We start from the raw sequence: 71,586 nt of genomic DNA, 5'->3' as shown, positions 1-71,586 counted from the left end.
GGGTTTGGGGATGGCTACTGTTGTCCAGTGTTCACTGTTAGCATGTGTTTGTATGTATATGCACATGAAGAAGATGTATCATTTCTCCTAGCTGCAAGTATGCATGCATGAGTGTGTAGTCAGAGCCATTAAGTCAATCATGGCAGTTTTTAGTTGCAGCTATGTCGGTTCCACAGTCCTGCCCAGTGGCCAGTGACAGTGACTCCAATCCATCTGGCTGGTAGATGTTTGGTGTCCCACGATGATGAAATCGTGCAGGCCTGGAAATAATTACAGACCACTCTTCATTACAGAAAAGGGCTACCACATGTTTCCCTTCCCCTGACCACACCACCAATGGCTCTGTGTTTGTTTCTTTCAGTGCTTTTCAGGGTCCCAGTTTGGTAGTCTCTCCAGTATGGCCTTATGGTCCACACCCACACTGGCGACCAGTCCTCCTTTGTTGAGTGGTGGTCCGCTGTAGTCGATGTCCTGTCCCTTTAGGGTTGTCATGTGGCCTCCTACGATCACAGTGATACCGATCATTGGTACAATGTACTACACACAGTCATTGCAGAGATGATACACACACACATAAAAAAATTACAAAATACAACAGGCCTAAGACATTTATCTATTTTAAAGTGCTTACATCAGCGCTGCACAAGCATTTAGCAGAGGATAAAGAAAACCTATTTTCTCCATCAGTTTCTTACTCAGTCCTACATGAAGAAACTATAGCCACGTTTTGACCAAAAAGTACCTGGAACTAAAAGTTACTCAAAAGATTCCTGGTTCCTGGGGAAAGTTCCTGTGGAACTAAAAGTTCCAGGTACTTTTCTTCAGGAACTAAAAAGTTCCTGTTGCCCATTGTTGTCTGCGTTTCAACCGCAGCCTAAAGTCCTGGGAAGATTATGCAAATCAGACTGATGACGTATGGAAATGTAAGGCAGGTAAATGCACCTCTAGCAGTAGATGGCCCTAGAAAGAAGACGAAGGCTATACAACACATATACAACTGGTCCACTCACTCGGGTTGTTGTGGTCCTTTATTTTTTTGTAGTCCTGTTTCAGTTTTTCTACCTTCTACCTGTTTTGCGGCGTGGAAAATATTGAGCTCACTCAGTGCTAGCTTTTAAACATGGCAGGTTAAATATAATGCAGCGAGTACTTGACCAATCAGAAATGTTCAGCACTGCCGTCCACACCCCCCAAAGTTACCGAACCTTTGGAAAGTACTACCCCCCCAACCAGGGACTTTTTTGGGGGTCGATCAATTATCCCGGAACCAAATTTAGACCCTGGTTTCTGCAGTCGAAACACACATAGTTCCTCAAAAGGTTCCTGGTTCCTGGGGAAAGTTCCTGCAGTGGAGACGCACCCTATTTTAGGTTGAATATGAAATAAATAAAAATATAATAGTTTTCTTCACATTGGAGATATCTGTATCTCTGTTTTTGTATGTGCTCTCTCTCATTGGTTTAAACTGAGCAGAGCTCGGTTGGAAACATGTGATGTTAGGATTTACCAACATTTGAATCAGAATCTGATGACAGTTGCCCTGTCAATCAAATGTTATCGCATCACATCCACGTGTTCTTGATGAAGCAGATTAGCTTTGAGTTTTATGGTGTGAAAGTCTTTTTTGTTTGATTGTTGCTTTGTTTTGAAAGGGTTATATAAGCTGAAATGTAGTAATTTGATCATCATAAAAATCCAAAATGGAATTAGAAATTGAAAAGGACACCAAAGAAAGGAAAATAACTTCTGTTGCATTACCCAGTGCATTTAGTAGAGCTGCACCAGCACAGATGTCCCATTTCTTAATGAAGGTGATGTGGACGTAAACATCTGCCTGGTCTATAGAACCCATTTCATGTGCAGGCATGTCCAAGAGTGACAGAACCTTATATCCTGAGAGCGGGGGAGAGAGTGAGAGATAGAGAGAGAGAGAGGGAGAGGGAAAAAAATGAAACCAATCATAACCATTGATATGATTGGCTGCCTCTTAATTACACATCATCCTTTTGTACACAGGCCTACTAATGTAACCAGGTACAACTCACAGGTAAAGGTAACTGTTGACTCTAAACTAAAATGCTCCGGCTGGATGTGGTGTGGAACTATACACCGGAACCTTGGGCCCTTCAGCGTGATCAGCTGTGATAAGACTGGAGGATCAGTCTCAGATATCCAATTCTGTGTCAGTGAAACAGCTACAGCCATAATATAAGCTGGCTCTCAGTACAAGTGTAACTCAAACAACATGACTGATAAAACATTAAACTTAAAATGGGAAAAGTGATAAAAGTGATCAAACAATCAGTAGAAAAACACTGTTAAAAAGATTAGAAGCTGAAAAGATTGTTGGAGAGGCTGAACAAAACAAACAAAAAACTAGAATTACTGCCTCATGTTTGTATGCCTCCGCCACTCGTTTCAGGTTACATCCCTGTCTATCTAGAGTCATATAAAATATGAACCATTTGTGTGAAATTTTGTGATAGTGCTGTGTGAAGTCTTGAGCAATCTGAGGTCACCGTGACCTTGACCTTTGAGCACCAAAGTCTAATCATTCCTCGAGTCCAAGTGGACATTTGTGCAAAAGAAGAAGAGATTCCTTTGAAGAGTTATGGAGATATTGCGTTCACAAGGCCAAAATCATGTTTTGCGAGGTCACTGTGACCTTGACCTTTGACCACCAAAATCTAATGAGTTCATCCTTGATGAATAAAGCTTGAAGCTTGAATAAAGACATACATGATTTCAGATAAACACTCCAAATTCTGTAAGTTGGACAGTAGTTCTTGGTGGATCTGGGCGGGCCGTGCTGGGGGCATAGCTGAGGGCAGTGACTGTTTCACTGTGACATCAAAAAGTTCCACAAGTTCTGACACCCCATTTTAAGGCTCAGTTTCTGATTACAGGCTGTGTGCATTTCTCTGTGGACTGAGTGTTCTGGTACTTTCACCTTTTATATAGAACCTAGACCTTCATCATGCTTTAAAATAAAAAAAAGACAGAATATCAATTTCTACAATATGGTAGTTCTTGGTGGATCTGGGTGGGCCGTGCTGGGGGCATAGCTGAGGGTGGTGACTGTTTCACTGTGACATCACAAAGTTCCACAAGTCCTGATGCCCCATTTTAAGGCTCAGTTTCTGAGGCTGTGCACATTTCTCTGTGGACTGAGTGTTCTGATACTTTCACATTTTATATAGAACCTAGACCTTCATCAAGCTTTAAAATAAAAAAAAGACAATATCGATTTCTACAAAATGGGACCTTTAATCGTACATTTTACATAAACCGATTTGCAGGTTTTGTGCCCCACCAGGTGTAACTTATTAATAACACCAAATACTCATGTCTCCTGTGAGAAGAGTACTGCAATACTGTGAGCTCCTTTTATCCTTTAAACCAGGCACGCACACAGATAGACCTCAGGTGGTGCTCAAGCACCTGCCCCTTTGGCCTCTGCCTGGATAAGTGCCCTTTTTGCAAGCCTTTTTTTCTATTTCTTTTTCAAATTTTATATTTAAGTTTTAAAATTTGGTCCATAGCATCAGTTCTCGTCTGAAAGCGTGTTGTAATGCCTGACAACTGCATTTGAGACACACGAGCCCCTGCCCGTCCCTCTTCAGACCATAGCTCTCCGTTAAGCTTAACAACAAGACTAGGTCAAAATATGCATTATGGTCCAATCCTGATCCTTTGCTCAATGGTATAACTGTCCCCCTGCCCTTTACTCTGGGTCAGTCTATTGCCTCAGACCCGCTCTGTGTCAGTAGGCTCGCCATACTGGAATTCCAATAAACCTACTCCACTACTGCTAACTTTGGAACTAAGGACTTGAGTGAATTTTCTTAAACAGCCCAGTGGCCCACAGTGAAGACTGTATGAATATATGTACATTTATTGGGAGGAAAAGGTAGTTTTCACTTGATATCATAGTCGAACACAGCTTTTGAGGTTCAGATGTATGTGCAATGCTTCTAAATGTAATACATACATTAAACAAACTCTGTACTCACCCGCTCCACCTGCTTCTGTGATTGTTGTGCTGTTTCCAAAAGCATCATGAATATAATTTTTGACTTTTCCAGAGTGGGAACGTGATACAATCACACTTGGAGGGCTTACACTATAGGACGACCGTGGACGCATATTTGATCCCTGACCCACAAATGCCCAGGCTGGGGGAAATATGGCAGGGAGGCAGAGAGACAAAGGGAATGGAGTGTTAGAGAGGTGGAAGAAGTTCAATGCATATTATTTTGTCAACAAACGTTTTAACTATTAAAGCTTAACTAAGCCAAATTTGCATATTTCCCTAAATTGCTATGTAAGGTAAGCATTGTGATCCATAAATGCCAAAATATATAAACAGGAGAGACATTAGATCTTATGGTTTCAACAAAAACCTGAAGCGTCTACTTCTGAGGTTGTCTAGAAAATACAAATGAACTAACTTGATATTTTAATTTGATGAGTATATTAAAGATTACTACTCAAAAAAAGCATCGAGCCACAACCAGAAACTAACCCATGTGAAGAGGCATCTTGTTTAACATGCAAAAAATTATAGAGGCACTCATGCTTACCAGTGAACTCAGTGAAAGGCTGGTGTATCACCCCAATGACTGGTTTACCATCTAAAGCCACGCATACCATCGTGGTCACATACTTCACAAGGTTCTCTATGGAGACAGAGACGAGCAGATACAGAGATAGTCAGAAGAGAGATACAGGGCATCAATAAGAGTGGTAGAATTGATCAAATCTACTCGTCCGTAGTTCTCCCTGTTATTAGCAAAGGTCATCGTGTTCACATTCAGGTGGCAGCTTCTCAGTTTTAGTCAGTGCTGATTGTTGCTTTTACCAATCAAAATTAAAACAGCAGGTCATATCAGTTGTTGCTAACTAATGTTAATTACATGAGTAACTTCATAGTGGAGACAGACTGGATGAAATCGTATCAAACCCCAAGTTATTTACAAAAGCCTAAAATGAATTAGTAGACTCTATGCTGTTTGAAAAAGGGTGTATTCATAAAGCACAATACTTCCTGGTCCTTGGTTAGGTCCAAGTTGTCTTATGCATAATGTATGTTTTATATTTAAAGAGATGCATTAATTTTTTTTCTTTAAAAAATGCTCTTAAAAAAAAATAAAAAAAAATTGGAGAGTCCTTGTGCCCCAAAAAATAAATGTAATGTGCGTCAGAGCAGTGATTCCCAAGCTGTGGGCCGCAGCCCTCCGGTTGGCTGCGAAGGTATTGCAAGTGGGCTATCAAATTATTTGCAAAACAGTACTGTTCAAAACTCCTTTCATTGGTTTTGTTTTGTTTTGGGTATTTCTGTTTTGTTTTTCCTGATAGTAATTTTAATGATGCTGACCGGGCCACTTTGCTGACGGACCCCACCTGTACTTGTTTGCCATCTCAGTCTGATTGCGCACTAAAAGATCACAAATAATTTTACAAATTTGCACAGACATTTTCACTTGCATATGTGAGCAAAATGCTCACACTGATATATCCTAGACTGCAAGTGACTCCCATGACCCTGAACTGTGAACACAAATCTAAACCAAATTTTTCACTTCAATTGATCCCAGCTCTCATTCTAAGTCTAAAAAAGTTCTTAGTAGTAACAGTTGTAACAGAAAAACACCTGTCAAAGTGAATTGATAGGTGGAATATTATTGTCCAATATAACTTCTAAAATGATCACTGAAATGAAAAATATTGGGGCTGCACCTAACAATTATTTGTCAATCAATTAATCTATCGATTATTTTTTCGATGAATCTAACTATTTTTTTATTACTCAATTAATATAACAACAAAGTTACCCAAAATAAATTTGAAAAACATTTATATTTATATTTCAATATTTTCGTTTTTTTTTTATACCTTTGTGTTTTTCCTTATATAATTTTGAACAGTTTCACCAAGTGCTAAACATATTTAGAATCAGCATAACCTTAGCTAATAATAAATGTCACTCAATAAAGACTTTACTAAAGTCTTTATTGAGTGACATAAAGTCACTTTAGTACAGTACACAAGTACAGTACACAGTACACTTTAGTACAGTACACAAGAGTGTACTAAAGTCACTTTAGTACAGTATAATAGAGGTTAATAGCCAATAAAACAAAAAAATCAAAAAACAAACCTTGAATTTTTCCTTAATTTATAGATAAAAACACCATAATAAAGAAGAAAAAAATTCAACATAGAAAATTTATTTGTTTGAGTTGTTCTAGAGTTGATTTGAAGTTTCTATCTTTATCCGTTCATGAGCTTTGCTCTTTCTCTGGAGCAGTATTCATGGGTGTTTTTTGTCTGGTCCTTGAAAAATCAGCTCCAAATCCTCCGCTGCACTAAATATTTGACTGTCACATTCTTGTGTCTTTATTCTGTCACTTCAATAAACTCGAAACAACTTCTCCTCACTTTGATATCAGAGTAAAACAGCACTGCTCCCATTCAGTCTGGGTATAAGTTGATCAGGTGAAGTGTCAACTTAAGAAGATCAAGACAAGGAAGACCCCAGGCCCGGATGGCATCAGCCCCAGATTACTGAAGGACTGTGCAGATCAGCTCTGTGGTGTGTTCATGCACTTGTTTAATCTGAGCCTGAGCCTGAGCCTGGAGAAAGTACCGGTCCTGTGGAAGACCTCCTTGCACTTTTTCATGTACATATCATGTGTATTGTGTATATTGTATTTATTAGTGTATATTTGGTGTATTTTTTATGTATATTTCCATAGATGTTTATTCTATAGATATTTATTTTCTGCTGTGGTAAATGAATTTCCCAGTTGTGGGATTAATAAAGTTAATCTAATCTAATCTAATCTAAAACCAAGGCAGGCCAAGCCTCTGAATCAGACACTCTGATTGCCTGTGACCTCACCCACTGGAGCCATTAGGAATGTCTGATTCAGTCATGTGATGCTAAACGTCACATCAAAGAATGCAGAACAGAATCGATCAATAAACACACAGGCAGAAAGCAGTAATGCACCAGAAAAACGGTAAAACTACTCCAATTATTTAGTAACTTTCAATGTTAGTGTCTTGATCTAAGTCAGTGATGACACACGGACAATCCAGGGCTTGATTGAAAGCGCAGATCATTTAGTTTAAGGACAAAAAACGGCAAGTCTCTACCGCAAACGGCTGTGGAACAATGACGCTCTACAGACAACGTGAAGTTTGGAAGTGTATATGCTCCCACGGGTTTAAGAGGGTTAAAACAAACCCTTTTTTCGCTTCAGCTTGCTTTTCAGTGGAGTCCACGCTCTGACTAAGCGCAGCTATCTTACTTCCTTTTTGCGACACACATTATGTAAATTGACATATTTACATAATCTATTACGTCGTTAACGTTGACGCCTCGCGCCAGCCCTAAAGAATATGTAATTGTAGTAACACACACCTGTATATTCCTGTGTAGCATCTAGAGGATCAATCCACACTGTGATGCTCTCAGCAGGAACATCCTTGCCTCCCTCTATCTTGTCTAGTATGTCAGCTGGAATGTCCCGGCTCCAAGTCGCTGCCTTATCCACCATGTTGTCATGTTCCTCACTGTTCACCTGAAAACAAACACATGCAGACAGAATTATACATTCTGTGGCTTTTAAACTTTAATCAGTATGTGGAGGTATCTTGCAAATAAGCTTTATGGTATTTTCCCGTTGGACGGAAATCTAAACGAAGAAACTCCATGAATGATGAGACCACCACAGATTTCATCAGGGTCCACCTCCAATATCACATATTAAAGCCTTGGTTCTGTGGTTTATTGCTTTGTTGCTCACAATAGTCTCCAGCAGAGTCATGCATAGGGTCAGGTATACAACAGGTAAAAAAATACATTTATAATAATTCACAGGTACAGGAATGGGTAAAAATAAACTAAATGTGGGTGGGCAGCAGGTGAAATAAACATGAGAAAGAAAATAATAAAACAAGCCAAAAAATGTTAACACCTTAACCACAATTTCTTTTCTCAATCGAAATTAGACATCATGATTTATTTGGTTGGACTGCTCATGGACCAGCACTACATCCGTGAATGTTGGTGACTGAGTAAGTGATGAAGGTACACCATCTGTCGGCCAAGTGTTGGCCTTCTACCATTGGATGTTGCTCTTCAAAAATGATTTTGCTCAAAGAGTTTCTGGGGTATTTACAGCAGACCCACAACTGTAATTCCTCAAAAGGTGACCAGGGGCTTTATTTTCCCTCAACTGTTAAAGTTAACAGGCTTGTACTAGAGGCCGGCCTTTATTTCATACATATTTATACACATACATACATACATACATACATACATACATACATACATACATACATACATACACATATATATATATATATATATATATATATATACACACACACACTGCTTCAAATTAATAGCAATGGAGCGTAACAGCTTTTATTGCTGTGCTGATGTCCTGCAGTAAACCCACTATCTCATTTCTGGTTGCTGGTGTTTCTGTTGTTCCCTACTTATTCACATCTGCTAGTTTCTTTAGTTACTGATGGTTTCCCTCTCTTAATCCCACTCTCCTGCTATCTCTTGCTCGGTATGTCTAATAGAGGTGACACGACTCAGAATTTCAAACTCAATACTAATACCCAGGAAAATACTCAATACCATTTTTGATACCACAGGGAGAAAACATGACCCTAACCCTTTTTTAATAAAGATTTTAACAATACAAACAATAATATAAATGACGACACGCAAATGTGTTCAGCTAAAGCCCTTATTATTTTCTGTGCTTCTGGTCAATTGGCACCATATTTTCCTTGCTGATCAAATAGAGTTAGTAGGGTATGCTGCCACTGTTTCTGTCTAGTTGCTGGTAATTGTGTTATCCTGTTAAATTAACACTGTCTATTAACGTTAGAGACGTGCAGGACTGATAACGTTTGCTGCCTAGCTCCCACATTAATGTTAGTCGTTCTATTATTTGCCATAGTCGCTAGCTTAATGATACATGTGCCACCGGCCAGGTGAAATAATAAAGCAAAATAATTCAAAACGGTAAAACGACAAAATTCAATTTCAGCTAAAACAGGTTACGAAGGTCCCTTCAGCAGCCATGTTAATTTAGTTTTATGCTGGCAACACCAGCCAGCTCAGTGCTGTGAACGTCAACTAGCATTCATGTGTTCAGCTGCAAGTGAGGGGAGGGGCTGTCAGGCAACAACAGCACTGTTGGTATTGATACTGTTACAAATGAGTACCTAATCGGAAATGTTGAGTATCGATTAGTATCTGAGTATCGATTTTTTTGACAACCCTATTGTCTAATATACACTGCTCAAAAAAATTATGGGAATACTTAATCATCACTGTATAACACCAAGTCAGTTAAACTTCAGGGATATCAATTTGTCCATTTAGGAAGCAAAACTGATTGTGAATCAATTTCACCTGCTTTGGTGCAAATGAAAGTGACAACAGGTGCAATGGAGAGGCATTGATTCTTCTCTAGTTTTGTGTATTGCTAGTGTCTTTGTCACTACTGAGGCAGTACCTGCAGCCCAATCAGGTTGCACAGGTAATCCAGCTCCTCCAGGATGGCACATCCATACGTGCGGTCGCAAGGAGGTTTGCTGTGTCTCCCAGCACAGTCTCAAGATCATGGGAGAGATACCAGGAGACTGGTGGTTACACGAGGAGAGCTGGACAGGGCCATAGAAGGGCATCAACCCAGCAGAAGGCTGCTCCTTTGTGCAAGGAGGAACAGGAGGAGCACTGCCAGAGCCTTACAAAATGACCTCCAGCAGGCTACTGGCGTGCATGTTTCTCACCAAACTGTCAGAAACAGACTCCAATAGTGTGGCATGAGGGCTCGACGTCCTCTAGTGGGACCTGTGCTGACAGGCCAATACAATGCAGCTCGATAGGCATTCACCAGAGAACACCAGAAATGGCAGGTCCGCCACTGACACCCCATTCTCTTCACAAATGAGAGCAGGTTCACACTGAGCACATGTGACAGGCGTGAAAGAGTCTGGAGACGCCGTGGTGAACGTTATGCTGCCACCACAGACTAACGGGGTCTTGGAGGACATCCCCCAGGATATCATCCGCCGACTCATCAGGAGCGTGCCCAGACGTTGTCCGGAGTGCATACAGGCACGTGGGGGGCTATAGACACTACTGAGTCACATTATGAGTTGCTGTGATGAAATTCATGCAAGTTGGATCAGCCTGTGATCTCAATTTTTTTACTTTGATTTTCGGTGTGATTGTGAATCCAGCGTTCAGTGGGTTGATGATTTTGGTTTCCATTTTGATCTCAACAAATTATACAATGTACATCAGTAAAGATTTTCAACTTGAATAATTTGTTCATCAGAGGCTACAGCTAGCTGCTCAACAATGTTAGCTTAAAGCCAGAAAAACAGCAAAGCGAAATCACCAAAGAAACGGCTAATGAGTGCAGTTACAAAATTTGCAGTAGAGGAGTCGGAGTAGAGAAACCAGAGTTTTGGTAGATTAGGCTTTCCTACAAGTTAGTTTTGTGTCAGTTGATTTACAGCTTAAGGCAGACATACACTGTGCAATTTCTTCTGGATATTGCCTACTATTATAGCCTATTATATATAGATTGTAGCCTATAGATGTTTAAAAATGTGTAGTATGCATTTTTCTAAGATGTAGGCTAAAATGACATTAGAATTGTCAAGGTTGCATGTTGATATTCTAATCAGTTTCATTCACACAATTAATCTGTAGGGAGATAACAAAGACACTAACCCCAAAGTATAAACCCCCATCCAGAGAGAGTCTAACCAACCACCTGATCCCTGCCTGAACAAAAGAATGCTTCAAACGCAAACGTCAGGCAACACAACAGAGGGATGGACAAGTCTAACTCAGGACCTGTACCCAACAGTGACACTGCATTACTTAAGACAGGGTAGGGTCAGGAAGGGTTCTAAAAACAAAAGCAATATATGAAGTACAGACAGCTGTAGCCGGGGAAATTGAGCACTTATGGGACGCTATGTATCAGTGCATCCGACGGCGCCAATAGAGAGGGAAAGTTGTGGAAGCCACTGTAAACAATACAACCAACATGGACATGGCTGTGTAGAAGTAGCTGCAGATTGTCAAGATAGGATGCTTTACACTAGGGCTGGGCGATAAAACGATAAAAGATAATTATAAATAACGTAAAAAAAAAAAAAACACGAAAAGCCAATGATAATGAGAATAGCGCTGCGCCGAACCTATCAGTTAAAATGAAAGTATGAAATGATAAAAGTTATAATGTTCTAAAGTATATTTATCATATTCAACTTCTGACAGAAAATAATTAATATTTAAACCAAAATTAACCTTATCATATCTTCACATCTCACTTAGGAGTAAAAAGTTCTGATACTGAGCTTTACAAGTGCAGGATGTTTATGTGCTTCCAAAATTGAGTCCATGTAGGACTCTGATCTCTAGTTTGTGATTTAACAGTCTCTGATTAGTAGAACTGGTTGTGATGAGCCCTTTCATCCCACATCTAACAGACAAGTTTTCTGTAACATCACTGTTTCCACAGCAGAAAAGTCACGAATGAAAGAGTGAGAACACTACAGCAATATGCAAAATAAAACAACTTTTACAACATCGACAATGGTTGTGCTCACCATGATATCTGGGAAGGTGTTCCTTATGAGGTTATACATCTTTCTATGAGACTCCAGGTCACCCAGAGTCAGAAGCTCACTGGCTCCCTCCTTTGTCTTACCCTTTGACCTCTCCTTCAGATTATTTTCATCACGTACCTTCTTCACCTAGGGAGGAAGAACACAACTCACATGGTGCTTATTCAGTTTAAGGACCCCAGATGTACCTAAATGTGGTTTCTTTAGATTAGCATTGCACAGGGAAACATCACTTTAAATAAGCTATACAACACAACATTGCTTAATAACTGTATAAATCAGGATTAGAGATGCAGAGATGCACCAATCAATAGGCCGGTTTTCAGCTTGATCGGCTGTGATCCGGTCATCAAACAGAATCATCGAGAAGTCTCAGATATCTGATTTCTGGTCACATTTTCATGTCGCACAGGCACAGCTACATACACAACATGCTGTCAGTGTGGAAGTTCTTCACTATGAGTGAAAAACACACAAAGCTCGCAATTTGTAACAGCTGTAAGGCCAAAGTAAGTGGTGTGTTTTGTTTGTTTGTTGTTCTGAATATTTTCAGAGCAACAAACATAATCAGATACATTTGATAGAAGTCGGCCAAGAAAATGACAATTAGTGACTCTCAATTCAGGATTCAAAAATTCACCTTTCATTTAACAGTCATGCCATAAATTATCCAATAACTACAGATTTAAAATAAAGAAGGAAAATATGGAGTAATAGAAGTGCCATTAAAAAGAATAAAACTGTAAAAGAATAAGAAAATAAATTTGGAAATATAAACAGGAATGAATAAAAGAATTAAAAAAATATTTTACCTATTGCCTTTTGCTTTTACTGTATAGCTTTTGCTTTTACCTATTGTTTTTCCTTTTACTGTATTGTTTTTGCTATTGTCATGTTATTATTATATTATCAGGAGGCTACGTCCTGGAAAAGCAGCAGGCCAGGATGGTGTGTGTCCGAGGCTGTTAAAGGACTGTGAAGCCCAGCTGGCTGAGCCTCTCCAGAGGATTTTCAATTTAAGTTTACAAACAGTGAGGGTCCCAGTCCTGTGGAAAACATGATGTCTTGTTCCGGTACCTAAAGTAGACGACCGGCTGAATTAATGACTACAGACCAGTGGCCCTCTCGTCGACGTGAAGCAGGGATCCATCCCCGTCCTTTCTAGTTTGTCTTTCAGAATGCGGGGTTGGATGGTGTTAAATGCACTCGAAAAATCAAAGAACATAATCCTCATGTAACCACCTGGCTCATTCAATTAAGAATGGGCCCGGTGGAGCATGTAAAGAATAGCATCATCTACTCCAATATGTTCCTTGTAGGCAAACTTTAGGGGGTCTCGTGCATGTTCAACCTATGGCCTCAGAAGGTGGAGAAGCTGCCGCTACAGGGTCTTCATGATGTTTGATGTGAGGGCCACTGGTCTGTAGTCATTGATCTCTGCCAGTCGGCCTACTTTAGGTACTGAAACAATACATGATGTTTTCCACATGACCGGGACCCTCCCTGTTTGTAGAAATGGGTGAGGCAAATTTGGAGCCATTAGAGTTGATTAATGTCTGAAATTATGTAAAGCTATGCATGTAATCTTTTTCCTTTTCTGTAAGACTGGGTGCACACTTTGCGAGAGATGGTTCCACTGGACCTGTGTCAGTGAACCACCTGTGGACACACTGCTTTTGCTGTACATGCAAATAGCATTTGACTTAAAATAAATACTCTTGTCAAACATACAGTTGTGGTCAAAAGTTTACATACACTTGTAAAGAACATAATGTCATGGCTCTCTTGAGTTTCCAGTTATTTCTACAACTCAGATTTTTCTCTGATAGAGTGATTGGAACAGATACTTCTTTGTCACAAAAAACATTCATGAAGTTTGGTTCTTTTATGACTTTATTATGGGTTAACAGAAAAAGTGACAAAATCTGCTGGGTCAAAAATTTACATACAGCAACATGAATTAGCAATTTTGGTGACTTAGAAAGTTGTGTCAATGAAATGAGCTTCATAGCATGGCCTCTTAACTTCTTGTGAGTGATTATGAGTGACTACAGCTGGTGACTTCTCTGAGGCCATTTAAATAGGGCTCATTGGATACAAACGCTACAATGGGAAAGTCAAAGGAGCTCAGCATGGAGCTGAAAAAGCGAATCATTGACTTGAACAAGTCAGGAAAGTCACTTGGAGCCATTTCAAAGCAGCTGCAGGTCCCAAGAGCAACAGTGCAAACAATTGTTTGTAAGTATAAAGTGCATTGCACTGTTTTGTCACTGCCACGATCGGGAAGAAAACGCAAGCTATCACCTGCTGCTGAGAGAAAATTGGTCAGGAGGGTGAAGAGTCAACCGAGAACCACCAAAAAGCAGATCTGCCAAGAATTAGAAGCTGCTGGAACACAGGTGCCAGTGTCCACAGTCAAGCATGTTTTGCATCTCCATGGACTGAGAGGCTGCCGTGCAAGAAGGAAGCCCTTGCTCCAAAAGCGGCACCTTAAGGCTCGACTGAAGTTTGCTGCTGATCACATGGACAGAGATAAGACCTTCTGGAGGGAAGTTCTGTGGTCAGACGAAACAAATATCGAGCTGTTTGGCCACAATGCCCAGCAATATGTTTGGAGGAGAAAAGGTGAGGCCTTTAACCCCAAGAACACCATGCCTACCGTCAAGCACGGTGGTGGTAGTATTATGCTGTGGGGCTGTTTTGCTGCCAATGGAACTGGTGCTTTACAGAGAGTAAATGGGATAATGAAGAAGGAGGATTACCTTCAAATTCTTCAAGATAACCTAAAATCATCAGCCCGAAGGTTGGGTCTTGGGCGCAGTTGGGTGTTCCAACAGGACAATGACCCCAAACACACATTAAAAGTGGTAATGGAATGGCTAAATCAGGCTAGAATTAGGGTTTTAGAATGGCCTTCCCAAAGTCCTGACTTAAATCCCATTGAGAACATGTGGACAATGCTGAAAAAACAAGTCCATGTCAGAAAGCCATCAAATTTAACTGAACTGCACCAATTCTGTCAAGAGGAGTGGTCAAAGATTCAACGAGAAGCTTGTCAGAAGCTTGTGGATGGCTACCAAAAGCGCCTAATTGAAGTGAAAATGGCCAAGGGACATGTAACCAAATATTAGCATTGCTGTACGTATATTTTTGACCCAGCAGATTTGATCACTTTTTCTGTTAACCCATAATGAAGTCATAAAAGAACCAAACTTCATGAATGTTTTTTGTGACAAAGAAGTATCTGTTCCAATCACTCTATCAGAGAAAAATCAGACTTGTAAAAATAACGGGAAACTCAAGAGAGCCATGACATTATGTTCTTTACAAATGTATGTAAACTTTTGACCACAACTGTACCTATTCTATTGTGTTTATTCAGTGATCACTGTTTGTAGGCCTAAATAATTGTTGATTGTTTAATTGAAATTTCCAAACTTAGGTGAGGCTATTTGACACCAATGTATAAATGCCTCAACAAATAGATAGTTACAATAATAACAAAAACATCTCCATTTTTTAAGGGGATACTTCCCGGGAAGTACTTCCCAACCTGTGTCATGACTATCACCAGTTAACATGGGTGTATCATCTGAAACAGGTGTTAAAACATGTGACATAGTAAACATGATGTATGCGTAAAAATGTAGGGACTGCAAGTTACACTGGTGATAGACGCTTGATTGGTAATTATATTGCTGTAGCACCGCAGTATGAACTCTGTTTTAGGCTTTCATACAAGTGTATATTTATTTTTTTGCCAGCAAGTTTCGTATTATTGTCTGCAGGCCGATACTGACACTGATATGCATTTTACATTAACTGGAGATGCTTAGTTTTATTTTGGCGGCATCTTCAATATCTGGCCATGCTTCACAGACACACAGGTAGGCCGACAATGCTGAAAATGATGACTCTGTGAAACTGGAGCACCAACTCGCAGCTGCTAGGTGCCTGGCCAGCCTGTTGAATATGGTTTAAAAACACACATTTACCAACCAGAGCATCTCACTCCGAGGCTCCTGCCTCTCCTTCAAATAGAAAAAGCAAAAGCAATGTGGGAAAAGCAAAATCAATACATTAAAAGCAAAAATAATATGATAAAAGCAATAACAATACGGCAAAAGCAATACGGTAATAGCAAAAGCAATCAGCAAAAGCAACAGGTAAAAGCAAAAGCTATACAGTAAAAGCAAAAGTAATAGGTAAAAGTATTTTTATTTATTCTTTCATTCATTCCTGTTTACATTTCTCTTACATGCTCTTACCTTTGTTTACACTGGGTATACAATGATTTTCTATTTTGGCTCAGAGGGATCAAACCATAATTTTATGGAGAGCTTACTTAACATGTGACCATTGAGCTGTCAAGGATAAACAATGTTTTTACCTCTCTGCCACCTAGAACTGCAGCCTCCACTGAGACAGCCAACAAGTCCCTCAGATCCACTTTTCTCCTCTCTCTACAGGGAAAAGAAGGGAAAGAACAGAAATGTGTTAGACTAAAAACAGCCCTGACTGAACAGGGGAGTAAGAAGGCAAGTTTTGGACACCGCCCCAGTATTTTTTAAAAGAAGCCGATACGCTGTGTTGATATTCACTATCTTACAATCAACCATTGTCATCTCAGACTGCAAAGATTCAATGCCTCCCCACAGACCACTCAAACAAAATTATTGTTAACTTCTTAGGTCAGCACAGGCTTAAGGATATTTTCAAAAACCCTTCTTTTTATGTAATGAAAGGAGTAAGAGTTTACAATGGGTAAATGTTGTCTAAACACAGCCTAAATTACTAATATAAAATTGACAGAATTTTCATTAAAGTCAGGAAGAGTCTGATCAAAAAATAAGTAACACAATTACAGATCTGACCAGTGGCAGCTTTACTGACAGTCTTTGATACTTGGGACACATCTAAACTGGTACTAAAAAAACATATTGAGGTTCAACATCTCAGTTCTAATTCAGCAAACAGGGTGACTTTTATTCGGGATTCATTAGTAGGGGGATTTTCTTGACTACTGATGTAATAGCTTGAGGTTCTTGAGGAAGACTGTTAACAAATATTTCTGCCTGTCTGAATGTATTTCCAGAATTGAAAAAAATACTTTGAACTCGTTTCTCAAGTTGTGATAGTATTTTGTAGTTCAGATAACTTTAAAATTACATATGTCCTTCCTCTTTTTGCAAGAATTAAGTATAAATTTTAAATTGAAATATAAAACAATGGATATTGGAAAGAAGCATGAATATATATGAATATATTCAAATCTAGTTGAGCTTGCACAATTTCAGCAAATAAATATGCCATTTCCAGCCACCATCTTCCTTTCCTACTGAGAAGAGAAAGACTATTATGACGTTTTTATTAAAATCACCAGGTCTTTACTTTCTGGGACAGTATCACGATTTTGAGCTCTGTGAGTTGAAGGTAATGGTACTGGCTGAAGTCAGAACTTCAAACATGACAGCAGCTGACAAATATCTAATAATAAAAGGCTAAAGTCAGTCGAATGTTCATGCTAATTGATATGGTGATGACCCAACCTACATCACTAAATACCTACATCTTCAAGCTTGATAGATCCTAACCTGTTTTATTATTAACATGTAGTTCCAACACTTATACTGCACATCTGAAAGATAAGGCTTTCTCTCACAACATCACATGTTTTGTTATTTTCAGTTAACAGATTAGCTTCGTTACCACTGAGACAACTGAACTATGACAAACATACGAGTAAACCCTGCACTACAGAGACGGTAATGTGGCGTTACAACATGCACAGCAATGAGAGAAGTCTGACCTGAAAGCGGTCAGGCGGCTTGAGATGACCCCGGCATACAGGTGGTAGATGACGGCGATTCCCAGAAGGCAAAACACCGCAACACCGAGCGGTGACAGCCGAATACCCATCGGAGCCATCGATGAAGTAAGATCCACTATGTTAAATGTTGAGAATACAAAACCAAGTGCCTGGAGGTGCTCGCACAGTAACAGCCGAGAGATATGAGCTAGCTGACGTGGCTGTCACCGCCACCACGGTGTCTATAACCAGCTAACTGGCTGCTTAACACCGGTCCTTTCGTTTTCTGGTGAATATATCGACTGTCATACAGCAGGTAGCTGGAAGGCGGACAAACCGAACCTGTCCACCGTACACAGAATAATTTCGATTAGTTGGCGAGCCGTTTACCATCGCCCGACGTCTCCACCCAGTAACAGACTGTTTGTTTGTAACGACATTCCGTTTCCTGGACAATTTGGTCGCTCCCTATTCTGTAGGTGAACTCGTTGAAACGAGCCAAGTGTTCACAGCTACCGAGGGCGGAACAGAACAATCACACCTCTGTTCCAGCATCTTTCCTCTCTACGTACACAGCACAGAGGTCACAGGCTGCTCGCTTCTCTTCCGGGTTATTATCATGATGATGATTGGTGTCTTCTTCTGATGTTATTTAAGGCGGTTAGCAAACAGCTTTTAGGTGCATTACCGCCACCTTCTGAAATGGAGTGTAGATCAGAATGATTCCAATCAATTATACTATATGAATGTATCTCTATACACCACATGCCGTGAATTCAATTGTAACGGTATTTTTAATTCAAGTTTTATAAGCTTTTTCCAATTTGAAGTCTTTCTTGCTGATATTGAGGACAATAAATACTCACGTTCTATGGTTTTATGTAAATTGCAATACTCACATGTACCAGTTGCATGTTTACCAATTATTTTAAGTGTACTGTTAAGAAATGTATGTCCAAGGTCTGTGCATTACGTATAAGTATTTTTCAGTTGTTCACGTTGGATAATGAAAAATGCAACTTTAGTACTTAGTACTGTAGTACTCAGTTTCATATAGTGCTACTGTTATTTGCTGCATTTTCATTAATTTTGTGTGAATGTATAGGTGAGAAAAATTAGGGTTTTTTCATTCATACCACAAGTGCTCATGATTCCTCTGGACCATGTGGCCACGGTGTGAAGATGGCAGAGCTGGCTGTAAATACTTCCATCAGGCTGCTGGCACTGGATAATTTGCAGGGTCTGAGTTCAGTCCAAGAAGACAGCTGAAATATAATCATAGAGAGCAGTGTGGGGTAAATGAGATCTAATATTTATTAGAAGAAACAATGATATTTGAATTAAATCCTACATCTGGAGACTCTCCTTCCCAGGACACGAGGTATTCTTCCCATTCAGTACTTCCCTCGTCCAGAGTGTCAGCATCCAAGCTGACATCCTCAAGCACTCTGCCTGTCTGCTGGAACAGGAACTCCACCCATATGAGGTCCCGTGTGACATAGCAAAAACAGAAAGAAGTGGATCTGATTAATGCTCTTTTTGTCATAGTTATGATGTTAGAATGAAGTTAAAAAGTTTCACAGCACATACCTGTGTAATCAGTACGCTTAATGAACTAGAAGAGCTAAAGAAAAATGAGAATAAGAGGTTCATGACTATCAATAAATGTCATGTAGTTAGAGTCTGTAACTTAACAGAGGAGAAAGAAAGAAATTAAATGATGATGCTTAGTTGTGCTAAGTTTTTTTCTGCATAAAAGCTTTCTTTAATCAAATATACATGTTATAACACCGATCACTCAGCTTTTCACAAAGTGCCATGAAACACTTCGGTTAACAAAGATAAAAAAATCTTAGTTTTCTTGACACTGGTTAATGCACTACCAGAATCCAACCCTATTAGTACTTTGCTTGGTTTGAGGTTTTCTATCCAGCTGAGAGATCTAAAAGAATCCAGCTAAAAGAATGGCCAGCAGTTCTCCTGTAAATACTGATAAGTTACAGCTGATTCTTTTATTTGACATTATATCTATTTATCTATGATAAATATAGTCCCTACTCTATTATTAACTCTTTTGAAGCATCAGTGTATATCTTAAAATAATCAGCTGTCCCAACAACATAAAACAGCACTGTGGGGCTCAACAGTATATTCCCCATGCTTACTCCATCAACTACTGTGTTTGCTATTGTCCAACTAAAGCTCTTGCACTGTCATTTTTCTTTCTCTTGGCAAGGCTGTAACACCTTCTGAGTATTATGGTTTTCCTTATAACTCCATCATCTGCAAATAATGCAACACCAATAGACCTATCAACCCTACTTAATATCATTAGGTTTGCCCAAAATGTTAATGACAACTGGGTCTTCTGAGTTCCGACATCATTTCATTAATTTCCACCTGCAAAGCTGATACTGACGTTTTTATGGCACCAGAGCAGAGTCTCAAAGCCTGATGCCGAATTGTATCCAACTTTAACAATGTTTTTCTCACGGTTTGCCGTGACAGACTTTATGTTTGGACTTTTTGACTCTTCATGTTGTACATTTGTTTTATTTCCTGTTTTATTTTCTAGTCACTTCCCTTGTGTGTCTCATTTTTGGTCTACTTCCTATCTTTGTCCTGTTTCCCTCTGTGATTGTCTGCCCCGCCCAAATGTGTTACACCTGTGTTCAATAACCTTTGTCTCCCTTGTGTATTTAGTCTCTGTGCTCCCACTACTTCTTTGTCAGTCCGTCTGTTGATATCTTGTTGAAATCCTGTTTTACTCTTGTTTTGCTCCAGTGTTCCCTTGTTGTATCCTGATGTACTTCATCTTAGCTCCTGTTCACCTTCATTTTGGATTTTGAGTTCTTTGCCATTTAACCAGTTTTGTAAGTTTCCTTTTGTCTATCAAAATAACTTTTCTTTTTTTCCACTAACCCCATTTTGTGTTGGCTGCTTTTAGGTTCAGTTTTTCCTCTAAACCTTACAGTTTTTGATTCCGACTGATCATTTAAGCAGCCGTAGTCTAGAACTGCCCTGATTAATCCAAATATACACTGTTTTCAAAGTAAGCCTACTTGCTCTCCACCATCTGTCCCTCAAACATCTGACAATATTATTTTTTTTGCATTTTTAAACAATTTTCCCATATGAGTTACCCAAGTAAGATTCTTGTTGAACCAGATACCCAAATATTTGAAACACTTGACTCTTTCTACGTTTTAGTCCCAACACTTAAATTGTTTAGCATACAAGTTTAGTTGATCTTTCCCAGGCATTGTTTTCCCAGACTTGCTTAATGCATTCTTCAGTTTAAATTTGATGTCTATGATAGACATCACATTTAACATTTGATATATTCTCATACTCCTTCTCATCCTACCGTTCTTCCATGTCTTCTGTTGTTTCTCTCTCTCTCTGCTTTCTTCATTACTAAGATTTGCTGTACTGTGTACCTTCACATAAGTCTTTGTTAATAATTCAGCTTCATTCCTCTCATCTACTAACTTTCCTCCATCTTTCATTATAGGATATCCATATTCTTTCCTTCTGCTGGACACCCTCTTAATCATACCCCATATTTAGTCTAATGATGTAGATCTGCCTACTGAGTTACAATACTTCCTTCCAATAATCTCTTTTAGCTGTCTTTCTTGTATTCCTAACAACTGCTTGTTTTCTTTTATACTGAATTAAATTCTGAACAGTATGTGTTTTCTTGAAGTCTTATTTTGGGTTTTTTTTCATTGCAATAGTACATTTTTTATCCACCATTTTGGTATTGTTTTGCTGTATCTAGAATAATGCCACTAATTTCAGTATTAAGTTTATCAATTTCCTGGTTTAGATTTACTTCTTAACTTTAACTTTAGTTTTCTTATTTTCCTTCAGTTAATACTCTATACTTGCCCTAATTAGCTTCTTCAAATTCCCACCTTCCTTCTTTCTCATTCCCACTCCTAAATCTACAAATATTAGGTAGTAATCACTACTTATTGTGCTCCATCTGGAAACTTCCCAATTAATTTTCCCAGCTAATGACTGACACCAAAGTGAGATCTATTGCTGATTCCTGATCCATCATTTAAACACACACATTCCTTTTCATCCATTAATTCCTGTAAGATTTCCTGTTCACCCTACACTGCTGTGAGCATTAAAATCCCACATCAGATAATATTACCTCCCCAATGTTCCAGTATAGCTTTCCTTTCTCTTTTTGCACGGGTTATAAAAATTAATGACTTTAAAACTTTGTTCGTTGTTCCATATTTCAATAAATAGTAGTTGCAATTTTCATACTGTCTCTAACTGCCTACAGTTTATCCCTTCTTTAGCATACCCTCCTCCTTTTCCATTGCATCTGTCCTTGTGTATGGTAGTATATCCTTTTTAATAATGCAGTGTTGATTTGAGCCATGTTTCTTGAATGCATATGACATCCTGTTTTGTTTTTAACTTCTCAATATATCCTTTAAACTCCTGACCATTTGCTATCAGACTAAAAGACTATTAGACACTTTGCTGCTGCCTTAACTACAATTTTTGTTTTTTCTCTTGATTATTGCTTGTTCTGAAAGGTTCATCCTGTACTTGCTTCGGCCTTGCTCTGGTTGACTGCTTCCTCACTTATGTATATTCTTACTGCCTCTGCACATCACTTTCTGTTCTGATTTTACCAGTTGAATTGTTATTTTGTTCCCTGCCTCAAATTTAAGAATTCAGTTTAAATTCTTCCATCAAAATCTTCTTCCTTACATATTGCCTTACTTATCGTTCTAATGACCGTTTTCCTGAAAACGTCATCTGACTATACCTTGTGTCCTTCCTTCCTCCTCCACCTTTCCTACTACAAACAATTCTTGTCTATTTTATCATCCTCTGACATTTTTTCTTATTCAAAGTGCCTTAAGGCTAGAGATGCACAGTTATTCAGGTGGATAATATACAGTAGAGAAGAAGGCAGTGACAAAGTAAACAGGATAACTGACTCAAAGAATCAATTATTTAATGGCTCTACTACGGACTTTTCCTGTATTCTGTCTTAATGTGTGTGTTTTTTTTTTTAAGCTTGTTATATTATCAACTGTGTATAAACTTCATGTTCAAAGTTAACAAGTAACTAAAGATGTCAAATAAATGTGAAGTGTGATGTAGCATAAAAAGGAAATACTCAGGTGCCTCAAAAGTACAATACTTGACTAAATGTACTTTTCTTGTACTTAATTACTTTCCACCACTTATATCTTCAGGTGAATTTCAGAGATAATACTTGTCTAAATGTGTTTTGGTGTATTTTTGATCATTACCTTTAGAATCACTAAGTTGTCTTTGTCCCCAGTTAGCTGTTTGACAGGAATATGATTCAGCTGTTTGGAATCTTACTGTACTTTATAAAACATTGAGTAAAAAAACACTAAAAAGGAAAAACTGTCTCCCCCTTAAATACACCACCCCGACAAGGGGTAGAACGGAGGCAGGAATCTCTGGAGACAGAAAAATATTGATTATTTTCTTTATGGGATACGTCTGCCAATTTTATCCAATAATCAAAATCATTCAGTCAACAAAATGTCAGAAAATTGTCAAAACAGCCCAGAGTCCAAGGTGATGTCATTGAATATCTATCTAAAACCCAGATATTCACCTTACAATCATACTGTATAAAATGAAGAAAAAAGCAGCAAATCCTCACATTGGTGAAAGGGAACCAGGTTTGGCTACAGTTGTTTTGATTGAAAAATGACTAACATTAATCACATATTAAAACAGTTGGTGATGGGCGACCTGATGGCTGTATGGTTAGGGCGCACACCACACTACACCACGCATTGCACTACATATCAAAGACTTGCAGTGTGATAAAAGCTTCTATGATTGTATTGGTGATAAAACCCACCACTATGATTAAACTTGTTCTGGATCCCAATACACACATACACTTACGATACACATTTTGAAGGGTTTTTCCACAGTTTTATTCTTGTCAAAGTGGAGAATGCTCTGAAACATTTGGAGCAGCACATGACAGGAATCAATACAAACAGCTCTAATTCGAGTTACAGCCCTGCCTGTTTTAAGGAAGGGAGAGTCTTTGAACCATTACTAATTTTTAATTGTAGAAATTGAAAACTTTCTCTTATTAAAGAATGACTGATTATATGAAGTGTTGGTCTGGGCGCAAACACCATTATAGTGTCTTTCACCATCAGTGAGTCTGATCCAACTCATCAGTGAGATAAGGTTTCCTTCTTTGTTGAACTCTCTGATTTCAAAAGTGGGCTCTGTGGCTGTTTCCATGTTCCCTATTCTCTTCCATTTCAAAGTAACAGACTGAGATCTAGCCACAACATCACCTCCTCCTCATTTTCTCTCCTCCTCGTCTCTGCCAGCCAGCTGAGTCTTTCATAGGCTGTCGTGGTCTGCTCACCTCTGTCTCATCATCCTCTTTCCTTTGTCGTCAGGGTTACAAAGATTTGAGAAGGCATCACCCTTTCCTCTAATGTCTCTATTTCTCTTCATTCTGTATCTTCTCACTCTCTTCTCCTCCTAGCATTGTTGGCCATCTGACAGAGATATGGTAAGAGTTCAGCTCCTCCTCAGATACAAAGTCAGGGGAGCGGCTCATGATGTCATGACCTCGGAACGACTTGGGGAAGGCAATGACGTCACGAATGCTGGGAGCCCTGACCATGATGGAGACCAGCCGGTCCAAACCTAGAAGAGCAAGGATGAGCAATCAGACAGCTTAATAGATATACAATCATTTACACCTTTTAAGCTGATTAATTATACTGTTGTAGTATTATTATTTCATTTTTATTTTATTTACAGTACATACTGTATGAGCTGCTCAGTGCACTGCTGCCACTTTAAATTGTATTCGCTGATTTACAGATATTTTTCTTACAAAATTTGATTTGTCACACATTAGCATTGTTAGATGACATTAGCAGCCAGAGTGGACAGAGAGAGAGCGGAACCATCTCCACTGACTCTATAGTTTCTCATTTATGAGCATCCAGCAGGGGGTTGCAAAACACATTGATGCAAAATTATATTACACTGCTTATGGAAAACACTAAAATTAACTTTGATGTGAATTTGTATGTGACAATCATCCTTGCAATTGTTTAATTTTTTTTTGTTTTTGTCATTGCACCTTTGATAGACATGTGTCAGCTCTTTGCTAGCTGAAATATTCTAGTGAAAAACTTAAGTTGGTTGCAAAGATAAGTCTGACACAGACCCAAAGCTCTACAGATTGTGGGGAATGAATTGTGAGTAATTTTGTTTTTTTTATTGTGAGTTACCTAAAGCAATGCCTCCATGTGGTGGTGCTCCTGAGTCTAGAGCCTCCAGCAAGTGAGAAAGTTGACTGGGATCCTCCTGCAGCAGATACATTTCAAAACCTGTTATGATCATCATTGCTGCAACCCAGTTCCAAAAGTGAAACCTACCACTGGCCGAATGTAAAATGACTTACCTTGAGGATATTCTTCAGGACATGAAGCTGCTCTGAGGCTTTGTGGATACGGATGGATCCTCCTCCAATCTCACAGCCATTCAACACCAGGTCATAGTGCTGACCACGCACCTGGGAAAGTGAAAATAAACCGCATGAGGCTAGATTAAGTCCAGACCTCCAACTGTTAACCAGTGGTATGGGGAAATCTTTAAAGCTCTACCAATGGAGCACTTGAGTTCAGTTTTAAAGGGGAATGAGAGGTCTTTCAATAAGTTGTGGGTGCCTTTCCTAAACCACCTGCCGGACTGTACGGCAGACTTAGTACGCAGGGGGTATTGCAATGTAGACTGGCGTCCCTCCTGCACCTCTGTGAATGCCTTATGCTCTTTCCTGGTAATGATTCTGTTTTATTGCCTTAGCTGTGTATTCCCTGACTCATGTGAAATTTCTAAAATGTGAATACTCTAAGAACTGTCCATGTAAGGTCCTATGCTGTTGTGCCCCCCCCCCCCCTTTTTTTAAAATTTAATTTAATTAAATTTTTCTTTCTCTCTTCTCTTCTTCTTATCTCATCTGGTATATGTGATTTGCTCATACCTGCCATTGTTGTCATGTGTGTTCAGTGTTCCCTGTCTGTTCTAAAAAAAAACAAGAGGCTTACACCCTATAAGGTGGACAATTATTTCCACATCTCCTACAATGAATTAAAGAGGTTGCAGCCCGACACCAAAATGCTGTAGATTTTTTCCAGTTTATTTGGCTAAGACGCTGCGCCTTGTTTTGTGAGGACACTGTGACCTTGAACTTTGACAACCAAAATTAAGCTGACCAAGTGAATGTTTGTGCCAAATTTGAAAAAAATTCCCTCAAGGCGTTACCCAAATATCGCTTTCGCGAGAAAGGGATGGGCCGAGGGACGGAGGGAGTGATGGAAAGGATTGTGGATTTTGAGGGAACATACATGACTACCTTGTGGGGCTCTGTGTAGAGTAACTGTCTGTCCTCTGGCAGTGCAGCAGTAAAAGGATGATGGGCTGACTCCAGCTTCTCTGGCTCATCTTTTTTTGGCAAGAAGAGAGGAAAGTCCATAACCCACAAGAAGTGGAAGGCTGAAAGATTTCGTAGTGAAACGGCATGAGACTCCAGCAGCTCCGCACACTGCAGGCGAAGACTACCCAGCAACGGGCGCTGAGAGCAGAGCAGGGGTGTAGGAAGATACAGGAGAGAGGACACAAGAAGAGAATTGTATAATGAGGTTTCTTACAGTTCTATCTGTCACTGCTTATTTTTTCCATTTGTCAGTCTAACCTAACCTAAGTGTGATCAGGATTCTATTACCACAGTGTGGAGGGAACCGGCTGCCATCAGCAGCAGGTCTCCAGGTTTGGCTCCAGTCCTGTTCAGCAGCTGCTCTGTGGAAGAGGCAGACAGCAGCTTTTTTAGGGGAGCCTTCAATGTCCTGTCTGCTCTGACCAGCAGCATGCTCAGCTCCTGCAAAACATGCAAGAAGAAAAAAGACACAATGAGGGGACACTGGGCGTGGACACAATATTATTGCACCTGTAAAATTCACCCTTGCAATAAACCTTTGTGAAGCTTCTAAAGTTGTGTTTTTGTTTAGGCTGCACAGAGCAGTGAAGCTTCTTCTCTACAGCATGTTTGGCAGGATTTTGCATATCACTTTCATGTGCATAATGATATCAATTTTAGCATGTTAGAAGCATGGCTCTAGGGATGGCAATGTCAGTGTCTGTAAATCAATCCACCACTTTACTCTGGACTAAAATATCTGAACATCTACTAGATAGAGTTGCATGAAAAGAAGTGGAAAGACAAAATCTACCTGTCCAAACTCAGTCTTGGCTGTTTGTTTCAGTTTTTCCAAATCTTTCCCAGTGAAAAGTTTCTGTAGTCAAACACAAAATCACAGATAGATATTAGATATATGCAAATCTGTTTATTATAAAACATAGTTTCTGTTAGCTCTTTTAGTTATCATGTCTCTTTATTGTACCAAACACCACTTTCTGTACATTATAAAGTATTTTCTGCCATAGGAAATGTTCTCCTCTCACCGCTCCACTGGGGACACAGATGGCCTGAATGGAGCCTCCTGGTTGGCTGAGAGCTGATTTGAGGAATTCAATTTCCGTGGATAAGAAAACCTCAGTGAGGTTGGTCAGCTGGACAGTTAAGAAGAAAGAGAGGTATTCAGACAGGTGTGTCGAAAGATGGTTAAATAGCCAACAACACTGCTGCTCCAACAGACACATTCATAACCTGTTGAACACACAGGTGATAATAACCTGAAGAGCATTTTCTGCCTTTATCAGCAAGATTGTTTTTTAGTTTTTAGTTAGGTAGTCACAGCAAGAAGGTCCTGAGTTTGAATGTGCTGGTTGGCTGGAGTCATTCTGTGTGGAATCTGCATGTTCTCCCTGCGCCAGCATGGATTCTCTCCAGGTACTCTGGCTTCCTCCCATAGTTCTAACACATGCAAGTTAATTGCTGAATCTAAATTGCCTGTAGATGAGTGTGAGTGTGAATGGTTGTTTGTCTCTATATGTCAGTCTGGTTATAGACTCGAGACCTGTCCAGGGTGTACCCCGCCCTCACCCAATGTCAGTTGGGATTGGCCCGAGCCACCCTTGTGACCCTATAACCAATTTTCATACATCTAAGTGAAACATATTATGCCCTTGAGCCATTTGGCACAACCATGGCCAACGCCCATAACTGTAATCGAATCTGATGCATGTGCAAAGTTTTTGAGTTTTCATGAACCCCTTGCCGCTCAAAAATGCCAAAAGGCATTAGGGGGCGTTATTGGTATAAACATGAGCGCGAGAGTTTTTGAACATCCTAAACGCTTCAAAAAAGTGTTCAAAAAATGAAAATTGCTGCAGGAAATCCAAAAAGGCCCATTTCCTGTCCTGCAAATTTTTTTTAAAAATGTGAATTAAATCCTCTATGACATTTCCAATCATCCCACTGCATTTCATAAACATCCAAGCACCTTTGTCAATGGCCTTATGTTTGGGGGCTCTATGGAGCCCACCGGCGACACCTGAGCCCAGTCACTATTGACTTTTGCAATTTTTGACAGCCTTGAGGTGTGTCTGCAAATTTTCATGAGTTTTCAGGCATGGGAAAGCCCTCAAAAATCAATTATACCAGCAAAATAATAATAATCTTTTCAAGACAATAGGTTCTTTTCACCCCCAGTGCCAGGGACTGCTAGGCCCCGAAGCTTGATTCCAGAAATCTGATATCCAGTCATCTCAGAGACATAAATAAACAAAATCAAAAAGGTCAAACAAACCACAATCACTCACCTTCATACTGAACCTTGTATCAGGTTTGTCCACACCATAGTCCCTCATGGCCTCTTCATATGTCATGGTTTGGAAAGGAACCTTAATCAAACCTTTCTCTGCAGGCCAGGAGTACTGTAACAAACCCTCCACTAGGGACATTATACTTGCCTGGTCCACAAAAGACATCTCAATGTCGACCTGGGAGACATAATGAGAACTCAGATAAGACTGATTAGGACTGTAAACTGGCTGGCGTCCACATTGTCACCTGGATGATGGAAAAAAGGTGAATTTGATGAAAAACAGGACAAACCATCTAATCAATCTAATCACAATGTAGACCAGAAGAAAATGTGTGTACATGAGTGCACCACAGTTTCACATTATCATTCATCTCAACATGCAGCTAATGAATGTAATGAATAAGGTGGAGGGTGTTTTGTAATACTCAAGGAAAAATAAACACTAAAGTGCAGAACATCAGAAAACTGGTCTGAAGACTGAGACTTAATTCTGTTACTCTGTGTATGTGGTCCAGCAGTGAGGATTTTCACCAATGTGGCCCAGGTTTGACTCCTGGTACAGGAATAACTCTTTAAGTGACTTCATTGACTGTTGTTGTCAGATCCTCTCAAGCTCTGTCGGGTTAGATGGGGAGCGTCGCTGCACAGCTATTTTCAGGTCTTTCCAGAGATGTTCAATCGGGTTCAAGTCTGGGCTCTGGCTGGACCACTCAAGGACATTCACAGACTTGTCCCGAAGCCACTCTTTCATTGTCTTGGCTGTGTGCTTAGGGTCGTTGTCCTGTTGGAAGGTAAACCTTCGCCCCAGCCTGAGGTCCTGAGTGCTCTGGAGCAGGTTTACATCAAGGATATCTCTGTACATGCTCTGTTCATCTTTCCCTCGATCCTGACTAGTCTCCCAGTACCTGCCGATGAAAAACATCCCCACAGCATGATGCTGCCACCACCATGCTTCACCGTAGGGATGGTATTAGCCAGGTGATGAGAGGTGCCTGGTTTCCTCCAGACGTGATGCTTGGCATTCAGGCCAAAGAGTTAAATCTTGGTTTCATCAGACCAGAGAATCTTGATTGCTCAGTTTGGCTGGGCAGCCAGCTCTAGGAAGAGTCCTGGTGGTTCCAAACTTCTTCCATTTACGAATAACGGAGACCACTGTGCTATTTGGGACCATCAATGCTGCAGATATTTTTTTGTACCCTTCCCCAGATCTGTTCCTTGATACAATCCTGTCTTGGAGGTCTACAGACAATTCCTTTGACTACACGTCTTGGTTTCTGCTCTGACATGCACTGTAAACAGTGGGACCTTATATATAGTTCGGACCTTATATAGACAGGTGTGTGCCTTCCCAAATCATGTCCAATCAATTGAATTTACTAAAGGTGGACTCGAATCAAGTTGTAGAAACATCTCAAGGATGATCAGTAGAAACAGGATGCACCTAAGCTCAATTCTGAGTGTCATAGCAAAGGGTGTGAATACTTATGTACATGCGATATTTCAGTTTTTTATTTTTACTAAATTTGCAAGAATTTCTAAAAAACCTTTTTCGCTTTGTCATTATGGAGCATTGTGTGTAGATTGATCAGAAAAAAAGGAATTTAATCCATTTTGGAATAAGGCTGTAACATAACAAAATGTGGGGAAAGTGAAGGGGTGTGAATACTTTCCGGATGCACTGTATGTTGCTCTGCTCTGGATGATGACAATAAACTGAATTGAATTGAATTGAAAAGAAGTATTTTATAATAAATGGTGTGTATACATTATTTTGTCCTGTTCCCTCCCTGCCCACCTCACCTGAGTGAACTCAGGCTGCCGGTCTGGTTTGGAGCCTTCATCTCTGTAGCACCGAGCCATCTGGAAGTACCTGCCGCAGTGACGGAGGAGAAAGACAGAGTTACAGCATGTTAAATCAAAGCATCAAAACACTGGCTCTGTTACATATAATGATAAACATGAATGAAGACACTTTCATCTAAAGTCTGTTTTCTCAGTGCAAGATGGTAGTTATCTCTTGGTCAGTGAGCATTGGGCTCGTTTGGGTTGTGAACTGCACCTCACCTGGAAATTGGAGGAAAGAAGGCAACGGCAAGGGGGTGTGACAAAAACCTGTTTATTCTCAAAATCCTCAAATCCTTACTTCTGATAAACATATTGTAGACTAGAACTATCCTAGACCATTTCTAAGGGTTAGTTTACATTTAATAGCAAGAAGGTTCTTGGCTAAAATAAACATTAAAAAAATAAATGGATAAAAGCAACGCCGGTCCTTGTGTTTTGGTTGTTCATGTTCTGTTGGTGAGGGCTGTGTCTTTGCTCCCTGCTCCAAACTCGCTCTGGGTTTGTGCCTACTGTTAGTAACAGTGCTCTTGCTGCAGTTGACCTGTTGAGTGTTATAACACCCCGGTTGGTGACAGCAGTGCTTGCACTCCCCACTCACAACACATGTACATGTACATTATACTCCCACTTTATACTCCCACTTTGTACAAGTATAAAAGAAACACACACAAGTGGTGTCCATACACTACCTGTGTATGTTTGCTTATGTGCAGCCTAGAGAAGCAGAACTCCAGCTTCATTCTCACAATCTGCACATACTATAAATATCCTATATTGATCAATACAGTGAATGGTAAATGGACTGTGTTTATAGTAGTCTATTGACCACTCAAAGCAGATTACAATGTATGTCTCATTCACCCATTCACACACACATTCACACACTGATGGTGCTTGGTCTTGGTCTTACTTGTGGACACTTCAATGCGTCTCTGGAGGAGCCGGGGATCAAACCCGGAACCTTCCGATTACTAGACAGCTATTCCACCTCGAGAATTGAGGTAATGGTCTCTCTGTAAAAGTGCAAGCCTCAGTCAGGCAACTAGTGGAAAAACATTAAGTTTTGTGTACCCACCTATCAATACCAGCCACCATGAGAAGCTGTTTAAACTGCTGTGGACTCTGGGGCAGGGAAAAGAACCGGCCAGGCTCTCTGGAAGGCACCACAAACTCTTTGGCTCCCTGGAATACAAAAGAATCTACATCAGAATGTGTTAGCTGTCTTGATGTTAGATTCTTCCATTCTTTGTGTGTTTCCATTGCAACATGTAGTAAAAGTGACCTTCTTACCCCTGGTGTTCTTTTGAACAAAGTAGGAGTTTCCACATCAACAAAACCTGCAAATTAGAAAAAAACACACACTGTGACAATCAGATAATACAGCAAGAATGGACTGGATTCTGTTCCTGGGGCCTCATGTGCAAACGTTGCTCATGCACAAAAACCCTGTGTGCGCCATCTTTCACATTCACGGCAACAAAACAGCTAGGAACTGGTTTACGAGTCCGTCTGACACATGTGAAAATGATTACTCCTCAAACTAATTTTTTTTGTATAGCATAGGGCCTTATGACACATGGAGACAATAACACATCCATCTGCATGCACTTAAATAAGTGGACATAAAAGCATGTGCAAAAGGATGCAATACACAACCATGGCAGCTTTGGCCTTGTTAGAGGACATAGCTAGTGGCAGAATTAGCAGGGAAACTGTATTTAGAGACCATGCCATGCTGACGACTGGTTTATCAGCCATTTCAGATCTCCTCGAGCAATCCTCTTGGAACTTTGTACTGAGCTGCTTGAGCTGCGCTGTGCCAGCTGTATGTGACGGGATCATCCGTATGTCAGCCAGGTATATAAATTTCCAACATAATGTGGCTGACCGGGATAACATTAAAGTGCAATTTGGCATGAGAGCCGGTTTCACTGATGTAAGGTATGCTATACGTTGATAAAAAGGCACCATCACAGGATGAATTTGCCTTTGTTAAGAGAGAGCATTTTCATTTCATCAATGTGTAAATAAAATGGGATGCACATGTGTGATTAATATTGTGGCAAGCAGTCATTACCATTAAAAAGACAGAGAAAATGAATCCCTCTCTCCATACCGTGTACATTACAGAGGTATTCTCTCATTTTCATCACCAGCTCAGATCTCAGTCTGAGGTTCTTCTGCATCTGTGAGGACCTCAGGTCCAGGTAGCGATACTGCATCCGCAAAGACTCGGATTTCTGTATAATCAAAAAGACAAACAAAGACGGAATAAAAACAAAACTGATCATGATTATTAACAATAATAAATCATATAACCTGCTCAGAGCAATTACAAGTAAAATGGTGCACAAGCATGTAAGATAAATCACTTACTTTGACAAAGTCTTTAATCTCAAATGGTAATATGCGGGACACATTGAAAACCTCCACGTCCTCAGCAAGTACTTCTATTTCTCCTGTTGGCATCCCCTGTTGGCATGTACACAGCAGAATGAGAAGACAAAGTACTCTGAATGATAAATGAATTGTTTAAATATTTGCTCTGCTAACAACAGAGGCCAACTATGAGGCGAGCATCACAAGATGTGAGCCAAAGATACTGTGCAAGGTGAAAGGGACAGGTGCAGGCTGCTGTTCTAAAAACAACAGGAATTGTTACAGTCGTTATTGTAGTTTGTCTCAATGATTTGGCTCTCTCATCAACACAATCATCAGTTGGAGCTGCAGCAGTGACTGTGACACAGCTCATGGGAGCAGTTACTACCCAGTGGCCCCATGTTGCCTCAGAATTCACTCTCCTTCTCAGAGCCATAACTTATTGAAATCTGAACATGATACACATATTTTTAGATCCAGTGTGACTTAGGATATCATCATCTAATGTCCATCACCAATAAACATCCTTAAATCAAATTATAAATCATAGAAAAGAGATGTTTAGGGATGATTAACCACACAACAGAAGTAAAACTAAAAATAATAATAGGAGACATAAAATCCATTCCTCATAGAATAGAGAATGGTGTTGGTGGTACTGATGTCTGATGAAGGGAGACTTACAGTGACAGACTTTTAAAACCTCTGAAGATGCAAGCCACAAATGAACATTCAACACATTCCTCCTTATTTCCAGAAAAAGGTGTCTTTCTATGGTTCAGTAGAGCTGAATGTCCTCATATGAATAAAAGTATCTGCCAGTCATTGTCTAATATTATGCATAAACACACACACACCTTGTTCTCCTGTCTTGCTGGTCGTCGTCTGACAGTTCCTGTAACCTTGATGACAGACTCAGCTGTTAGGTCACACAGCGCTGCTTTCAAATTACTTGCAGACTTAAACAGAGAAAGAAAAGGAACAGTTTCTGATTTATAGCATACCTTCATCTTACTTTCTTGTGTATTATTATTATTATTATCATCATATATAAAATACGGAGACTATTTTGTGTGGTTTAGCTGTTTTCATCCTTACTTCTTCTTGAGGAATTAAAATTTGTGTCAAGCCACTGAAATCTCGCAAGATGACAAACAGGTCTTGTCTGTTGGAGGCAGAAACAAATTGTTTAAACACAACTTTGCATGAGGGAGTTAAACAAGCAACACTGATAGTGCTTGAGCCAAAAGTGAAAAGTTTGTAACTAACGATTCACTCTTCTAATCACACAGTGAATGTGAGTGTCCAAGAAACCATGAGCTGAGTTAATAAATAATGATTAAATATGAATATGCCAATTACAGTTTACTGACATCACAGGTAAGAGGCAGTGAAGTTCACACTTTTAGCCATGCTAGTGGCACAGCTCTGGGGATGGCAATGCCAGTCTGTCAGTTGGTCCAGACTGAAATATCCCAACAACTACTGGTGGTGAAATTTTGAACAGACATTCATGGTTCCCAGATGATGAATCCTGATGACTTTGGTGATCCTCTGACTTTTCCTCTGGTGCCACCATGAAGTTGGCATTTTTGGCTTTGAGTAATACTTTGTGACAACTACCGGATGTATTGCTATGAAGACATTATACATTAATGGAATGAATTGTAATAACTTTGGTAATCCTCTGACTTTCCATCTAATGTCATCTTCAGGTCAGAATTATAATTTGTCCAATACTTTGTCTGCAAAATTAAAAACACTCCCATCAGCCATAGCTGTAATTTGTGTTTAGTGCTTATTAGGATATGTTAACATGCAAACATGCTAAAATAAAATAGCAAATACGGTAAACTTCACTGTTAGCATGTTAGCATGGTAAGGTTAGCATTTAGCTCAAAGTGTCACTGTGCCTGTTGTAAGTAAAGCCTCACAGAGCCGCTAGCTAGCTGCAGAGTCTTAATCCTGTTACCTTTTAACTCCAACATAGCCACTGTTAAAAGGCAATATCTTACATAGCTTTAAAAACATGTTTTGATGTATATGTAATTGTGTAAACAGGAGCAACAGAGTAATACCTGAGGTACTGGACCCAACCACACAGAGTGACCGTGTCTCCTACATGATGTGACCTCAGCTCTCCACAAGTGTGACTCCTGAATGACAAACTGCTGGGACCTGATAACAAAATAACAGAGTTAGATTAGTTTAAAATTGCAGAGAGCCAGAATACAAACATTTTAGTGTGTAAAACAACATATAGCATAAATACCAAGGTAAAGCACTAGCGAATTAAATTTCTACAAGTAAACAAGGAGACTTTGAGACCAGGTAAAGTCAGCTACACAAAAGACATCGATAGGCAACGATTACATTAAACACCAATGACATAGATATGATACATTTCATTTTTCTGTTTCGCTGTTAGAAATATATGCTTTTATTTCACTGGCAAGAGTAGGAAAAAACAACTCACAATTTGAGAATTTAGATTATGAATATATAATGTAACCATAGTTGTAATGAAATGTATCATTCGCACTTAAGAAAAAAAACATTCTCCCACTCAATAGCAAAAACTCTGTAATTATCTATTTTAATGACCTAAAGACCTGTCGTCAATGAAGACAAACATTTTCTTATTTTATTTGAAATCAAACTGAAATTCCACATTTCTACATAAATACAAATAAATTGTATAGACTTTATCATTCATTTTCCAGCATATGAATACTGTGTATACATTTTCATGAATATCCTGGAGCAGTTGTAGCTCTGTTAACTGTAACCTTCCGAGTATCATGTGAATGCACTAAAACAAATACCATGCAGTCCTCATTTTACTGGTGCACTGGTCACTATCCTAAGAAAACAACTCAAATCAACTAGTCCATTGATAAGGGTAAGCTAAAGCCCTTTGATGATCAACCACTCAGTGAGGTACCTGTGGCGGGAGCGTCCGGCTGGTAGAGTGTGTATGAGCAGCTCAGGTGTCTGACATCCGCTCTCCACAGGAAGCGTCCGTGTCTTGAGGTCAAAGCTGAGCTCCTAACCCGAACAGTGTGAGCTCTTAGTCCACTGAACACTCTGTGCAGAACAAACCTGCTTTTTGTTGCCATTGTCACACAAAGTGAGACACCGGTTTGATCTAACGTGGTCAACGGCTTCCACAGTCACCGGGGTGTCCGCTCAGGGTGTCCGCTCAGTGTGTCCGCTCAGGGTGTCCGCTCAGGGTGTCCGCTCAGGGTGTCCGCTCAGGGTGTCCGCTCAGTGTGTCCGCTCAGTGTGTCCGGATATTTTACTGACAGGAATCCTTTACATTGTGCCCAGTATTTTTCAACATGAGTTACAGAGCATGGACCAAGATGTGCGTTGGATAAGAAGCCTCCGCTGTCACTTCATTTGGTCTTGGTTCCGCATTCTCAGTCATCCTGACGGGCTTTCACTAATCTCTGATCATGTGGATGGGCTTTTCTATAGCACTGCACATCAAGTCAATGCTCAGCCACTCATGTGGGGGTCGGTGATACGTAAACGGATGTGTCGTCATGTTTGGACCAAGGTAGTCAAACTCCAACATAATCGATTTATTCGGGAAAAGATCTTTGGCGACATCGTCAAGACCGGAATAAATGTTTCAACAGATTAATGAAGTTTGGATCAGAACGCGTCTACAGAGAGCTGGACACGGTGCCGCCGTTCAGTCTTGCAGCCATCTTTAGCCATCCTAGTGGCCACTCGCGGTATCGCAGCGAAAAAAAAAACCCTGTGGCTTCGCTTGCTTGTGTTCACGGTTCTCGGAGTGTTTAAAAAGGACATCCGATTTTAAGTTTGTGAATCAATCGCTACATCTTTAGCAGACATGTCGGGCTGCAGGCTGATGAGAGCCATCAGTGTGAGTGAGTTCGGAGGTCCGTCGGTCCTCAGACTCTGCTCAAATGTGACTGTTCCACAGCTTGGACGCAGACAGGTGAGACAAAGTTGCAAGTGTGTTTCGAAACTGTTCACAGGTGTAACTGCAATGTGCACTCATTGGCCCTCATTTATCAATCGAACGGCAGAAAACCGTGCGTACGACCGTTTCCACGCAAGCTTCGACATTTATCAATTTGGACGTGAGCTGAAGCTACGATCAGATCTCACGTCAGGTCTGAGCTCGTGTACGCAAATCTGAGTCTGAAAATAATTATTAAACAAACCTCAGCTGTCATTAGCATAAACAGTAACATATTTAGAACAGATCAAAACGGATTCTTAAAACGAATTAAACGAGTAAAAAAAATTGGAATTTTAAAAAAGCCCACGTTTTTTACTTATTAACTTCACATTAACTTCTGGAGTGGACTCGAAGCATAAATATGTTGTTGGTCCCCTATTGAGCATACATGGAACATTTCATAACCTTTCAGCTACCCAGAAACCAACCAGTACTCCGGAAATGAAGCACTAATCAGTTAGTAAATTATTTTGCGTAAATTAGAATTGTTTATAAATTGTTTAAGCCATTTTATTTAGGAAAAAAATCCCAAACATTCACTGGTATCAGCTTTTCAAAAGTGAATACTTACAAGTTTTCCATGTTTTCTTAGATAGTAAGCTCATGTTTGGAGTTTTTACTCTTAGTCCGAAAATATAAACCCATCAGAGTATTTTAACTTGGTGATGGGCATTTTCACTATTTCCTTTGCCTTATGGTGTATAGCCCAGAAAATGACAATGAAGGCAACACAGTGCATTTTATGAATATGAAATAAAGTAAATACAAGATACACCAATTCATAAGGATTTAAAAAATGGAGCAATTCCAATTAAACTGGGGAAACATGGAAAATTAAAGCTGCAAGCAGCGTTGATCGGGCCCTCGCACTCCTGCACACGTCAGCAAGCCAGTGGAAGCAGCCAAGTATCGTAGTGTGTTAGACTGGTCTAGACGGACACTGAAAATTTCATATAAATGAAATTATGATTTGTAACTCAGGAGTTACTTCTTGTTCAATACATGGTGCTATGACTATGACTTCATATCAGTTTGCAGTTGTCTTCAGTGTGAGACATTAAACGTGAAATTTGGGGAAGATTGGACAATTTTCAATAGAACTAGAAAATTCCTGAAAATTTTTTTTTAATATGCCTGCTGCTTGGTGCGTGAAAATTTACTCCTAATTTGAATCCGTACAAAAGACGTTACTTTGAGTTTCCTTCATGTTTGTAGTGTTATGTAGAAATATCGTCAGGACGCAGTGTCTATCTTAGTTGACTTTATTCACTCATAACATAACACTGGACTGAGACTCACTGAACTGTACCTGAGCTACTTCTGTTGCGTAGGAATAATACTCCCAGCCTCTTTTTTTGTATCACTACCTGTGGACATCACTTCCGTATGCTTGCGCTTAACTGCATAAAATAGTACCATTACAATACATCACCCTTACTTTGAGTCTTTTAAGACATGTACAAAATGAACTTTACTGTACTTTCATCTGGATGAATTACTGTGACTCAGTCTAACTCAAGATGCTTGATTGATAGCAAAACTAACTCTTGACAAATATGAATTTACATCATCACATCTGTATGCATTAACACTTTTTTTTTTTCTCTCTGTGGCAGTAAGTTCACCTGAACAGTCTCTGATGAATTTGTCTCTAAACAGAACTCTGCCACTAAGCACAGTATATTATTTAACTACTTCACATACTCTCCATATCTGTCTGGTGGCTTCACAAGTCTACCACTGGAGGTCATGTGTACTGGAGTCACTGGCACAGTGACTGGAGGTGGGTCAGGTGGTGGGTCGGATGCTGGAGCGGGTGAGTGCGGCTCTCCATCACACTCGATGTGATCTTCTCCGCCCTTCTCAGAAGTGTTTGGAGCACTGAGGAGGGGTCTCAGATGACGACGGTTCCTTCGAAGTACTCGTCCGTCTGTTTGGACTAAGTACGACCGTGGTGAGTCACACTGTTTAAGGACAGTGGCTGTCTTTGTCCATCCTTTCTCGCTGTCCAGCTTTACAGCAACACTGAGTCCCGACTGGAGTTCTGGTAGAGGTCTGACATCATGTCTGTTATTGTAGGCATGTCTGTAACCTTGTTTTACTCTCTCATCAACCTGTCTCACGTGCTGGAGATCTGGCCACACGGGCTGTAGCTTGGTTTCCAATGTTGGAACCGTAGTACGGATCTGCCTTCCAAGCATGAGCTGTGCTGGGCTCACGCCTGTAGCCTGTAACGGGGTCGCTCTGTAGATCATGAGGGCTAAAAAGGGATCAGCCTGTCTCAGAATCTTTTTGGCTGTCTGTACGGCCCTTTCTGCCTCTCCATTGGCTTGAGCGTAGTGGGGGCTGGTGGTTATATGTCTGAAATCATACTCCTGAGAGAACTGCATGAAAGCCCTCCCAGAGAATTGGGGACCATTATCAGTGATCAGTTCATTTGGGCAGCCCCATCTAGAGAAGATGTTCTTCAGTTTAGCTCTTGTGGTCTCACTTGACATGTCTTTGAGGTAGGCTATTTCTATGTAACGTGAAAAATAGTCCACAACTACCAAGTAGTGTTGTGTGTTCAGTTCACATATGTCAGCCGCTACTCTTTCCCATGGGCGATTAGGTAGTGGAGTGGTAATCAGGGGTTCTCTTTTCTGAGTGGGTTTGGACTCTTGGCAGTGTTTACAGGTGCTGACTATTTCCTGAATGTCTCTGCTTATTCTGGGCCACCACACACTACACTTAGCTCTTTCTCTGCACTTCACGATGCCTTGGTGTCCATCATGAATCCTTCGCAAAATCTCAGGCCTCATCTTTTCCGGCACTACTATTCTATCGTTGTACAACACTAGGTTGTCTGACACTGTGAGAGAACGTCTGGAGGTGTAGTAGGCTTTTACCTTGTCTGGCACCTTGACTGCGTATTTGGGCCATCCTGACAGCACATAGTGTTGGACCATCTGCAGTTCGGCAAACTCTAGGGCAGGGGTCACCAACCTTTTTGAAACTGAGAGCTACTTCATGGGTACCGAGTAATACGAAGGGCTACCAGTTTGATACGCTCTTCTGAAATAACAAATTTGCTCAGTTTGCCTTTAATTATACATTATTAATAATGATTAATGATACTCATCTATGTGAAGACACTGATCACGTTAATGATTTCTCACAATAATTATCAACAATGATAACAAGGTGGGAAACAGATATCAATATTCAGAACTTTATTAATCTCTCTATTGTTAAATTTTCAGATGATCACTTACATTTCATAGGAAAAATGTCCCATTTTCACTAGCCACTGACAAACCCTTTTAACAAACCATGAACTATGTTGCACCATGTTCAAAAAAGTTATCAATTATGTAATGTTAAAGAAAAATCAACTTACATATTTTTAAATAAATCTTTTCACATTTTGACCTAATGATCAAATCTGCGGCATTTTTAACAAAATTATAACTGTTACATGTCATGAACACACTTTTAAATTGAGAACAATTCTTCAATATTTTAATTCAAATTTGCCATGGCACTGCCATGTTGCTACTGACAACATATGGTATCTGTTTCTTTGTTAGTGGGAAGACTGGCATTGCATGCTGTTCACCAGTGTACTGTAATCTGGTGTGTAACTTGACACTGCAACTGTGAGTGAGTCTTTCAGATGTGCATCAGTGAGGCGTGTTCTGTGTTTGTTCTTGATGAAGTTCATGTCAGAAAACGCTGATTCACAGAGATAGGTTGAACCAAACAGGCTGGCAACCTTCATAGCTGCTGTGCATACACCACTGTACTTCTCTGTGTCAACAAGGCACCAAAAGTTTGGTGCAGCCTGGTGGGTTTTGAGGTGGAGGTCATTTTGCAATGTTATGATTTCAATCTCCACCTGTCCAGCATCCAAGTTGAACGTTGCACTTAGTTGCTCAGCTAAGCATGTTGTGTCCACATTCATGAAAGGATTGGAAATGAATGACACACATGGCTCAAGCTGATCAAGGCCACAAAACCTATTCTCAAACTCTTGCCCAAGTCTGTTTATGACTTCACAGTACTTTTCTGCAACTTTGTCAAATGTATCAGATGCAGAAGCATTGTCTTTCAGCACCGACTGCACAGAGGGAAAGTGCAGCACCTTTTTTCTCTGTAAATGAAATGTGAAAATGTTCATCTTGGCTTTAAATGAATTTAAAGCACTTATCATATCAACAACAGTCTTATCTTTGCCTTGCAGCTCGCAGTTCAAGTGGTTTAGTTTCCCAGTAATGTCTGTCAAAAATGCAAGGTCAAGTGTCCACTCTGTGTCCTCTAGCAGTGAGACGTCTTCGCCTCGGGACTGCATGAACTCTTTGATTTCACCCAAGTGACAAAAAACGAAGTAAAACTCGTCCTCTGCTGAGCCATCGGATTTCGGTGTGTAGCAGCAGGTCACCATATTCAGCTGACATCTCCTCCAATAGCACCTTGAAAATCCTGTGCTGTTTTGCTTTGGAGCGGATGTTGTTTATGATTTTCACAACGGGAGTCATTACATGCTCAAAGCCGATCACTTTTGCACATAACGCCTGCTGGTGAATGATGCAGTGGTAATGCAGAAATTTTGGGAAGTCTGGGTCACCTTTACAGTGAGCGATGAAACCTGTATGTCGGCCGATCATAGCAGGAGCCCCGTCTGTAGTCACCGCTACCAGCTTTTCCAATGGTACCTTTTTCTGTACGAAAAACTCCTTCACCGTTTTATAAATGTCAACTCCCCTCGTGGTTGTCTTTAAGGGCAGTAGTGTCAGGAGTTCTTCTCTTGTGGAGAAATCTTCAAACACCATCCGGATAAACATCAACAGCTGCGCTGTACTGCTGCTGTCCACGGACTCATCGCACTGGATGCTAAACCACCTGCACTTCGCCAGGTCCCGGTCCAGCTGATCGGCCAAGTTACCAGACAGAGCTGACACTCGTCTAGCCATCGTAGACGCCCCCAGTTGGACGTCGGAGAGAGTGGAGATCAGATCGGTTCCATTTTTCTCGTCTTTAAGTAGAGTGTTTGCAATTATCATCATTGTTTCTTTGACAACTTCTCCGTCTGAAAATGCCTTCTTCTTCTTGGTCAGAAAATGTGTAGCTCTAAAGGAGGCTTCGGTTGCTTTTTGTGACTTTTTCGCCGGCCTCGTGAAAAAAGACTGTTGCTTACCCAAAGCTGCCTTTAGCTCACGGGCTTTTTCTGCCCGTAGTGCGCTCCCCGGTGGGTAGTTAGCATGGTAGCTTTTGTGACACGTAGTGAAGTGTCTCTCCACATTGTGCCGCTTTGCCGTCGCCACAGTCGCCCCGCAAATGAGACACACGCAGGTTTCTTTCACAGTCGTAAAAAAGAACTCCTCTTCCCATTCGTTGTGAAAGTGATACGTTTTCTTTCTTTTTTCTGCCATTTTTTGGGGGTAAGAAACTACATTCAGCGCTCATCTTCGCTGCGCCCGCTAGCTTACTCTCCACGACCACTGGTTTTGTCACGCGCACAATACTGACCTTTGAACTAGAGTAGGTCAGAGTTCACCTAAACTTAAATTAAAAAAAATGTATAATGAACATATTTTTAAGATATTGTCATTAAAATCTATATAAATGCAAGTGTGATTAAAAAAGAATAGCAACAGAATAAAATTAAATTTTAGACGCAGCTCACTAGTGAGTTGTGCTATTTTTAGAACAGGCCTGCGGGCGACTCATTTGGTCCTTGGGGGCGACCTGGTGCCCGCGGGCACCGTGTTGGTGACCCCTGCTCTAGGGTCTGCTGCTTGACCAAGTCCAGTTTAGTGGGTGAGATAGGCCATGATTTGAGAACTGCTTCCTCGTAGGCTTGTATTTCGCTTGTCAGTTCTGCAATTTCTTGTGTAACAGCTGCTTGTGGATGTCTAGAAAGTGTATCTGCTACTACAAGCTCTTTCCCGGGGACATATACAGCCGTGGGGTTGTAACGCATCATACATAACAATAGTCTCTGACACCTCACAGGAACTGAATGGAGATCTTTGTATCACTTCCGTATGCTTGCGCTTAACTGCATAAAATAGTACCATTACAATACAATGTTGTAGAGACTTATCCTGACACTAACCTCAGTCACTGCAGTTGTCCCTCAAAAAGGCTTTTGAAGTGGTCAAGACTGGCCAAAATGACGTCACACTGATGGTTTCAAACCCATATTTGTCCCCATAACCATAGCAAGACATATATATACACATGTACATGCCCTAACAGAAGTTGATCTGCAATAAAGCTATACCACTAAATCCCCATATAGACGATAGCTTCTAAGATCAAACTTTTATGACCTACCTTACCGCTTACCTTGAAAGTGTCTGTGCTTCTGTGTTTGACAGTATAAAGTGCATAAGGTTTTGTACAACAGAGCCAATAATTCCCTCTAACCATGTTGAGACTTTTATTTTGAAGGTTAATCCCATTCTTGGAGATGGTGTTTTTTGTGTTTCTGTCAATATATACTGTGAATATGTGTGTGTATGTGTGTGTATGTGTGTGTATGTGTGTGTATGTGTGTGTGTGTGTGTGTGTGTGTGTGTGTGTGTTTGTAGCGGTAGAGCTGCCCAACGGAACCTCCAGTAAGTTCTTTTTACCTGGTTGAGACTCTTATTTTGAAGGTGAATATCAAAAAATGTTTATTTGTTTGTGCTTGTGTGTATTTATGAGCAGAATGCGTTTAAGTTTAAATGTACAGCAGGTAGTTAAACTGTGATAAAAGCACGAAAGAAAACAGCAACATTAACTGTGTTCAGACAGAGCAACTATATACTCAACTATATACTCAGTACCAGTAACAGAAACTCAAATAGGACACCAAACTGATGTCAGCAGGTCAACATGTGAATAGTAGAATAGTAAATCGCTGTGTAAAAATGTTCTCAGATAAAAGATCAAAGTAAACTAGGAAAATTCCAGGGAAATTTTGAGTGCCACGGGGGCTACTGCCGGGATGAGTACATGATTTATTTCCAGTGTTCAAAAGTCACCCTGATCATATTCTGGTTTTGAGAAATGTCTTGATATAAAAGACTCTGATATAAAACAATGTCACATCCCTCCATCATGTATTATGTGGGAAATATCTCATATTCTGTCTTGTTTTTTTTTATAAAACAAGAGGCAACATGTCTTCAAACTGGCATTTAAAGGGTTAAAATCCCGAAAACTAATAAACATTTGGTAGGTTTGAGCAGAACTGAAGTGGTTTAAGAGATTTATGCAAAAAAAGCAGAAAAAAATATTGATATATGATGATTTTATAGCATTTTCTTTGTGTGTCCTTTTTTGGACGCGAGGAACCCCAGAGGGTACAAAATGTGTTACCAGTGTATAATAGACCTGTAACAGTAACTGACATTAGATTTTAAAAATATGTAAAAAAAGACACTTTCTTGCAGAAATCCATACCTTCAGCTGTAACACAGCCAAAATGATCAGCAAATCAAAAAAGGAAAGTAAAGAAAACGGCTAATGTAAAGCTAGCAGAGCTTGGAGAGTTGGTTATCTGGTTGCTAGGCGCACGCAGGCACGCACACAGGTCAGGAGCTGCCGTTGCCATGGCAATGTGAAAATCTGCCCAGAATTTGGCTTCTACATGGCTTCAAAACAACTGCAAATTATGAGAAAACCGTTACTTCTTTTCATAAACCGAAAAGACCGTGACAGACACTGAAGCCAGAAGTGTCTACAGTCTCTATTTTATTCAGATATTCCTTAAAATGAGTGAGTAAGCTCAGTGCGAAGACAGAGAGAGATTCTTTTGAAAAAAAAAAGACGATTGCATTAGGTGTCAATGAGAGTGAGACAGGTATTGCTGCCGGACTCGGCACCCCCGTTTAAATTTTGTACAGACCATGCCTGTCAAAGTTACATTTTATGAATCCCAACAACTATGTCTACATTTTCAGAAAGAATTATTTGTCTCCTTTTTACGGTTTGGCCGCGAGCTCGAGTTAAAAATAAAAATAAAGGTTATTTTTTACTGCTTCACGCACTCTAGCCAACTGACGCTTTCACTCTAACTTTGAAGAAAAAGTGATTTGCACTCCTCCTTTGAGTGCTCACAGTTTGAAAAGTTTACATGTTATGTAAAAACAGTTCCCATCTTTTTGAGAGAGCAGAAGTTTTCCTCCGTTTTATAGTTTGAATCACATTTCTACGTGCAGGTATGAGAGAGCTGGGTGAATCAGCAAAAAGGTGCAATTTTGTCGAAAAAAGGTGGGTTTCTAAAGAAAATTCCAATGCATTCCTAATGCATTATTTATTCCCAGTTTTTTGGGAATAACTTTGGGAAAAATTGGAATTTTAACACCAAAAGTCATAGCACCCCTTGCGGGATCAAGACGCACGTTTTGATGTATATATTACCAGGGTTTTCTCAAAGCTGCGGGACGAGTTACGCGCCGAAATTTGGCGGAAGAATAATAAACCCGAAACAGAAGATTAATAGATGCCTCGGAGCTGAGCACCCGTGGCACTAATCAGTTAAAATGTTTCTGAGTAAACGTGTTACTGCGTTACATTTGAAAATGGGGGGAGAGGGGTAAAACATGTTATAGGGTGATAATAATAATATATGATAAAACTATAAAATGAAAGAACATCTTTAGGTTACCAGATATATCAGTTCCCAGCTGAGAACAGCAACGAAATCAACCAATTAATTGTAGTTAGGCACTTTGGAGCCTGAGCATACACCTGATAATTGCTAATATACTCGGTTGGCAATTTATTATTAAAATACATTTAGACAGTTGTTGATTCAATTGATCACTGTTGAGGATGTAGTGTAATTTACATTATACAGAGGTGTTTCTGTTATTAAGCCTACCTTCAGTGATAAAAATGGGGTGGTGAGGGTGAAGGGTGGTGGTGTTGTGTGTGTGTGTGTGTGTGTGTGTGTGTGTGTGTGTGTAATTTCAGTCTAAGGGAGCGCTACTATGATGGTTGAACAGTTCCTGTAGCTTAAAGCTCAAAGTAAATTCAATGTCTGCTGTTGTATTTACTGTTGTACTCTTGTAATCCCACTCTATGTGCACTGATTTGTGAAAGACACAGAGCTGACTCAGATCTGGGTGTGATTTTGGCTCGCCAAGCCTTTCCAATGACCTATCAGAAACATGAGCGGACCATGGCCGGCACAAGATCTTCGTGCACTGCATATCTGGCTTTGGTGTTTTTAGAACTAAAAATGTGGTCACAGGAGCGAGTTACAGAAAAATGTCACTTTGTGTGCATTTCTGGGGAAATCAGCTCCTGAATTTGTATTGCATTAAATGGGAGGTGGAGGGTATTGTTTTGAGGCTCATGTTCAAATTCTGTAAGTCTCTGTGCTAAGGTAGACACATTGGCCCTCATTTATCAATCTTGTGTGAAAACAGGCGCAGGTCTGAGCGCAGAATTGGTCGTACGATAGGATACACATGTGATTCATGAAACATTGGTATCTGAGCAATCCCAGCGTACGAATGATCGGCTCTTGATAAATGCGGCGGCTGAATTCGATCGTCATTAACATGTTACGCCCTTAAATATTCCTGGTTCGGAGGCCTCGCCCACTAAGGTCAAACATGGAGAGAAGAGTTACTGGCAAAAAACGAAACTTTTCAGAGATGGAGATCCGAGGTGGCGCAAAATAAGGATGTGCTTTTTGGCGGTCTGAAGAGTGGGGTCAAAGGAGCTCATAAAACCGCTGTGTGGAAGAGGGTGACGGAGATGAGTTTGGCTCTGCAGCGCCCCCTCCTGCAGCAGCGCGCCAACACAGCTGTTTTGAAAAATAAAAGAATCGTGTGTCCCCAGGTCACCTGGCCACCACGTTTAAAAGTGATAGCTTGGCATCACAAATCACCTGTACATTTATAGAGTGGTAGTTTTTGCGATTGATGAATGCGTAATCATTCATGGATGGTGCCTTCAGACGCACATGAGTGAAATCAGTTGCTCCAACCAAATTTGGAAACCCAGCAATCTGGAGATCCCTGCGGTCTCTGAAAACGCACTCACGTCTGACACGCGCGTATTGTTCCTCCAAAACGATTAAATCTGCCATCGTTATGATTTGATAACTGTCAAAGCATCTGTTTAAATAAGGGAGTGAGTAAACATCTGACCAACCACAGTGCAACAATGATTATCTCACCAGATGCTTTTAATTGTTGTTCCAGTTGTGTCATACCCATCGGAAAAAACAAAAAACAATTACACAATTTTGCCATGAGTTAATTTGCAAACACACATTTCTGCTTGTATTTATTATTATTTCAAATTTTAATGTGCAATAATTAGATGTCATGTTAGGCTATTTAGCCTATCATATAGTTTTATTGTACAAAACAGTGGTATCCGTAAAAAACGTGGGCTTTTTTAAAATTCAAATTTTTTTTTATCTTGTTTTATTTGTTTTAAGAATCTGTTTTGATCTGTTCTAAATATGTGACTGTTTATGCTGATGACAGCTGAGGTTTGTTTAATAATTATTTTCAGACTCAGCCAGATTTTGCTGCTGAACCGCAAATCCAGACTCAGATTTGCGTACACGAGCTCAGACCTGACGTGAGATCTGATCGTAGCTTCAGCTCACGTCCAAATTGATAAATGTGGAAGCTTGCGTGGAAATGGTCGTACGCACGGTTTTCTGCCGTACGTTCGTTTGATAAATGAGGGCCATTGTATGAAACAGGACAAATTTGTCTACTAATGAGGAAGAAATGATAGCCTATGTCAAGATTGAAATATGTGACCGTAAGGACAAGTTACACAGATTTTTTTCTGACGAATTTTAGAGCTTCTCCCACTATAGCGATGATGTCATCCACTCTAGCCCAGAACATTCTGTGCAATACACACCCATTATAAACTCAACATCTCAATTCAACGCGCCACAGCCATGCCAATATTCACATTAAAGCATCATCTAGGTGTAAAGCATATTGTCACCAATTTTGGGGAATATTGTACAATGTATAATAGAGTTACAACCACTTCCTGTTACAAAATTCACTGTGGTGCCACACCCTTAAATGAAAATTCACAATTTTAGCAATATAGCATGAGCTATATTGGATTTACTGACAATGTTTGAGCTAGATTTCACCACGCTACAAGAACCATGCCCTTAAATGAAAACTCACAATTTTCGCAGTATTGCATCATCAAGAACAGAAGTATTTTTTCCAACCAAGTTTGAGGCAGATTGGACAATATATATAGACTTAAAACCATTTCCTGTTTGGAATTCACCATGCCACCAGAGCCACACCCATGAATGAAAACTCACAATATTCGCACCAAACCATCATCAAGGCCAAGGTTGAGGTATTTTCTGATCAAGTTTGAGGAGGGTCTGGACAACCTGTTAGGAGAAGTAAATGAAATAGTAAAACAAGATCTTTCATTTTGCTATTAGGTGGCGCAATTACTATTATTAGTTATGGGCATGTAGATGTGTTGACTGTTATGTGACTGTTATTAAACATGTTCGGTTTGGGGCAGTTTGGACAATTCATGCTGAAGTTTTAGCAAGTTGATCTTTCATGGCGAAACATCGACATTCGCCACGTCACCACAGGCAGGCCATTCAACAAACTGTCAATCACAGTTTTCCACCATTATGCATCAAATTCTTAAACATTTCCTGACCAAGTTTCAGGTAGATGTGGTCAACCTGCTAGGAGGACTTCATCAAAGTGTAAAACATGACATTTCCTACCACAAGGGGGCACTATGATTAAAACTGAATATTGGCATTTAGATGTCTTCAGGCTGGGAGTCTTATCAAACATATAATGTTTGGGGCAGTTTTCATAATATATGTTGGAGTTGGCAAAATTTGCCACACCGCCATGGGCAGCTTTGTAATTTAGCATAGGTCTGACTCCTGGAAATGGGGAAAAATACAACAAAATTGCACACTAAATTCAAAATGGTGGACTTCTGGTTGGGTTTAGGTAGGATATGGCTCCAAGAGGCTCCATGTGTTATATATGCCTACCAATTTTCATACATCTAGGTGAAACGTACTGCGGGGGCTACTTTGTTGAACTTTTCGGGGGGGGGGGGTGGGGTGGGGGGGGCAGTGCCCATGAGCCATTTTACCACACCAAATCTTGACACACATATAGATGTCTTCTGGCTTCAAACATATAATGTTTGGGGCAGTTCGGACAAGGTGTGCTGGAGTTAGAGAATGGTTTTGTGCTTGGGTCCTAAATACACTGCCTGGCCCAAAAAAAAGTCGCCACCAAAAAAAAAGGTCACACACTCTAATATTTTGTTGGACCGCCTTAAGCTTTGATTACGGCACGCATTCGCTGTGGCATTGTTTCGATAAGCTTCTGCAATGTCACAAGATTTATTTCCATCCAGTGTTGCATTCATTTTTCACCAAGATCTTGCATTGATGATGGTAGAGTCTGACCGCTGCGCAAAGCCTTCTCCAGCACATCCCAAAGATTCTCAATGGAGTTAAGGTCTGGACTCTGTGGTGGCCAATCCTTTTTTTTTTAAGTATGATTTATTTGTAAGTTTTCAACATCACAAACAAACAGACAAGAGTCCACATAAATGGAGTAAAGTTGACATGAGATAAAGAGGTAGTAGCAAGAACAACAGAAAAGCAGGTAGGGTCCAGTTGACGCAAATCAAACCTCAAAACACAGATGTAACCAGATTACAATAAAGGGGGTGTTACATAATAAAACATAGTGTCATTACATATGATAAATATAAACACCCACTCAAGCTGAGTCTCATGTCCAAACTTAGAGACAGGTATGCATAGAAATACATAGGAAACAGCAAGATATAAAACAATAGCCCTAAAAAACAAAACAAAACAAAAAAAAAAAAAAAAAAAAAAAAAACACACAACAAAAATAACGCTGCAATGCTACAGTATAAATCGAGGAGGGGTGAATAGTAGGTAGGGTAGGTTATGGATTGATAAAGGGGGGGTTATCTACAAGTTAGGGTCCAAATCTAGCTGTAGAGACCTGACATGTTCTATAAAGGGTTGCCATATCTTATAGAATTTAGAAACAGAAAGGCGGAGTGAGTATTTAATTTTCTCAAGTCTCATGAAGTGGAGGGCATCCTTAATCCATTTAGAGTGTGAGGGGGGGCTAGAACTTTTCCAGTGGAAAAGGATGACACGTCTCGCTAGTAGTGTGAGGAAAGCAACGTGTTGAGCAAAGTAAGATGGTAACTGGATATCACTGGGTAGAACACCGAACAGGGCGGTCAGTGGGCAGGGTTGGATAGAGGTAGAGGTGATGGCTGAAAGTGAGTGAAAAATACTTGTCCAAAATGCTCCCAGTGCAGGACAAGACCAGAACATGTGGCTAAGATTGGCTGGATTCTGATGACATTTGTCACAATTAGGGTCAGTACCAGGGTAAATACGGGACAGCTTACTCTTAGACCAGTGGGCTCGATGGAGTACTTTGCACTGTATGACTCCATGCCTCGCGCAGATAGAGGAGGAGTGGACCCAGGTCAAAGCCTGCTTCCAAGCTTCAGGACCAATCTCAATACCAAGTTCTGTAGACCATGTGTTACGTAGAGAGTCCGAAGATGAGAATTGATATGAGAGAAGAGTGTTGTATAACAGTGAAATGACACCCTTGCGACAAGGGTTAATTTCAAGGATGTTTTCAATGAGGGTAGGTGGAGGGAGGGCAGGAAAGGCAGGGAAATAGTTACGAACAAAATCTCTGATTTGTAAATATCTGAAAAACTGGTTGGCTGGCAAGTTGAACTTATGAGCTAACTGGCTAAAAGAGGCGAAAGTACCATTAATATAAAGGTGTTCTATAAGGAAGATCCCATGGTCATTCCAGACAGAGAAGGCCCTGTCGAGGACAGATGGACGAAATAGAGGGTTAGAATGTACTGGGCTCTTGATAGGGGTAGTAAAGAGCCCAAGTTGTCTTCTAAACTGGACCCAGATCTTAAGACAGTTTTTAACTATAAAGCTATTGGAGTATGTAACAGGCGATGAAGACAGTGGGAGGCACAGGAGAGACATCAGTGAACCAGAGACACAAGCGGCTTCCTCAATCTGCAGCCAGAGTGGGGGGTGGTTACTGATAGAGCACCAATGCAGCATTGTCCTGATGTTAGCTGACCAATAATAGACTATAAATTTAGGTAGAGCTAAGCCACCTAAATTCTTGGGCTTCTGTAAAGTGTCTTTTCTAATTCTGGGAGTGCTTTTGTTCCAAATAAAGTGTGTTATAGAGTTATCAATTGAGCGAAAGAAGGTTTTGGGCAGGAAAATGGGTATACATTGAAAGAGATATAAAAACTTGGGTAACACATTCATTTTAATGCAATTTATCCGACCGTGGTGGCCAATCCTTGTGTGAAAATGATATCTCATGCTCCCTGAACCACTCTTTCACAATTTGAGCCCGATGAATCCTGGCATTGCCATCTTGGAATATGCCCGTGCCATCAGGGAAGAAAAAATCCATTGATGGAATAACCTGGTCATTCAGTATATTCAGTATATTCAGGTAGTCAGCTGAGCACATACTGTTTGAGCCTAGACCTGACCAACTGCAGCAACCCCAGATCATAGCACTGCTCCCACAGGCTTGTACAGTAGGCACTAGGCATGATGGGGGCATCACTTCATCTGCTTCTCTTACCCTGATGCGCGAATCACTCTGGAACAGGGTAAATTTGGACTCATCTGACCACATGACCTTCTTCCATTGCTCCATAGTCCAATCTTTATGCTCCCTAGCAAATTGAAGCCTTTTTTTCCAGTTAGCCTCACTGATTAGTGGTTTTCTTAAGGCTACACAGCTGTTCAGTCCCAATCCCTTGAGTTCCCTTCACATTGTGCGTGTGGAAATGCTCTTACTTTCACTATTAAACATAGCCCTGAGTTCTACTGTTGTTTTTCTTCGATTTGATTTCACCAAACGTTTAAATGATCGCCAATCACGATCATTTAGGATTTTTTTCCAGCCACATTTCTTCCTCGAAGACGATGGGTCCCCACTATCCTTCCAGTTTTTAATAATGCGTTGGACAGTTCTTAACCCAATTTTAGTGGTTTCTGAAATCTTCTTAGATGTTTTCTCTGCTTGATGCATGCCAATGATTTGACCCTTCTCAAACAGACTAACATCTTTTCCACGATCACATGATGTGTCTTTCGACATGGTTTTTAAGAAATGAGAAGCAACTCATTGCACCAGTTGGGGTTAAATAACTTGTTGCCAGCTGAAAGATAATCGCCCATCCAGTAATTATCCAATAGGAAGCTCGTACCTATTTGCTTAGTTAAATCCAGGTGGCAACTTTTTTTTTGGCCAGGCAGTTTATATTTTGTCTGTTCTGCTGGACCTATTTGTAAATATCACATCACAATATCATCAAGTATTTTTACATATGTATTTATCTGTCCAAAATTGATCACTTGTTAGTTTTTAACTGTCTTGTCTGACTTGTTGCTCTTCCATGATGTGTCTCCACTCTAGGTTTTGATCCGTGTCCATGCCTGTGGAGTGAACCCAGTGGAAGCTTACATTCGTGCTGGGACGTATGCCCGTAAACCCACTCTGCCCTACACACCGGGCACTGATGTAGCTGGGGTGGTGGAAACTGTTGGAGAGGGAGTTGTTGCAGTAAAGGTCTGAGTAGAGCACCGTGAGCATGATGGAATTCATATTTAAAGAGAATTAAGATGGCCTTTGAGTAAAAAACAAGCGTTTTAGCTCCACATCAGAAATAATCTCAGTCCATACTAACACGCCTGGAAATGACCATTAATGTACACTGGGCATGTATGTGCCAGTGTATACAGGAAGCAGATTGTCTACTCTGCAGTTGGTTAGTTACAGAAAATGCTATGAACTAGGAACAGCAAAGGCAGCTGTAGCATCATTAAAATGCAGAATTTAACTGCACAACAGCTTTGCTAGCAGCTGTAGACAACGAGGTCAAACTTGTAATTTGCTATCCATGTTGCGTTCACCACTGGTTGTCATGACTGTTTACAAACCAGAATCCCAGAGAGCAGCACCAGTTTGAGTCTGATTAACTAATGGTGTAACTCACTCACTCGCTCACTCACAGGGATGTAGTGCTAGACCCTGGTCCAGCCAAAAATAGGATATAAGATAAACTTTTAGTTTTAGAAGTTATAGTTTTGATCAGCTATCATTAACAGGCTTGTCAGTACATTTACAACTGGATGTCATCGAGTTGCACTTGCAACCTTTTAAATTCCAAGTACAGACTGTAGATCATACATGGTGACAGAGAGGTGCCTGAGACAACAGTGTGTTTTGGTAGCAGTCACCTTGTTTAATTAACAGCTGACAGACTGCTGTTATTATTATTATTACAGCAAATTTATTCCATCTATGCATTTAATTTGTATGTGTGTGTTTGCCAGGCAGGAGATCGAGTTTTCACCACAGCAACAGAGTCTGGAGGTTATGCAGAGTTCACTGTAGCAGCTGAAGACTGTGTCCACAAACTGCCTGAGGCTTTAGATTTCACACAGGGAGCAGCCATCGGGATCCCTTACTTCACTGCCTACAGAGCTCTGGTTCACAAGTAAGACCCTGTCACTGGAACAGGCTTGTTAACTTAATTGAACTCTGTAACTGCAAAAGTTCAAGAACCACCATCCTGGTGGTTAAAATTAATTAACAGGAGAATATAAGGTGTCACAGTCCCAGAGTTTGTGTAACCTCACTGTTGAAAATAGGAAAAAAATGTGCCAGAAAAAAATGTATCTATATTTTATAAATTTTCTCTACACATCTACAAATTTTGTCAAATGAAAAATATAAATGTTGAAAATTGAATTAAATTTTCTATTTTTTTTGTTATATTACTTTTTATATTCTCTTAATCAGCAATCCCACCAATCCCACTCTATGTTGTTGTCAGGTCAAAAATGTTTCTCTTAATCGGCAATCCCACCAATCCCACTCTATGTTGTTGTCAGTTTCTCTTTATTAATAACAATAGTGTGAATGCTGTATCTGTCATGGTTTGCTATGGCGGACATTTCATGTTTGACATTATGTTTGGATTTTTGTCACTTCCTGTTTTATTTTGTAGTTGGTTTCCTTGTGTGTCTGAATGTTTTTACTTCCTGTCTTTGTCCTGTTTTCCTGCTTGTTCATCGTCCGCCCCGCCCTAATGTGTTTCATTTGTGTTCAATCACCCTTGCCTCCCTTTTGTCTGTTTAGTATCTGTGCTTCCCTTTGTCTGTTTGTCTGTAATTGTCCTCAGTGTTATCTGTTGTTGTCTCCTGTTGTAATTCCTTGTGTACCCTCATGCTTTGGTTTCCTGTTAAGTTGGTTTATCAGTGTTTCGTAAGTAGTCACTTTTTGTTATTAAAACATTTTGCACTATTATGTTTGTGTCGGTTGCATTTGAGTCCAGCCATACCCCCAAACGTGACAGTGGCACTCACACTATTGTTATTCAAATCTTTATATTCTATTATTCTTACTTCTGCCTTTCCACGGTCTCTAACTACTCCTTCATACTTTTTCATACAGAAACCATTCAACTTTCAAAACGTTCAGCTTGCTCTATAAACAATTTAACAAACTAAAAAATGAATTTTTTAAAGGTGCAAAAATTAATTTATATTTAAAATTCATTTTTTCGCTTAGTCATTATTGTGTGTAGATTGATGAGGGAAAAAATTATATCAGCGATTTTAACATAAGGCTGCAACATACACACAAACTGAAGAAGTGAAGGGGTCTGAAGACTTTCTGAATGCACTGTATACTCTGTGACTGAGTGGGAGAGTTGGAAATTATTTAAAGACAGACATTGATCTGTACATGGTATTTTTATACAGTGTTCAATGACATGACAAAAATGTGTTTTATGTTTGACTAAAATGTGTTTGTTAAATTGTTTATAGAGCCCAGTCCAAGGCTGGAGAGACTGTACTCATCCATGGAGCCAGTGGAGGGGTGAGAGTTTTTTTTTTTTTTTTTTTTTTTTTTTTTGATTATCTAAAAAAGGGACAAAAAGCAACCCCCCTTAACATAAGTCATTAATTTTAAGTTCAGATCATGTTTGAAAGTTAGAATATGGTTAGGTGAGTAGTAGTTATGGTTAAAGAAAGAGTCTCCAGAAAATGAATGTAAGTCAATGTAATTGTACTCTGAAATTTTGTGTGTGTGTGTTTGTAGGTGGGTGTGGCAGCATGCCAGTTGTCCCGTGCTCTGGGACTCAGGGTGTTTGGAACAGCAGGGACACCAGAGGGCATGAACCTGGTTCTCAACAATGGAGCTCACATGGCCTTTAATCACAGAGAAGAGGGCTACACTAATAAAATCATGGTATGTATACACATTTCTACACCCTGACAGAACACCAGAAGGAAAACCCCTTTAAACATTTAAACAATTACAATTGAAACAAATTGCCCCCGACGTAACATCGGTGTGTCAATGTGTTTGTGTGGTAAGTGCTGTACATGTAGAAATAAGCACTGTATGAATGTGTGTGTGAATGGAAGAATTGAGTGGTCAATAAGACTAGAAAAGCGTTATGTAATAAATATTCAGATAGTCACAGTGTGGGCTGGAAAACGGCTGGTGACATGAACCACTCGCTCAGGGGTTAAAGTGAAGTGAATGTGTGACTGTTGAAGTTGGGTTGTTTACGTTATAGCACATCTGGATTATGCTGGTAAGGATTCTTACTGCAAAAATACAAATGTATTTTCAGATAAAAGGGCACATTATCTGTGCATATCTGAATAATCTATCCGTATTTGTTTTCACCACTAGTTGGTAGTCGTTACAGAAATGTGTTTTTTTGTTTCAGGAAGCCACAGACGGCAAAGGCATAGGTGTGATACTGGAGATGCTGTCAAATGTCAACCTGAGTAAAGACCTCCAGATGCTGGCCTACGGAGGACGTGTTACGGTCAGTAGGTCTACAGTATGTAGTTCTGTGTACTGGAAAGCAGATTTCTATTATCAGCTGTCTACAGTGAACTACAGTGTGTTAATGGTTCACTTGCCTCTGCACCAGATTTTAAATGGAGCACACTTTCCTTCATCTTCAGACTCCAGAAACAATAAATATGCAATAGTAATGGATCACCAAACAACTGCACAAGTGCCTCCAGTTTATCATACTTGTTAGTCAGGGAGTTGACATTTCCCATGGGGATCAATGGTAAAAAAAAAGTCATTGGACAAAAAATATACTAATATATACAAACATATTGAACAAAAAACTGCTACTACTGCCACTTGTTGCAAGTGCAAAAAAAAAAAAATATATATATATATATTATATATATATATATATATATATGTATATGTATGTGTGTGTATATATATATTATATATATATATATATATATATATATATATATATATGTATGTGTGTGTATATATATGTATGTGTGTATATATATATATATATATATATATATATATATATATATACACATATATATATATATACAGTGGATATAAAAAGTCTACACACCCCGGTTCAAATGCCAGGTTTTCGTGATGTAAAAAAATGACAGCAAGACAAATAATTTCACAACTTTTTCCATCTTTAATGTGACCTATAACCTGTACAATGCAATTGAAAAACAAACTGAAACCTTTAAAGGGGAAAAATATAAAATAAAAAACTTAAAAGAACATGGTTGCATAAATATGCACACCCTTAAACTAATACTTTGTTGCAGCACCTTTGGCTTTTAATACAACACTCATTCTTTTTGGGTAGGAGCCTATCAGCGTGGTACATCTTGATGTGGCAATATTTGCCCACTCTTCTTTGCAAAACCGCTCCAAATCTGACAGATTGCGAGGGCATCTCCTGTGCACAGCCCTCTTCAGATCACCCCACAGATGTTCGATGGGATTCAGGTCTGGACTCTGGCTGGGCCATTCCAAAGCCTCAATCTTATTCCGGTGAAGCCATTCTTTGGTTGATTTAGATGTGTGCTTTGGGTCATTGTCGTGCTGAAAGATGAAGTTCCTCTTCATCTTCAGCTTTCTAACAGAAGGCCGAAGGTTTTGTGCCAACACTGACTGGTATTTGGAACTGTTCATAATTCCCTCCACCCTGACTAAGGCCCCAGTTCCAGCTGAAGAAAAACAGCCCCAAAGCGTGATGCTGCCACCACCATACTTCACTGTAGGTAGCTAACTAACATTTTCATCTGTATGAACTGAACTTTGAACTAGTTCTTTTTAAGTGTGAACTGGCACAACACTGGCAATATCGCTTATCACTACTCTCTCAGACTCAGTCCCATGCCTGTTCAGAGCCTCTTTTCCACAGAGTAAGAGGCGGCAGCCACATGGACTGTCTTATCTTTAATCTCTCATAGACTCACCCACTCGTTCAGTCTGACCCTGTCTACCCTGGAGCAGCTCATCACCCAGCTGAAACACTACTGGGTCTACCAGTAGTGTTTCAGTGATAACCAAATCCTCCACAAAACACAAGGTTATAAGCCAGCATGCAATACACACATTTAGCAGCAGTTGATCAAATTCACTCACTCTTTCCGCTCTATGATGATATATAGCAAATATATTACACTTAGACACACATTAAACACACTTGGATTCAACTCTGTTCACCAGTGACTGTAATCTATTCACAGTTTTAGTACTGTTAGTTTTTGTGCCTGTCAGTCTTAATTTCTCATTTATTTTTGACTAGGTTCTTTAGAGAAGAGACATTCTGATTTACCTCACCTGGGCAGAGACTTGCACTCAGACACAATCAGAATTTGAAGAAATTAAAAAAGGCTCTGCAGAAGCAGGAGTCCACAGGCTTCTGTCTCTCCTGGCTGGCTCGCCAATTTATGTTAAAGAAAAGAAGTCCAGCACTGGTCCAGGATTGGAGTCAAAAAAGAAGTCACTGGAGATGGTCAAAGTACAATGCAATAGTATTTATTCTTTCACAAGAATTAAAGCAACACTGAAAAAAATGATTTTTTGGTCTTGTAATTATAACCTTGATTATTTGTTTAAATTTTACAAGGAAATATTATTTCAGTGTTTTTACTTTAAAATGTCACCTTTTATTTAATGTGTTACTTGATGTTTGTTTGTAATTATGTATCCTCATTTTGATAAGTAAATATTATCCATCACTCCAAGTAATATTAACACTTGGAGTTTTATTAACAATTGTATTGACTGTACAACCTGACATAAGCAAGTAAAATTTACTTTGGTAATAGGAGGTCAGCTTGCAATATTGCATTATGCTCAGCAGGTGAGGTCAGAGTACTTTTGACTTCTGAGGCAGCAGCAAGAACGGGGTTCCTGGACAACACACCTCGACCGGGAGATCGTTTGAGTGCTCATTTGATGAGACAATTGATGGACGTGGACCCTTGGGGTATGTATATGATTAATTAACTTTTTATTTTTATGTTGGCTCGTCAGTGTTTGAATATTTTAGCCTGCTAGCTAGCTAGCTAAGGGCTCCTCCGCTCTTCCCGCGTCCGCGGACCGCTTTGGACTTAAGTCATAACGTACTTTTTCTGAGGTCACCTGTTGGGTGAACTGACAACACAATGCCTGCTTTGTTCAGATACTTCTCTTAAAACTAGTAGGAGTTATTGAGCTTTTAACACTGCAGTGGTAGAGACTGTATCACTGTTATTGGTTTAAAATGTTTAAAAGATCGTTAAGGGTGTTAGCCGCGAAGCTAACGCTAATCGCAAACGGTGCTAGCCGCTATGCTAACCCAGGCATTGTCTAACATTGAGGCTAGCCAAGCTAAGTTGCTATCACTGCAGTAACATTAAATGCAGTTTGTTAGTGAAGCAGTGATGGCACAGTTGACTTAGGAGTCAGTGTGTTATAAGAGTATTTATAAGAGTATAAGTTGCATTTGGGTTTCTAAGTCAAAACCAAACAGTGATGCAAAAGGATTGTTTTCTCCAAGAGTCTTTGAGGATTCTGAAAATATCAAGTGTTTTTAACAACCTTCTGGGTTTTTGAACAATGCCAGTTTATCATCTCTGAGAAAATACAATTTTCTAAGTCAAAACAAAACAGTGATGCAAAAGGATTGTTTTCTCCAAGAGTCTTTGAGGATTCTGAAAATATCAAGTGTTTTTAACAACCTTCTGGGTTTTTGAACAATGCCAGTTTATCATCTCTGAGAAAATACAATTGTTACCTCTGACCCAAATGTACACTAATACATGAAAGGCACAAGTACGGTTAACTTGAACTGAGAAAGATGTGAAAAGACATTTAATAACTTTAGTTAAGTCTTTATCTATGTAAAAGTAAATTGATTCAAATCAATACTTGTGTAAATCCTTTAACCAATGTCTTGTTCTGAACATCTTATTTCTGTTGCATTATTGTATAAGTATTAAATGGCCACTTTAATTAGCCAACCCTGTGAATCACCTCTTGTATATTCAGGAACTTTAAAGAAAATATCTATAGTATATTGACTTCTGAGCACTGATTCACATGTTTTTGACAGGATGTCAACAAAGAAACCATCAGAAATGACCATGCTCATCACGTCTTGAAGATCGTTGTCATCCATGTAAATACTGCACAGGAAGACCACAGCCCTGACCATGTGTCGATCATCATCGAGGGAAAAGAGGTTCTTGATGATTGTAAAAGTGTGGCAAAGGCTTGCCTGCTGCTGATGGGCTTTATCCATGCAATGAACCTGAGTTACCCACCAAAGTTGAAATACACATTCGAAGTGTTTCAGAAGCTCTTTCTTGAGCTTGACATCCTGAAGATGTCTCCCAAAGTCCGGGCTTTGCACAACAAACTCATATCATGAGATGACTGTTTTCATGCACGTTTCTGAAACAACTGCATTGTTTAATTTGTGGTTCAGAGGAAATACTTGGTGGCTAGTAAGAAAAACTAGTTAAAGAAATATCCTGTTCTAAATGTTGAGCCTGAGCCCAGTTTGTGTATTCTGTTATGCTAACTGGCATATGGAATTGTATTGCAGGTAGAACACATTGTGAATGGTTACATACAATTGTTGGAGTTACCTTTTAAAGAAAGTAACATATTTCTGACTGCACTTTCATGTTTCTTGCCGTTTTTGCACTTTATGGTACTTGCAGTTGTTTCACCTTAAAGTGATACCTTTAGGCATTTCATTGGACATTTTCTTTGTAAATGTTCTTGTCAAGGCTCTCTGACATACAACGCATCAGAGGTCAAATGTCCCATTTAAAAATGTGTCAGAGCAAACAATAAACAGCCACACAGATGGCTTTTAGTGAAAGTTGTTCTTAAATTCTAACTGGCAACACTGTTTTGGAATGTATCTGGTAATGCCAGAGTCAGTATGTTGGAATACTGTAAGCAGTGACCTCTTTCACCTGTGTTGGAAAATAAAGGTACTGTTAAAAAGGTTATTTCATGTTATGTGTTTCTTATTAGAATTTCCAGAGTAAAAATTACAGAGAATTTCTGTGTGGAAATTGTTACAGAGTCACAAATTTGCTATTAAACTTTACAAGTGTTTCTTGGTTAAACTTAATACTTATTGGTATGTAGACTTTACTTGAGAATATCCTGAGTTAAATGTACTAGGAATTTGTGTGTGGAAATTGTTACCGAGGTTTTTTTAAATAAATCACACTCCACATTTTTTTCAGTGAAGGTCAGACCCTGGTCCGAACTGAAGACAGAAGCCTGTGCATCTTAAATAGTCTTCTTTGGTAGACTCTCAACCTATTTTTTTTAAAAAAGAACCTAGCATCACCTTGGAAATAAGGTGTCTAGTCTGCCCTGGATTTCCCCAAACCGGGCTACCAGGTTATCTCATGATAACTGTCATGAGATACATAGATTTACATGTCGGCTTCTATTTATTTAAAGTTTCTATTTATTTAGCACTCTAATTACCTGATGTTTAGTCGTAGCATCACCGTCGTATCACAGCTGGGTAACTATCTCAGTATAACTCTATTACCTTGTTGGTTTATAAGTCTGTACAGTAGTTGTGTCCCAGTGTAGCTCATTTCTCCACATGTCTGCACACTATCTCTCTCATCTCTGCTTTCCTCTTCCACTTTAGATTGTTGGCTCCAGGGGCCCCATAGAGATCAACCCCAGAGACATCATGGCTAAAGAGAGCAGCATCATGGGAGTGGCTCTTTTCTTTGCCACACCGGTACAAAGCAGTGACATCACACAAGCCATGTTTTAAACACACTTAATAGTTGTATCTGGATGGGATTTGTATGGATTTGGGATTTAAAGCCTACACACACTTTGGATGAGGTTACATGAGACAGATTCATGCAACATAGCTGTATGTGACTGAGATTAATGAAAGTTGTTCTACGTATAAGCCAATACACTTAAGTGAAATGCTGTATACGAATTGGGACTGGCAGAAAGACAGTCAGAGAGTGCAATCCTCTTCCAAGGCCATTGTCTAATAGAGATGAAACGGTATAAAAATGTAATATCGCGATTATAGTGACCAAAACGATCATGGTTACCAGTATTATCACGTTGTTGTTTAAATGTGCCGGTAAAGCACAAACTGAAATAATTTCACCAAATGAATATTTGCATTTAATATGTCAACACATCTATGTCACAGATGAGGACAAAGGACCATTAGCAGTACTGGGTTTGCCTGCTGCATGCCCACTGTAAACAAGGGAATAGAAAAAGTATTATTATCATCATTATTATTCTATTAATGTTTTATTATATTATTATATAATTATTATTATTGTTACTATTTTCTGTGCTGTGAAGTCTTTCAGCACAGACACTTTAGACTGACCTGTTACCTGTCCAGCGTCAGGCTACACTGCACTCTAGGATGAAATAGTGATCAGCCCAGAAATAAGTTTCAGAAACACACAATCACCGATAGAAGCATCTCACACCAAGGCTCCAACACTGACGGGAGCAACAATAGCGACGCAAAGGATCCATTTTATCCAGTTTACAGAGCAGCTAGTCTGTGTGTGTGCTCTGTAGTTGCAGTTGTGTGAGTCCTCTCCGAACTGAAAGGCAAAGTCATCTGGCAGTGTAAAAAGTCAGTTGTCTTTTTTTTATTAGATTTACCTACGTTTAAAAAAACCTGCTTATACTCACTAATTTTGGTCCCAAAAAAAGGGTATTAGCAGGCTGAAAAATCTCTGGTGATTCACTGCAGAGTTAGGTGATAATTCTCTGTTCCACCATGTTTTGACCAACAGAAAATAAACCCACGCTGCTTTCTGTGCACAGTTATAGTGATAATTAAAATTTAAACCATAATAAAAACCGTCAGGCATTTATACTGTGATTTAGCGTGAAACCAGTAACCATTTCATCTCTAGTGTCAACCAATATGCACAAGACGTCACAGAAAAAAATGTAATGGCTTCTTCCCATAATCCTACTGAAAAATAAATGTGCTAGAGGTAATAATGGACACCAAACAATTTTTGACATGGAGACAAGAAAAACTGATCCTGATACAATACTCTAGTTAGTAAAAATAATTCTTATATATATCTTTTCTCCATCTTCCTTTGTCAGGAGGAGAAAAAGGAGTGTGCAGCATTGCTCTACGCAGGGATGGAAACTGGTTGGCTGCGTCCAGTCGTCGGTTCCCAGTATCCACTTGACAAGGCTGCCCAGGCCCATCATGACATTATTGAGTCCCCTGGGGCTGCTGGAAAGATAGTCTTGACCATGTGATGACACAACTGTATCACAAGTTGAAGCTCACCAAGTAGGGTTCAGACGGGGAGACTGTTAACAGGCTGCTACAACAAGCAAAATATTAATAATATGGTTGCATTTAAGTTTAAGTGTTGCTGAAAATGACCTTTTTACTAAAATACAAACAAGCTTACTGATGTTCAGTGTTGTTCCTCAAATTGAAAAAGGCAATGACAGTAATATTAACTTTATATGACAGGCACTATGACTATCTGTATTTCATCATTCATTTTAGTAAATCATGCTTACAAGGAATGATGTAAAAAGTTTCAGAGTCACTGTTGTATTCTCCACTTATTCAGCTTGATCTGATCACTTTGTTTTTACAGTACAAGACTAGCTGGCCTGGTTACTTTGGCTACCTATGTAAGTTTTATGAAATTTGCCATGTTCATTGTAGTAAACCCTCAAGTCTCCCTGAGCCACTTAGCTCTGTGGGCTGTGATGACATATACTTATATCAATGTCTGTACCTTTATGTGGACAAACTGATTCCTTTCTTGGTAACTTTAGTGCTGTATTGCTGGAGTAGGACAACAAATACTTAGCTTTATGTTTAGCTGTAATATATGTTTTTAGAATAACAATGTGAAAGGGTCTGCTCATAGTGATGAACCTACAGATAATTATTACCTGACTCTGCAGTTGCAGCTCATTGTTTATCTCTGTCCCGCAACTTTACTGTTCTGTTTCAGTCTCTCACTGCTCTTATAGGAGCAGAAAATATTAAACCTGTAGTACACTACCTGCTCAGCTTGTTAACGCTAATGTGTTAGCAAATAACAATTGCTTATTTACTCATCCAGCAGACACAGTGTCCATCTGATGGACTACAAGTTCAGATTCACTCTGATTAAAGCTCTGTTTTGGTGTCCAACTACTTCAGAGAAAAATGTCTGGCTCTTCAGCTGATAAATGTTCCACACCAGCTAGTTGCTAACAGTCTGGCTGTTGTTTGGTGCTGTGAAAGTAGTCGCCTGGAAATGAGGTTAGTGAGGACAGAGTTTGTAGTTATCCAAAATAAATAAAAAATATGGAGCTAAAAGATGCTAAAATGCTCTGTAGAGAAAGGGGTAACGGAATAGTTGGTAACGAATATCTGTGGGTTCATTGTTACTACAAGCAATCCCCTCCACATCACTAATAGTCATTTGTCCATTGTTTATATAAAATTGTGGTTACTGCAGCTTTAAGTGAATGTTAAAGAAAAGGTAAAGGTACATTGTGTCCTCATTTGCTCATTACAATCATCTTGAGACCAAAATCCCAATATGTGACCTGTCTTTTCTTTCTGTGCTTTTAAAGACACATCCAGCAGATAGGAACTCTGCATCTTCCTGCCAACTTTAAAAGTAAAACAAATGAAAACATTTTTTGAAGCTTTAAATTGTGAATGAAAATAAGACAAATTAATAAAAAATTATTTTTTATAGATAGTCCTATTAAATGGAAGGTGGAAAGTAAGATAATGGAAAGTGAGTCAGACCTGACATCTGTGCCTCTCAGGTGACAGCCAGCTCTACTGAGCATGCTCCAGACAAGGCCAGGTAACCTAAGCTAGACATACACAGTACCTGCTACACCACTATAGCAACCAGCAGCAGACAGTTCCACAGAGCTATAGTTCAGTCTTATGGATTAATATGCGAGTGGACTGTACCATCCCCTCAGCAGGAGTGGAACTTTGGTTTCTGGTGGATGGGTAAGCAGTTTGTAATGGGTTTTCAACTGATCTTGCTCTCTAATCATTATTTGTTTGGTTTAGGTGGAGGTGTATGGATGTTCAGAAACTGAAGTAAAACAACTGATATAAAGCAAATCAAGGAAATCAAAGACTTTCTCACAAGTTCAGTGTTCTCTTTGGTGTATGAGAAAAGATAGGTCGACAGCTCATTAACTGGGTACCATGGAAAGCGTGTGTGTGTGTGTGTGTATGTGAGTGTGTGTGTGTGTGTGTGTGTGCATTGCATATGACAGTGACAATAAATAAACTGGAGCTTGATTTAGAGTTTGTTAATCAGCTGTGCATATTTTTTCTCCTAGTGAAATAATTGAATTGTCTCATCATAGTCTTTTCGGATGGAGGGAGAGGATGTATACGTGACCCTTGGGATTAGTGAATCTGATTCAAAGCGTGAAGGAAAATTTGTACCAAAGACTAAAGATTAGGAAAAAAATCATTAAAATTTCAAATCACGTCTAAGAGAGAAACCTGACATATTTACAACACCTTGTAGACCGCACAGTAATGTGGTATGGAAACGCTTGAGTGAAAGCCATACTATTTAAAATGTTTGAGGTGAGTTTGTACTAGTCCTTAAACAGTAATTCATTTACTATCGCAAACTGACAAGGACACCAAGTCTGGATTACAGGCAAAGTGGGGAACTGCCCTGGACTGAGACTTTGCGTTCATATGATTACGTTTTTTGGTAGCCTAGAATGCAACCCCTAAAACATAATGAAAAACTAAATAGTTACTGCATTGAGCTAGGTCCTGCATTTTGATGCGTTTTAATACCTTTAATATTTCAGTTGACAGTGTGTTCAGTGAAGTAATGACTGTCATACAGCAGATTTGGGGTTGGTGTCTTGGGGTTAATCCAGCCCTGATGTAAACTAGTCATAGACCACACATTACCAACTGCCTCTGTTGAGAGTCAGTTAGTCAGAGTCAGTACTAACTGAGAGTCAGTTAGCACTAACTGATCACACACAGCAGTAGTGTTTAACTTAAAGCTACATTCAGTCATTTTTTTACGATTTTTATGATTTTATGTTGAGGTTTGATGAGAATATTTAGACTGTACCACAGTTTTTCACGATATTACACCAACATTGGAGTAACTCTCTGGTTGGTCATGATCACTTGGGTTATAACATGGGAACATTGGTTTTGTGGAGTAACTCATGTTTTTCATCAAAGAGGACAGCCCACCGAAGGAAAGTCCATTAGGAAAAGAGCTTCAGCAGAAACATGATAGGCCTCACTCAGCTACAATGTCTGGCTGTCATCCATCAGAGTTCCCTAGGGACAACCTGCACCTCCTCTGATGATGCCACACATAAAGTATCTCTCTGTCTCTCTTTCTGTCTCTCTCTCTGTTTCTCTCTCTGTTCTCTCTCTGTCTCTGTCTCTCTCTCTCTCTCTCTCTCTCTCTCACTCTCTCTATCTGAGAAAGACAATTTATTGTAGAGGCAAATGACTTAATACTATTTTTTGTAGCTGTGTGTGTGTGTTGGGGGTTCATGTCTATGACAACAATTTTGGACATAAATATCAATAAAAAAAAAATTTTTTAATGTATGATTATAAGGCACATTGTATGGCACATTTTAGGGTACCACATTAATAAGACTACCCTTATAAAGGATTTATAAATGGTTTATAACTAGGCTATTGATTCAGTTGTTAACACTTTATAAATCAGACATTATAACCAGGTTACAATATATTGATGCAGGTTCACTATATGGCAAGATCAAGTTAATGCTTAGTATTCATTAATCTTACTAATGTGTTTCTACCATTTAAGGAGCCTCATTGTAACTGATTAATACATTATGATGCGTTTTACACTTTATAATAAGGCTCCTTTTATCAGTTATAAATGTTTGTAACTACCTGCAATGCTAGAGTCCTAAAGCAGATATCAACCAGAAAAAAGCATCTCAATTTTAATATCCACTGTGCAGAACAATCTGATACCATGAATTATAATATATATGAATTATAATTTATACAAATATGTGAAGAAGGAGCAGGTACAAACACTTGATGATGGATAAAACAAAGAAAGCTCAGTAGCTAATGAGATGTGGCTGAACAGTACATATACATGTGGGTTCACTATTTGGCAAGCAACAGATCACTGTTGCCGTTTTTATCTAATGTGTTATAACAACTTATAAATGCTTTATAAAGTGTTGACAAGTTAATTAATAAACTAGTTATAAAATATTCATAAATCCTTTATAAGGGTAGACTTATGTAAAGTGGTACCCATTTTAGACACTAGGGCAATTCAAATTGCTTTACAGAGCAATAAAATATAAAACATAATAAATGATACAGATTTACAATGAAGAGAAAGAAAAGTAAAGAGGAAAAATTAAGATTTACAATTTAAAATTCACCTTTAAAAATAGCAAAGGTGCAGACAAGGTGCTAAGATAAAAAATTTTGACTGATTTTAAATTGAGATCAAAAATAAGATAGTAGTCATTACAGGGTGGAGTAGGCAGTTAAAAAAAGGAACATTTTTAGCTTTGACTTAAAATTGGGCTTGTCTCACATCATCTGGTAGGTTATTTCAGGTTTGTGCTGCATGATAACAAAGTGCTGCTTCACCATGTTTTGCTCTACACCTTGGGACGGTCAGTAGGTCAGCCCCAGATGCCCGAAGGGTCCTAAAAGGTTCATATGTCACGAGCATATAGAATCTAGGTTACAACCCTATGGAAGAGACCTCACACACAACATGACCAGGGAGTATAATGCACTTTAGTGAAGTAATAAAGTTTTTCTTTTCTTAAGTATATAATTTTCATGCAGGTTTTTTTTAAGGAAATGTGAATCTATCAGCAGGTGTTTTGCTGATGTTGCTGCTGGCAGTCATCATGGCCCTGCATGTGTCCCCCCAACCCTGCTTTCTCTGTGGTTTGTTCTGAGGATGCTGTCATCTGCCACAGACTGGCTCACTTTATAGGTAACACACATACTGTACATGCACACCTCAGTAACAGATATGTTACCCAATCTAAATAAGAGTAGTTGTATTGACATTAATTTTCCCTCACATACACTGCATTAATATGACAAACTTTGCATTTTATGTCCCATGAGACCTTGTATGTTTATAGTATTACCTGTTTGACAAGATGCTCCAGACATGACTTGCTGCTAACATAGGCCTCCATCTCAATAGTCCAGCCAACCTGAGGCGACCTGTGTCCCATCCACTCAGAATACACAGTGAAGATAGAGACAAGAGACAGTGTGATGCCACTGCAATATGCTCAGGATCTGGCTATCACTGCAGTCATCTGCTTTATTGGTGAGAATGATACACAATGCAATGAGAGAAAAATGGTTTCTATTTTCAAGTTTTGCTATCATATCATTGAATAATCAGGAAAAGTTAAAGATAATTCTTATCCTTATCATAAAAACATTGTTGCCGTCATTAGTTCCAATTGACTGAAATACACAAAATACACAATTTTAACTCCACAACAGATCATAAGATAATACTGATATGATACATACGTACAAATACACTGCGCTCATTTATACCTCTAATGACTTACTGCTAAATTAGATAATTAGATGTTGTGTCTTTCATTTTTAATGATCATAACTGTATTTTTATTTGTGCATTCAAACTACTACTTATGTAATCATTACTAATTACCATACATTATAATTACAGTTTATTAATATAAAGAACTATACCAGAACAACTCAAGAACAACTATTTCTTCACAGTAGCCTATCTGTTTGTCTTGTTGTCCATATTTCGTTGTGCCCCTGCCTTCTCCAGCAGCAGGCAGTTGCTATACAACTGTGACATTGGTTTATATACTTCAAACACTGTCTACAAAAACTTTCTACATGGGGGAACAAGCATATTTTGTGCCATGTAAATTGTACCTTATTATGTTGTTTAACTGCTTAACTGTTGCTGGCTTGCTAGCAAGGATGCAAGGATGCTGGCTGGTAACATAGAAGGTTTACAAAAAAAGCAGTTAGGTGAGTTAAGCTAGCTAACTTCTGGGCCACTGTTTAGCAAGCCAGCTAGGTAACTTGTAAGAACTATGCCATATCACTATGTGGAGCCACCTTTAGTCTTGTAGGTCAGTTTATGTGGAATTAGATATGCTGGGACACAGTTACACAGATCCATCAGTTTGAATGATCCAGTCTCAAACTCAAGATTTAAATACTGCAAGACGGTTTGCTATTGTTCAATAGTGAAACTTTGTGTTCATCTAACTTGATATCCCTGCAGATTTACATTGCTCTTGTGAACAAATCTTCTAATTGCCACAATTCTTTAAATTATTTTTTAACTCTCAATTTGTTTTACTTAAATTAGTGCTTAAATAGAAATCTTTTGTATTGCCTGGACTAGATATGGTCTCAATCAATTTGTAATGTAAAATGCTAACATTGTGAAGATGAATGTGAAAAGACATAAAGACACCACTATTTAAAACACTTCCTGTCCTGCTGTGCTTCAGGTGGTGTTGGCTTGACCCTGCTGGTAGTCCTGATTTACTATCGAGTCTCTCACAGGAAGAAACTAAAAGAAAGTAAAATACAACTAGAGGAAGAGGAGAGAAGCATCCCAGTGATCAACAACTATATCAGCCACCTAGAGGTTAGTGAGAACAGGAGGGATGATTTTGTGCAGGCCAGTAGCAGTCAGCCATTGGAGAAGATAGCCATGATGTTTGACACAAGGCTAGAAAACCATGGTGGCCAGTTTTGGTCCAGAGCAGATGAGGACGCCGGCCATTTTAGGTGCTTGGACTGTAGCACCAAAGGACAGAGAGGGGTGGGGCTGAATCCAGTGAGATGGAACAACAGGATAAACAGAGAGATGGAGGCAGAGGAGGAAAGAGACAAGACGAGAATAAGGGTGATGACAGAGGAAGAGAGGAGAAAGCCTGAGACTCAGCGGGGATTCCTGAGCAGGGACAGGCTTCTTACTCCTGGCAACTCCAACTCTTCCCCTCATCCATGGAAAGAAACCTTCGAGACACCAGTGACCCTATCAGCCTATAAGACAGGAAGAGACATGGACAGCTACAGGACTGGTGTGGAAGGTAAGAGTAGCGGACATGAGACTTTCCACTGCGATAGCTGCCATAGGACTTACAGACCATCAGAGCAGACCATGAGATCAGGGAAGATTCACACCAGCATGAGAGACTCTGTTCTATTTGATAGCTTCCCTCCACAACACAGACTGATTGAGAAGGCTAGGAATGTTAACCACAACCAGTTTGACTTGATGAAGAACCCAGAGATAAGAAGAGAATCAAGAAATGTAAAATTTGATCTGGAGTATTTGAGAACCCTAGAGCAAGAAAATATTCATGGTGAGGACAAGAGAGAGGAGAAGGCGAGGACCTCCAGAGACGAGAAGAAAGGACAAAAAAAGAGACACAATGTTAAAATCCAATCCAATGGGCTACTGAAAGTTAAACTAAACTTGAGCCCTCTACAAAAGAGCAGAGTCCATCCTAAGAGGAAAAATGAACAGGGCCACTCGGACAAAAGCAGCTACAAGAAAAGTAAAGAGAAAAAGCAGAATGGAAAAGAAAGAGAAGAGAAAAAAGTCTTTGGCAAGAAAACAAAAGTTAGCAGTGAGAAAATGAAGAAATCCACCAAGAGAACTGGCTCTTCTGATGAAGAGAAAGTAGAAGAGGACAGAGGAGGAGGAAACAGCAAAACAACCTTGAAGCAGAAAAACAAAACTTCAAAAAGTGAGCAAGGTTGCAAGGAAAATACAGCTTACCAGGATGAGAACACACACCCAGACATCATCCAGTCTGGTGATACCACCAGTATTGCTGATCAGTCAGCCTCTGCTATTGCCACTAGTCAAGGACAAAACTTGAAAGCTGGATTGGTTCTGGGAAATGCTCAGCTTTGCTCCCAGCAGCCCTTGTCTCTCCCTGCTGTTGAGAGGAATACCAACTTGTCTCTGCTGGGCTCAGCTGGCTCACCACTTACGGGCAGCAGCCTCTCTCTTCAAGGAGGGAGTATTCTATTCAATACCATAGCTCCAGGATCTGATGCACTGTTCCCCAATGAACCAGCTAATTCCATTGCTTGTGGGCCCAACTTGACTTCCAGTGGAGCCCTAGAGAGCTTTAGCAGGCAAACAGGGGTAAGCTTCATGTCTCCTCTTACTTCTCGTTTGGCTAACACTGTACATGCTAACCACTTGCAAGCAAGTGCAATACAGACTGCTCCTCTTCATACCTCCCAAGCTGGTGGTTTTGCCCCGAATTTAGCAGAAAACTCAGCTATTTATCCCTCACTCATTCAGTCCCTCTCTCAGAGCCAGCTGCCTCCCGACAGCCCCGCTCTTGTACCTAGACTGAAGCATGATCCAGCCCAAGGACCAGGCCTTCGGACTGTGGAAGGACTACATCAGCTGCCCCCAGAACTTCAAGCTTTCCATACGAAGGAGAGCCTCCCTGTCCAGGCTCAGGCACCAAATACAGATGGTTTGTCTGGGGTAACCTCTCAGGCAGTGGGATCAGTGACCACATTGGAGAATTTGTCAAACAATAACAGTCAGACAGGGATTAGACGTGTACCTGATGGGTCAACAGTCAATATATTAACTGGGGGTGTGGTTCTAACTGAAGGACCAGTGGTGGGGGTGTCTGGAGATGGCATGCATACAGCAAATGTGTCTGTATCAGGTGTCTCTGAGCCTAGTACATCTACACAGAGTGGATCCTCCACAGGCGGTGCTGCACTACTGCAGCACGAGTACATGTCAGAGGAGGGAGGCTCCTCCCAGAGGAGGAAGCTAAAGTTAGTGCTTCCTGAGAAGACATCAAGCCGCCTGCCCACTTCACTGGAGAGGAAAATACGCTAGCAGCTCACACCATAGTCTAAGTTCTCTTTATGCAGATGGTCAAAATGACTTGTGTCACATCAGAAAGTATTCAGAGCCATTCACTTTTTGCACTTTTTATTGTTTTATAGATTTAATTCTGAAGAGATAAAATTGATATTTTTGCCCATCAATCTACTCTCAGTAACCCATAATGATAAAGTCACATGTTTGTAAAGCTTAATATCATAAAGTCAAACTGATTACTGTTCCTAAGACTGATGCCTTCATACTTGTATATTCTTAATGTGATTTTACAAACTGCAAAAATTTAAATTTTTTGTTCTTAACAGATGTTTGAAGTGGTTTTACTTTTTTATAATAATAAACACTGAGTAAAATTATTTTGTTATTTTTTGAGTTTCAAAGTTTATTCCTGCCATTAGTATCAGGTCAGGAATGAACCTGATACTCAGGTTGATACCTGATACTAATGTCCATTGAGTAGCTATGCTTTAGCCTTCAAACATACCACATGAGTGTCATGCAAAGATGGACTTTGCTCAGCTGCCATGGAAATGTAGTTGTTCTGATTTTTTCAGCAGTTAATGGACTCTTGTGTGGTTTACAAGTTGAGTGTCAAAGTTCATTCTTGAACTTGGAAACAACCTCAGCCTTTCTGAACTGTTATCCACATCCTGCAACGACTTCTTTTTTCTGAAAAAATTCTGAAAAAAAGAAAAATGGTGTGTAA

The 71,586-nt window shown here is 39.7% G+C and overlaps 4 protein-coding genes across 5 annotated transcripts in view; 2 read left to right on the top strand and 2 right to left on the bottom strand.

Moving 5' to 3' along the window:
- bpnt2 (3'(2'), 5'-bisphosphate nucleotidase 2) overlaps positions 1–18,095 on the bottom strand; it is a 19,068-nt gene extending 973 nt beyond the window's left edge. The window contains exons 1-8 of the mRNA XM_056390946.1: positions 17,492–18,095; positions 16,073–16,145; positions 11,665–11,811; positions 7,430–7,589; positions 4,584–4,679; positions 4,014–4,175; positions 1,759–1,893; positions 1–500 (exon numbers count right to left, since the gene is read on the bottom strand). The exon at positions 1–500 is cut by the window's left edge and continues 973 nt beyond it. Of these exons, the coding sequence (XP_056246921.1) occupies positions 358–500; positions 1,759–1,893; positions 4,014–4,175; positions 4,584–4,679; positions 7,430–7,589; positions 11,665–11,811; positions 16,073–16,145; positions 17,492–17,610 (1,035 nt within the window). The 5' untranslated portion in view covers positions 17,611–18,095 and the 3' untranslated portion in view covers positions 1–357. The remainder of the gene's footprint in view (positions 501–1,758; positions 1,894–4,013; positions 4,176–4,583; positions 4,680–7,429; positions 7,590–11,664; positions 11,812–16,072; positions 16,146–17,491) is intronic.
- A 5,331-nt stretch (positions 18,096–23,426) lies between these two features.
- dars2 (aspartyl-tRNA synthetase 2, mitochondrial) lies at positions 23,427–35,907 on the bottom strand. 2 transcript variants are annotated; one of them, XM_056390973.1, is made up of 17 exons: positions 35,453–35,907; positions 34,587–34,686; positions 33,607–33,673; positions 33,366–33,467; positions 32,506–32,601; positions 32,246–32,369; positions 31,420–31,466; positions 31,205–31,311; positions 30,085–30,154; positions 28,280–28,459; positions 27,020–27,127; positions 26,788–26,850; positions 26,283–26,435; positions 25,914–26,132; positions 24,964–25,073; positions 24,790–24,869; positions 23,427–24,193 (listed from the first exon to the last, which is right to left on the bottom strand). In XM_056390973.1, the coding sequence occupies exons 1-17, from the start codon at positions 35,625–35,627 to the stop codon at positions 23,985–23,987; spliced, it is 2,010 nt and encodes a 669-aa protein (XP_056246948.1). In that variant the 5' UTR covers positions 35,628–35,907; the 3' UTR covers positions 23,427–23,984. The 2 variants fall into 2 exon arrangements, with proteins under 2 accessions (XP_056246948.1, XP_056246950.1); XM_056390975.1 differs by having other exon boundaries at positions 24,790–24,865; positions 24,963–25,073; positions 35,453–35,905.
- A 204-nt stretch (positions 35,908–36,111) lies between these two features.
- On the top strand, positions 36,112–63,514 carry cryz (crystallin, zeta (quinone reductase)). The gene is made up of 8 exons (XM_056390976.1): positions 36,112–36,478; positions 52,018–52,170; positions 52,938–53,101; positions 54,438–54,489; positions 54,712–54,861; positions 55,352–55,453; positions 60,596–60,691; positions 62,065–63,514. The coding sequence occupies exons 1-8, from the start codon at positions 36,371–36,373 to the stop codon at positions 62,224–62,226; spliced, it is 987 nt and encodes a 328-aa protein (XP_056246951.1). The 5' UTR covers positions 36,112–36,370; the 3' UTR covers positions 62,227–63,514.
- A 149-nt stretch (positions 63,515–63,663) lies between these two features.
- LOC130178600 (uncharacterized) lies at positions 63,664–71,244 on the top strand. The gene is made up of 4 exons (XM_056390972.1): positions 63,664–63,952; positions 66,836–66,959; positions 67,179–67,307; positions 68,494–71,244. The coding sequence occupies exons 3-4, from the start codon at positions 67,253–67,255 to the stop codon at positions 70,872–70,874; spliced, it is 2,436 nt and encodes an 811-aa protein (XP_056246947.1). The 5' UTR covers positions 63,664–63,952; positions 66,836–66,959; positions 67,179–67,252; the 3' UTR covers positions 70,875–71,244.
- Positions 71,245–71,586: the final 342 nt, after the last annotated feature.

This window comes from Seriola aureovittata, chromosome 12, assembly GCF_021018895.1.
Source record: "Seriola aureovittata isolate HTS-2021-v1 ecotype China chromosome 12, ASM2101889v1, whole genome shotgun sequence".
NCBI classification, from domain to species: domain Eukaryota; kingdom Metazoa; phylum Chordata; class Actinopteri; order Carangiformes; family Carangidae; genus Seriola; species Seriola aureovittata.
This window is presented reverse-complemented; position numbering and strand designations above follow the sequence as displayed.

Excerpts from the sequence above, each read along its gene's own strand:
- dars2 (XM_056390973.1), bottom strand. The coding sequence starts at position 35,627 with ATGGCAACAAAAAGCAGGTTTGTTCTGCACAGAGTGTTCAGTGGACTA. Across the intron at positions 34,687-35,452 it reads GCCGGACGCTCCCGCCACAG|GTCCCAGCAGTTTGTCATTC; the intron begins GTACCTCACTGA and ends TTTTGTTATCAG. Across the intron at positions 32,602-33,365 it reads CAGCAAGACAGGAGAACAAG|GGGATGCCAACAGGAGAAAT; the intron begins GTGTGTGTGTGT and ends ACATGCCAACAG.
- cryz (XM_056390976.1), top strand. The coding sequence starts at position 36,371 with ATGTCGGGCTGCAGGCTGATGAGAGCCATCAGTGTGAGTGAGTTCGGA. Across the intron at positions 54,490-54,711 it reads TCCATGGAGCCAGTGGAGGG|GTGGGTGTGGCAGCATGCCA; the intron begins GTGAGAGTTTTT and ends GTGTGTTTGTAG. Across the intron at positions 54,862-55,351 it reads GCTACACTAATAAAATCATG|GAAGCCACAGACGGCAAAGG; the intron begins GTATGTATACAC and ends TTTTTGTTTCAG.
- LOC130178600 (XM_056390972.1), top strand. The coding sequence starts at position 67,253 with ATGCCACTGCAATATGCTCAGGATCTGGCTATCACTGCAGTCATCTGC. Across the intron at positions 67,308-68,493 it reads TGCAGTCATCTGCTTTATTG|GTGGTGTTGGCTTGACCCTG; the intron begins GTGAGAATGATA and ends GCTGTGCTTCAG.